Source organism: Pleurodeles waltl, chromosome 6, assembly GCF_031143425.1.
Source record: "Pleurodeles waltl isolate 20211129_DDA chromosome 6, aPleWal1.hap1.20221129, whole genome shotgun sequence".
NCBI classification, from domain to species: Eukaryota; Metazoa; Chordata; class Amphibia; order Caudata; family Salamandridae; genus Pleurodeles; species Pleurodeles waltl.
The window spans coordinates 220,314,766-220,386,854 of record NC_090445.1 but is presented as its reverse complement, the minus strand read 5'-3'; the positions used below and the strand labels follow the sequence as shown (position 1 = coordinate 220,386,854).

The 72,089-nt window shown below is 45.4% G+C and overlaps 1 protein-coding gene across 13 annotated transcripts; it reads left to right on the top strand.

Annotated features, from left to right (window-relative positions):
* The first annotated feature begins 12,369 nt into the window (after nucleotides 1–12,369).
* Nucleotides 12,370–58,981, top strand: LOC138299562 (neurofilament medium polypeptide-like). Of its 13 annotated transcripts, XR_011204779.1 has the most exons (6): nucleotides 12,458–12,815; nucleotides 13,332–13,437; nucleotides 13,524–13,585; nucleotides 13,672–13,801; nucleotides 22,651–22,736; nucleotides 58,807–58,981. XR_011204779.1 is itself a non-coding variant. In XM_069237924.1 (5 exons), the coding sequence occupies exon 5, from the start codon at nucleotides 49,690–49,692 to the stop codon at nucleotides 50,536–50,538; it is 849 nt and encodes a 282-aa protein (XP_069094025.1). In that variant the 5' UTR covers nucleotides 12,412–12,815; nucleotides 13,332–13,437; nucleotides 13,524–13,585; nucleotides 13,672–13,801; nucleotides 49,621–49,689; the 3' UTR covers nucleotides 50,539–53,834. The 13 variants fall into 13 exon arrangements, 2 of the variants coding, with proteins under 2 accessions (XP_069094025.1, XP_069094026.1); XM_069237924.1 differs by lacking the exons at nucleotides 22,651–22,736; nucleotides 58,807–58,981 and adding an exon at nucleotides 49,621–53,834 and having other exon boundaries at nucleotides 12,412–12,815; XR_011204780.1 differs by lacking the exon at nucleotides 22,651–22,736 and having other exon boundaries at nucleotides 12,461–12,783; nucleotides 13,358–13,437.
* Nucleotides 58,982–72,089: the final 13,108 nt, after the last annotated feature.

Here is a 72,089-nt window from a genome sequence, read left to right as displayed (position 1 = left end):
CAGGTGCCTCCATATGACAGGTGGATCCCTATTCTACTCACCGAAGAAGGTGTGCGACATCATCATCGCCTGCTCCATGCTCCATAATTTGGCATTGCGACGCCAGGTGCCTTTTCTGCAGGAGGATGATCCAGATGATGGTGTTGTAGCAGCGGTGGAGCCTGTGGAGCCTGTGGACAGTGATGAGGATGAAGCTGATGAAGAAGAAAACGACAACAGGGAGTCAGTCATACAGCAATATTTCCAGTGAGACACAGGTGAGTACATTTTCAGGTTTAACAAAACATTAACTTTCACACGTCTACCTCTATCCTGTACCTACATTTCACTCACTATTTGTTAACTGAGTTGTCCCCTTCCATTTCAGTTTTACAAATGTGGTAACCTACGTGTCAACAGCTTGCACCCTTGAACGGCTTGTGATCTGTGACATTGGTATGTTGGCCTTCCAATGGGTAACCATTTTTGACACTGTAATTGACAATACAAAGTTCAAAGTCATTGACTGACTCCAGTTTTATTAGTGTTTCAAGGGTGTTTATTTAAGTGCATAACAATGAAGGGGGGTTGTGAAATGGGGATGGGTTATGGTGGAAGAATGTCCATGGCAGAGTCCAGTCTATTAGTCTCACAGGTACATTGCACATCTGGCCATTGGAAGTGGAGCTGGGGCAGTTCCGATTTGGACAGGGTAACAAAGTGGTACAGTGGGGGGACAATCAGGGTGGTCTTATTTCCTGGCGGGGGTCTTGCCATCTTGCTCTGTCCTGTTCCTGGATCTCAGGGACCGCTTTCGTGGTGGTTGTCCGTCTGCAGGGGGTGGGGTGCTGGTGTGTTGGTCCTGTGGCGGTGCGTCCTGTCCACTAGCGCCGGCGGAGGTGGTGGGCATTTCATCGTCCATGCTAGTGTCAGGGCCCCCTTGGAGTGTCACGGTGTCCCTCAAGGTCTTTTGAATGTCCGTCAGCACCCCTACAATGGTGCCCAGGGCGGAGGCGATGGTCCTGAGCTCCTCCCTGAACCCCAAATACTGCTCCTCCTGCAGACGCAGGGTCTCCTGCAACTTGTCCAGGACCGTTGCCATCGTCTCCTGGGAGTGGTGGTATGCTCCCATGATGGAGGAGAGGGCCTCTTTGAGAGTAGGTTCCCTTGGCCTGTCCTCCCTCTGTCGCACAGCAGCCCTCCCAGTTCCCCTGTGTTCCTGTGCCTCCGTCCCCTGGACCGTGTGCCCACTACCACTGCCCCCAGGTCCCTGTTGACCTGTCCTGGGTAGGGAGGTATGGGCCCGCTGGGTGGGTGCTGTGCTGGTGTTACCAGAGGCTGGAAGTTCGGTGTTGGGCTGTGGCTGTGCAAGGGGAACCGACTGTCCTGAGGCCCACGATGGTCCGGGCTGGTCATCAAGATGCAGTAGGGCAGAGCTGCTGTCGTCACTGTGGGCCTCTTCTGGGGGTGGAGTGGTGTTGTCTGGACCCTCTGGTGTGGTGACGTTCCTTCGGGTTCCTGCGGGGGTTTAAGTACATGATTATTGCATGTGTGTGTTTCATGGTGTGCAATGGTTGGGTGTGCATGTACCCCAGTGCAGGCATTTCTGGGTGGGGGCTTGTGTGCTGATGGTTGGGGGTGTTCTGGGTATGTGCAGTGGGCATGCTTTAGTGATGGGTATCCATGCTTAGTTGTGTCATGCAGGTCTTGGTGTTGGGATGCGTGGTTGGTTTTATGGGTACATTAGTGAGGAGTTAGGGTGATAGCGGAGGGTGTGAGGGTGGGGGTGTGTGATAGCATGCAGGTAAGGTGGGGGATATGATAGTGAAGATTTGACTTACCAGTGTCCGTTCCTCCAACGACTCCTGCGAGGCCCTCAGAATGCAAGATGGACAAGACTTGCTCCTCCCATGTTGTTAGTTGTGGGGGAGGAGGTGGGGGTCGGCCGCCAGTCCGCTGAACCGCGATGTGGTGCCTGGATACCGTGGAACGCACCTTCCCCCGTAGGTCGTTCCACCTCTTCCTGATGTCCTCCCTATTTCTTGGATGCGGTCCCACAGCGTTGACCCTGTCGACTATTCTTTGCCATTGCTCCATCTTCCTGGCTATGGATGTGTGCTGTACCTGTGAGCCAAATAGCTGTGGCTCTACCCGTACGATTTCCTCCACCATGACCCTGAGCTCCTCTTCGGAAAAGCGGGGGTGTCTTTGGCGTGCCATGGGTTGGTGTGTGTGATGTGTGAGGTGGTGTATGTGGTGATGAGTGTGGTGAGTGTAGTGGTATGTGGTGTTTTGTGCATGGATGTTGTGTGGGTGATGGTGTAGTGTGCCTCTGTGTGATGGGGTTCTCTATTCTGTGCTGTCTCTCTCTGGCCTTCGTGACTAATTTTTGGTCGTAGGGGTTTGTGGGTGATGTGGGTGTGTGTTTTATATTGTGTTGGGTGTGTGGGAGTGTTGTTTGTATGTGAATCAGGTGTGTGTATTTGGAATTGTCCAATGTGGCGGTGTTTTGGAGCTGTGTGTGTATTTTGAGCGCGGCGGTGTGTACCGCCAATGGAATACCGCGGTTGAAAGACCGCCGCGTGGATTCGTGGGTCGTAATAGCATGGGCGTGTTTCTGTTGGCGTGGAGGATTTGTTTCCGCATGTTTATCGCTGACCTTTGGTGTGGCGGGATTGTGTGGGTGTCTGAATTTCGGCAGATTCCCTGATGTGTGTCATAATAGCTGTGGCGGAATTCCGCGGCCGCGGCGGTGTGTTGGCGGTCTTCTGCACGGCGGTAAGAGCCTTATACCGCCAATGTTGTAATGACCCCCAATGTTCCTCCAACATGAATCACAATACCCAAGCAAGGGTCCTGGCTGCAGCAGCATAGTAATTCAGTTGCTTTGCGAGAAGCTGTGAAACATGAGGGAAGTTAAAGCTAATAATACATGATGGCTGCTCCCATCTCTGCTCCCATCTCTGATATTTCTTAGAGTTCTGAGGATTCCTCAGAACTGTAGTTCAATTTGAAGACATTTCACTGAGGGTCAAACATTGACACACTCTTGTTGCCCCTTCCACTGCCATGCCCCCATCGCCCTCCCCACCGGCATTTCGCCACCCCCAACTGCAGCGCTGTTTAATTAGTTGCTGCAGTGCAGGCTGCGAAATGTCCATTGGTAAAATAAACAGGGCACAAAGTCTGCACACCCTGTAGTTCCTGTCTGGGTAGAAGTGTAGTCTCCATAAGCCCAACGCCTTTCACCAGGCGACATTTGATGCACTGCTCTGAGAAAGCATTGAGGGCAGATGGGCCTGGAGCACAGCATGCTTTCCTTCTGTAAGTACACAACAGTAAGCACCTCCTCCCAAGGCTGCCAACCCAGTGTTGAAGCTCCTGCTGTGTCAAGACGCCTTGCATAGATTTCACATAACAAACATGAAGCATGAGGATTTGAAGCTGGGTGCCAAGAATTATTTCAGGGCCACAGCCTTTCCACCCTACTAAGGCCTTGATTCCGATTTTGTCGGAGTAGTAGGTGTTATTTATTGCACCTGATAAATAACAATACCCTGGGGTGTGTTATCAGATACTATAAAAGGCACATGGTCTGAGTTTTTGGTCTGAGCTTTTGGGGAACGAAATCCATATGATACAATAAAGACCATACACTTTACCCCTGTTAAATTGAGCAGGTTTGACCTTTCGAAATGTGATAAAGGGTAAGGTATTTAACTCTGCCAGTAATTACCAGGTGTGTTAAATACCACTCAACTCAGAATTCAGACCCTTGCACTAACAGGGGTTTGCTGAGGTGTCAGAAAACACCAACCCACTTATAATCAAGGCCTAACATTGTGGCTTGAGCGAGGAGGAGGGGTACTCCACACCCACTCAGCCTAAATGTATTTAACCAAAGGAAAGGCTGACTGTCATCCATGGTGGTCTGCATCTATGCACCTAGGATCTAGAACAACATCCCCATATCCATCAGGGCTGTCCATACAGTGCTCCAATTAGGAAGGAGTTGAAGACACACCTCTTTAAAGAACACTACACCACAGTGCATTAACAGTCCATAAATCAGTCCTCTCTTATCACCTGTAGTCTTTATGCTTGCCTTCAACCCTGTATAGTGTGCCTTGCTGCCTTTTGGCTAGATTTGTGCTATAGAAATACCCCCTACATACATCAAGGAATATCAGCACTGTCTGAGCTGAGGCTGACTGCAAGTGCAGAAGGCACTAAAGAGCAGCATGCTGACAGTAAATTATGATTCCCAGCAAGCCAAAGACATATTTCCCATATATTTTGGAGAGACAGTGGCCATCTTGGATTATTAAATATAATTTCCCACACTGTTCACAGTGTTCTTTGCTTTGCTAGGCAGTCATAATAAAATGTTGCTGTAGCTAGGACCTTTCTACATGGATCTCAGATTTCCTTTGCAGCACCTGTTTCTTCCTAAGGATTTGTACTGATAGACATATTAATAAAGAGAAGTATTCTGAAAATCTGTGCTGTTGGTGAAAGTGAACTTTGAACTGTTTTCTTGAACAATTTATCTGAACTCTTTAAAAGCCAGGGTTTATAGTAAGGGTTCCTTAGATTGAGTTATATTGCACATGTATGTATGAATGTCCTGCACAAGGTAATCAAGTTCTGATATGCACACTCGCACTGCTAAGAATGTGAAAGGTTAGGATTAACATTGTTGGTTATTTTACAGTTCTACAGGAGTCAAGTAGAAACTATAACTCATCTTCCAAAAGAGAATGTTTAGTGACGAACAATAGACCGAGTGTTAGTATGCATATACTGTAGAGCCTCCATAGAATTAGATCTAAGAGGAGTTCACCATCTAATCCGGGTCCAGGATGATTGAAAAAACGCATTGCGTTCTAAGTTTGGATTGCTCAGATGTCGGGTGATAGCTTTTGGACTCTGCAGTGCTCCTGCAGCATTTCAGTATTTTACTGATGAGATATTGAGATGTGTTTGGAAGTATTCTACTCTCACCTTGGAAGCTCACATTTCATATGTCAAGGCAGTATTTCAGTGGTTAAGAAAGCACCACCATTTTGCTGAAATGGATAAACACCACTACTGTGAATTTGTTTTAGGAGATTTCATTCATCATTTTTCTGAAAGACTCAATACCACGTTACTATCTAAAGGAGTAATGTTAATCTGTCAAAAACCTTTCAAACATTTAATTTTTTTAAAATAGTAGAATACGCTTTCGCTGTTGAGGTGTTTAATCTCAGAAGAAACCATACATTGGTCAGGTTCATCCAGTTGCTTACTTTCATAAAAATTTCCCACTAAGTTAAAGTTAAATCACTCTAACCCTGTCACGTAATTCTTGACCATTACAAGAGCTTTTAATGAAAAGAGACATTATTTGTTGGGGGCCAAACACTGTAAAGACATGTAGACATCATAGATGCTCAGGAGCAACTTTCTTTTTGTTTCATGGCATCCTTGCTAGGCAATTGAGCTACAATGTCCTTCAGGCAGGGCCCTTATTTTGTGAATTTGTGATTCTTGTTGGATGAATTATTTCTTCTTGAGAGCTTGAGGCAAGACATTCTTGTAATAGAAAAGTTTTCTAGAAATCTGGGTGAGCCGCAAAACAAACTTTGAGCTGTTTTCCGAAAATAAGAAAGTGTTTGTAATTATGTTGTTCTTTTGAACTTTGAATTATTTTGTGAAGGAACAGAAAGGAATTTAGCATTAAACACCATTCATTGTAATAGGTGCAAATAGTGATTATTTATGGTGCAAGTGGTATTCTGTAAGCAATACATGTGTGGCTAAGATAATGAACCCCAGAGTTTTAATTAATGTTTATTACTTTTCAGTTGCATCAATGACACAAGCAAAACCTAAATTATTCAGTATCTAAAGGTGCATACATAGAAGCTGAAGTTAAATCTTTTTCAATAAGGAGTAAGGTTAATGAACATCTCAGCAGCCACTTGCATCTCGCTACATTTTTACTTTCAGGAAAGCTAGCTTCATATCAGGAGTTGGTTTCACAAAGATATCTTTAAAGCCTTTTACTGTTAATATTAAATGGAGTAATATTTGCCCTTAGGTATCTATTCCAATCTGAAGACTTCCATACCCACGAGAGTGGAGAGGCAGAGTAGTGTTATATATTGTCTCTGGATTTTCTCGTATCCCATTCCTTTTTCCCCAATTCTTTTCTTTGTCCCACATATTATATTGTATGTAATCAGTAGTGGTTGTGGCGAGAGATGGAAGAATACATCACTCCTGTCGGACCCACAGTACAAAGCTTGTGTTTTTTGACAGCTCCTTGCTGAGACACAGGACCATGTGCCTGTGCCCCAGAAAAGAGCTAGACACTGTGTGGATGTTTACTTAGGATAAGACAAATCCAAACATCCTCTTGCTTCTTGCTTGAGCATAAAACCCTGGTGTCGGGATTGCCTGAACCCGGGCTCACAGGCATGCGGAGGTGGAGCTCCTAGCCTTTAAAGCTGCACGCTGCGTGCTGGAAGACGCTCGTCGTGGAGGATTTCCTGATTGGCAGCTAAACACTTACCTGTTTCCTGCATTCTCCTTCATTGTTCCTACGTCCTAGGTCTTCCTGGCATTCCATGGAGATTCATCGCATCGGTCACGTTTTCGGCATCAGGTCGCATTGGGCTTCATTGCTGCATCCTCTTTGAAGGATCTTCCATGACCTAAAGAAGGAAACACAAAAAGAGGCAACAATGAAAAAATTGCTGCCATTGGCAGCAAGATTTTTTAATTCTCTTAAGGACACAGAGGCGAGGATTATGCTTCTCTTTCTTTCACTACTCAAATACAGCAGCCAATCACAAAACAGAAAACTTCAACTACATTTCCCAACATACTTTACTTAACATGTCCACTAATCACCTAACATTAGACCCTATTAGAGTCCATAACATCATCTAGAACACCTCTTTCTTTGCTCCATAGGACTCCATCACGATTAAAAACTGAAAACCACGAACCTGATGAACATCTTCACGTAAAGTCTGTCTGCATGATAAAAGGCAACCAATGAACCACGGCTCGTCTATCCAGGGATGAAACGACTCTCCTTTCATTCTGATTTCTGCTCTGTTCTTAATAAATCAGGTAAAAATATATCATGGTAATCTTATGCATAAAACCTTTAATCTTCAGAGTGGGTTAAACTTTGATACAACATATTTATTACTCAAATACGTAGTCATAAATCATACTGCAATAGATTATATGGGTGGGATAATCCACGCCTCCGTGGCCTAAATAGAATTGAGTGCTAGCAAATTTTTCATTCTATGTCAGGACCGAAGGCTCAGATTATGCTAGTTCAAAGCTGAGTGAAAAACTCTTGTTGCAATGTCACCCACTGGTTTATAGTAGAACTGCTTAAACGTAGAATCTGAAGACCAGTTAGATGATTTCATAATATCTTGCACCGTCACTCCCAATTGTACAGACTTGGATGCCATTGCACCTCTAATTGAATGAGCACCAAATTGCTGAATGTCAATCCCCGCATCTACCATTATTTTTCTTAGCCATATAGCAGTGGCCACGGCAGACACAGGTTTGAAAGGTTTTTGTAATGAAATCAGTAATTGACCCATCATATCTGACCTCAATGCTCTAGTACATTCTTTGTACCTTTTCAAACAATTGACAACACACAACTCAATACAAAAAGGGAATGCAAAGTAATCTATACACGTAGATAATGTTTTCGTCCTTCTAGTAATGGTGAAAGAAACATTCTCCGGTGTAAACACTCTACCTGCAAGATCCAGAGCTTTCACATCCGATGATCGTTGACATGCTCCTAAGCATAAAAGCATTGCTAATTTGGCACACTATTGCTTCCTCGTCAAAACCAGAATTATCTGGCCATCTCTCAAACAATCTGGGAATCAGATTCACATCAGATTCACATCCCACAGAAACATATACTTTGGCCTCAGAGGTTTAGATACTCTCACACCCTTAATGAGCTTAGAAATGATGGGATGCATTCCTACTGGAGCATTATTAACTTTAACATGCCCTGCTGAAATGGCCGATCGAAAATTATTTACTGACCTGTAAGATAGGCCTTTTTCTGGCTTTCTGACATGGGAAATTCACAGTTTGGGCTATCTCTGCTGCCACGGGTTCCACGTGCCTTTCCAAGCACCAACCCCGCCACACTCTCCAAGCTAATGAGTACCTTTACCTAGTACATGGTACCCATGCTCTACTGATAAAGTTTGCAGTCGTGTCCGAAATGCCTGGCAAGCACCACTGTTGCCTGAAAGCCTCCAAGCCATCAGCTGCAACTGTCTCTCCACTACCAGAGGATGCCTCTCTCCATGCGCACCCAACAGCATTTCTTGTGACCAAGGAAGTCATAAAGGAGAGTCACATGCTAGCTCTAGAAGGAGCGGTAACCTTCCATACCGGAGTGATCATCACTACCTCTGCTGCTTGCCTCTTGATCTGAGTCGCCACCCTTGGAATCATTGCGAAGCGGGGAAACGCCTAATTGAGAGCCCCTGACCAATCCTGAGCAAAGGCATCCATGGCCCTTGCAAGAGGGTCTGGCCTCCAGCTGAAGAACTCGAGCTGTTGGTTCAGGAGTGATGCAATGAGATCTATCCTGTACTGACCCTAAAGTTGCTGAGTCAACTGGAAAAGCTGGGGAAGAAGCTTTCAGTCGCTGTGGTCCCTGAGATACCTGGAGTTCCAGTACGCTATCACATTGATCCTCCCCGGAATGTACTCAGCTACCACTATCAACTTGTGGGCTGAGCAATAATGCCAAAAATCCTTGGGTATCTCAGCCAGGGCAGGCGACCTGGTGCCCCCCAACTTGTTGATGTAACGCGCTGCTGAGATATTGTCCACCGGAAGCAGAATGGAACACAACAACTTCTTGGGAGAAAAGGTTTTATCGCAAAAAGACCCTGCCAGCAACTCCAGACAGTTGATATGTAATTGGAGCTCTTGCTGGGACCATCTCCCCCTGTCGAGATGTAACCGCATTGAGCTCCCCATCCCCACCAGCTGGCATCTGATTCCATTATTATCTCTGGTTGGGAGCTGAAAATAGCCCTGCCATTCCAAGTATCTAACTGAGTCAGCCACCCCCTGAGTTCCGCTCTTAACTCCTCTGTTAGAGGAATCAGATCCGAATACGTCAGGCCTCTCTGGAGGTGCTGGATTTTGAGCCTCTGCAAGGCTCTGTAATGTAGAGGCCCCGGGAATATTGCTTGAATCGAAGAGGCTAATAAGCTTAGTGTTGGGAAGGATCAACTGCGACGTATCGGAATTGATCAAAAATCCTACGAATTCAGCTGTCCTCGTGGGGGCAAGGATCAATTTTTTCCCATTTATGACAAACCCCAGATCCTGCAGGAGAGATATCGTCATGAGGCCGTGCTGCCTCACCAGTCCTTGATATTGCGCCATAAGCAGAATATCGTCGTCATATATGATCATGCGAATCCCTTTCTCCCGCAGGTGTGCTACCACCTGGCTGAGCAGCTTGGTGAAGCACCACAGCGCCAACGAAAGCCCGAAAGGAAGAACCAAATACTCCATCCAACTGTCCCTCCATCTGAATTGGGGGAATCTCCTGTGAGGATGCCAAATGGGGATAGTGAGATAGGCACCCTTGAAATCTAAATGCATTAACCAGTCCCCCATTTGAAGCAGATCTGGCAGCAGATGGAGACCCTCCATCTTGAAATGTCTCTATACAATGAAGGAATTTAATTCTCTGAGGTTTAAGGCTAACCGATTACCTCCTCCCCTTTTTTGCACCAGAAAAATGTTGCTGCAGAACCCGGAAGGATGGCGTTCTCTAAAGGCTACTGCTCGCTTCCTCAGTAAAGCTTGGATCTTTACATCTATCACGCTGGCGTCTTGTAGGGAGAAATTGAGAGGAGGGGGAGGAGTCCCCTGCTGCGGGGTCTTATAAAACTCTAGATGAAAACCCTGCACAGTCTGCAATACCAATGCATCTTGGGTTTCTTGACACCAATTGTGGAGAAAGAACTGCACACGACCCCCAATTGAATGAGGTCTGAGTCTAGACGTCTCGCCTGTGAAAAAACTTGATTGGGCGTTGGTCCTCGCACCTCCTCGTTGACCCCTGCGCCGGATGAAACGGGAGTGGGAGGGGAAGAATGTGCCACCTCTGGTGTAATCCTGCCCATGATTAAAGGAGCCTCTCTGGGAGCCTTGACTTCTGGCTCACCTGGGAGGAATGGTGAGAGAATTAAAGATCTGTTGAATGCTACTCACATGCCTGAAAAGATCTCGGGCTTTGTGTCAATGGGAAATGGATATGCGGATCAAGTCGCAAGGTTTTGCGCATTGAACTGTATCTTGTTCAAAGATAAGTGGGAACTGTTACCTGAAGAAGATGAAACATGTCCAAGTTTTACATTGCAAATATTTGACACATTGGAAGAATTGAAAATGTTGCAGAATAATGTTGACAGGAAGGAAAAACGTTCATGGAGCAAAATGAAATGTGTACAGCGACAAGATGAATTGTGGGTTTCAGAAGAGGGTCAAGTAATTTTGCCTAATAGTCTGTTGTCTCAAATTCCTAGGTATTATCATGGTCAAGCACATGTTGGGAATGATGCCATGATTCGTTTGTTCAAGCATGATTAGTTCAAACCAAGGTTTAGACAGGTTGCTGAAACAGTTTGCCATTGTTGCGTCATTTGCCAGCAAATGAACGCGGGGAAAGGGACAGTGGTTAATTTGAGCCACGTTAGAAGAGCAGGAGGCCCATTCAGCAGAATGCAGATGGATTTTATTGAGATGCCTGTGTGTGGAGATTTGTGGTATGTGTTGGTGATTGTTTGCATCTGTAGTCACTGGATTGAAGCTTACCCTACACGGAGAAATGAAGATATGGGCCGCCTGATGAGTGTCCCCTCCCTTGTCCGGCCCGCCCAAAAAGGCCTGTATAGAATACCTTCTTCAGATTCACCTGCGCCTTGTCCAGCATCGTAAAGCGTGGTTCCATACTTGGCGATATCTTTTACATATTTAGCGCCGAAGACGCGACCCTCAGCCAGGGGACCTGGGTCCGTAGGTGCAAGCTCTGTCAAGTTAGCCTCAATTCTCATGAGGAGGGACTTTTGTCTTTCTGCTGATATGGCGCAGTTGGCATTGCCGAGGAAGCAAATCACCCTCTGCGTCCATTCCGCTAGGATGTTTGGGTCGATCGGAGCACCAGCCTCCCTGGCCTTCAACGCCATTTCCAGGATCTTTGCCAGAGGACCCAAGAGATCTAAAAGTTTGTCCTGGCAAGATTGCCAGGCCTGATCAATCCCTTCCTTTGCACCCCTGGCGAATTTCTTAAGGAATGTCAGCATGCTTGTGTCAATCTCTGGCGTTTCCGCTACCTTGTTTGGTATTTTGGGCCTAGAGCATTCTGTCCGCAACCTATTGTGGACCTCCTTATCAAAACTTTTCCTCAGTTTGTCGTGCATATAGTCAGCCACAGCCTGCACCGAAGCCCAGTCAGCTTAACTGGGGTGTACTATATCCTCCGGGTTAAATTGGAATTCTCCTGCTCTCCTGGAACTCTCCTGCTTGTGGGAGGAAGTAAACTTCTTTGCTATCTTGCGCTTACGCAGAGATTTGAGTCGGTGGAATCTGAAGCAGAAGAAGGGTTGGCCCCAATGGGAAACTCCTTAGAGGTAGAAGGGAGCAAACAATATTGATGGTCAGATGTGGAAGACTGAGTTAAAGCTACCATGGCCCCGTCGTGAGGCAAAGAGAGGGACTGATCTTTAGGCTTATTGGGAACAGAGAGACCCCCTTCCGTCGAATAATCCTCAGGTAGCAGGACAAGACCCTGCTTCTTCGCAAAGCACTCTAACTGCTGGGTTATCTGTTTTAAGGCTGCCATCAAAGCCTGATTTATTTTCTGTGGGACAGAAACTGCGAGTGCCCTGCTGAGAGATTGCTGAACTGAGGCATTGATTACCTCAGACAGACCGTCCCCCAATTGCTGACCATGGGTCTCCTCATAATATTGCCCATATTCCTCCTCCTCAAGGGGCACCCACTCGGTCATGCTGAGTATCTAATGCTTCCTGAAGCAGACACCAAGGGTCCAGCTGAATTACTAGATGTGAAAGACGGGGGTGCCACCCCTAGTACAATTTTACGATCTACAATCCACTGGCTCCTCAGCGAACGCTGTATATAAATTATTGCAGCCCCCCAACGAGGTAGAGGACGTCATGGAGAGCCGCAGAAAAACTGCTATATATACACTGAGCGTGCACTCTGCTCTATTTGCAGGGCTTGCTCTGTTCTTGCAGCTGGAGCGTGGTGTCTCTTGCGCTGACAGGCACGCCAATAATGCAAAAAATGTCTGCGAGTCCAGGCATCCTGTCAGCATGTGTGAGGAGGGGAAATCGATGAAGGAATGTGCATAGCCCAGTCCTACTAGGCTCTACCAACTGGGCTACGTGCACCTTCTCTATTGTCCATCCCGGGCCTTATGAGGGTTGGCTTTGGGGAAGCGCCGTCGAAGCAGCGCCCACCAAGGGCAGAATCCCCTGTTTCCGCGTGGGCAACACCCAGAAGGAAGTAGAAAACCTACCTGCAATGGCCAGCGGGCTTAAACAGAACCAAAGCTGATGCCCCGAAAAGCCGGTTGGTGGCGAACGAATCGCGTGACAAGGTCTCGCACTGCAGATGCCCGCAGCCATGGCAGTGCGCGTGACGACAATGAAAACACACCAGACGAGCTAGGAAATTTAGCGGGAACCCTGAAAACCAGTAAGAAATCACAACACAATCATTTGGGAAATGTAAGTGAAAGGCACTTATCTTGCGCTCGAGCATCAAAGAAAGAGGAGTTCTAGATGATGTTAAGGACTCTAATAGGGTCTAATGTCAGGTGATTGGTGGACATGTAGAGTAAAGCATGTTGGGAAATGTAATTGAAGTTTTCTGTTTTGTGTTTGGCTGCTGTATTTGAGTAGTAAAAGAAAGAGAAGCAAAATCTGAGCCTCCGGTCCTGACAGAATTTAAAAGCCTACATTCTTTCTGGGGTAATGCCATGCAAGTGCAAATGTATATTCTATTGACACTTATCTGATTGTGGCATTCTTGATGTTGTGCTATTGAACGTACTGATGACCTGGGAACCTAAAAAAACACAAAAGGAAGTGTATTTAGTAATATCATGAACTTTTGGTACTCAACCTTGAAATCGAATTTATTTTGTTATTTTATTGTTTGAAAGCGCTGATTCTGGGTTAATGCACGTTAATTGAGCCTGAATATGTAAAGAGTGCTAAGGCTATTGTTTATGTTTATGTAAGGCAGAAGAGTATGTATCTATCTACAGGATTGTGGATGCATTTACGTTATTTGGATATCTGCAAGTTCCTATGAACATTTAATGACCCAGCACACTCAACAGTATAGGTATGTTACAGGTAAAACATTACAGAATATGCACTTAAGATACCCAGGCATACCCAGAATCACAAGAGTCTGTTTTTATGTTGTAGATAGAGTAAATACATTTGTCACTGACTTCCTAACATGAGACAGACGGAGGAGGAGATACAAGGTACTTATATTATATTCATATATCGCACAGGGCACAGTCTTATTTCTAGTAATATTACTGTACTTATTACAGTTGTTTGATTCTAGGAGGACGGAGTGTGAGGAATTCAGAGAACCCAGAAGTAGCAACCTTGTGACAATACCTGTCTCCTTCCATCACCTCTTCCCGGCCGTTCAAGTTAAGCTTTGAGTTTTGTTGGGATTTCATGTCTTGCAGGTAAGTTGTGAATTTTCCTTGTGATTCATTTTACTGCTGTGAAAAAGATTACAAGTGTCAGCCTGACACCTGACTGTGCTTGCCTCAGACACTGGATTTTTTCTTGGGATGTAAAATATCCAAAGAATGTCTGGCTCATTCCTGTGGCACATACACACAACTCCTTCCTTCCCCAGTTCTTCACTTAGTCGCAGATCATAGGGATTAAAAGGGGTGGGGCGGTGCACAGCAGTGGGGGGGAGGTATAAAAACTGTTTTTTTTAAAACGTACCTGTGTGCCGCGTTGCTGCTCCTTTATCCTCTCAGCAGGCCGCCTGCCCTGCGGCCAATCCTGACACTGTTCAGAGCAGTGTTAGGATTGTCTGGAGTGCCCAGCCAGGGTGATCCCAGGCAGACTGGGAGCTTGTGCCTGCTCTCTCCAGCCCGGCAACACAGTGCCGGGCTTGAGAGAGCACAGTGCGCATGTGTATTTGGCCAGCTCAAGAAGGCTGGCCAAACACACATACGCACTGAGGGGAGTGCACAGTGCACCCCTCTCATCCCCTTTGGCCCTGCCCCTTTAACAACGAAAGGACATAAACATAGTTTATTATCCTTTTGTTGTGAAAGTTTTGCAGGGGCTGCAGCTGGTGATGCTCCTCTGCCATAGCAGAGAAGCTGCTGATGTCTTCACTTAGACAGAGAAGGTAATATAACAAAAGAGCTGTATGAAATTGAATCAGAGTGCAGGAATCGGAAGGGGATGGACTAGGAACAATCCTAGTCCAAATCCTCTCAGTCGCTACCTCTTAGATTAATTCTTCTGCTAGTAGGGTGGACAATGCTTCTGAGGAACATTCATTCATCATTCACCATTCCTGCCACCCCCATTTCTGCACAGTGTAACATCTTGTGGTAAATGTAAGGCTTTCCTCCCCCTGTACCTCAACGTACTGATCAGTATACTATCCTCCAGACTGGTCTGGAAGCTATAGGCATGCCCTTATTGGCCTCACTGCCCCCTTTGCCTCCAAGATTCCTCCCTGCTTTAGATTGCAGCATGTGGGCAGAGAGAACAGCAGTCATCCATAGGATTATACACTTGTTGTGATCAGGGATAAAACGCCACAGCACATTGATGACCTGTTCGATCTTATTTTTATTCTCATGTTTCTCTTCTATCTAAACAGTTTTTCCCCCTCAAGCTGATAATTCGGCTATAAACTTCCCTATGGCCTACCTTAAAAGACCCTCCCATCTTCTGGGCCTTCTTGCTCTCAAAAAAATACCGCTCAAAAAGTATTAGCTCTAACCTGACCAACGCTTGTGAGCAAAATTTACCCACCTTTTCTGGGTACTCCCAAGCTTTTTCTGAAGCATTATGATCCTGGCTCACAACAGCTTCTGCTTAGGTTCTACCCTTAAAACATGCTAAACTTAACCACACTAATACAAACGTATCTTTTCACTCTAGGAGCCTTGAACAGGGCTGAGCACACGTGGCAATAATATTGCAGTGATCAAATTAAAAGCCTTTATGATTCCTTCCTCAATTACTTGTTCATGAAAGCTGAGGAGAAAAATAGTTTTTCCATTGACAAGTTTGTAAGAGGCTTCTTTGATCCGCTCGTCTCTTGACCAGGGTTCCTCTTCTTCGATCCCATTTATCAATTCTATTTCTGTGCTTTCAAATGGTTTTACTCTTTCTAAATTGTTGTCTGTGAGATTCTGTCCCCTTACCAACCCTTGCTTGGTGAACACCATCAGAGTTGCTGCATGACTATTTCCTCTATCATCAATGATGCTTGCAATATCTCCAGTGGAAGCAGACTATAGTAAAAAGCCCATTACCAGTCCAGAACTCATATTAGCCTTGTACCTAACCAAAATATAAGGGATAAAGTACCCCCTGCTGTACATTATAAAGATACTGCAAGTCAGGGAGGAGTTGCAAAACCATATAAAGGAAGGAGGTCGAAGGCTGAATTCCTTAATAAGGTTAAGGAGGTCTGAGATGACTTGCAATATCCTTCTCATATATGCCAGGGGGGTACTTTATTCCATATAATGCATGGTCATACCATCACCTTTCTCACAAACCACTTAATACCTCGGTGTGTAGACTTTCATATGAAAGAGTAAGCATGTTTGCAAACATGAAGACTAAAAATAAAACCTCTAGTATAACCTGGTAGTTATTTGTTGCAAGCAGATATTAGAAACAGTTTATTACAAGTCAGTTTCTAAATAAATAAATAAAAAGTTGAACTAAATGTTTAGAAAAATGCAGAAAGACTCTAGCTCTTCTCTATCTAAGGTGTTAAAAAATAAACATGTTCTCTCTGCTTGTCATTGTAAGCTAAAATAATAGAGCACAAGAAAAAAAAGCAATGTTTGTTTTTGTTGCTTTAAACGGCTGCTTCAATTATACTCTGTGACCTCACCCTCCTTTCATCTCAATTGCTTGCTTTGGCCTGCAGGCACTGCAGTGTCAGAACTTTACTGTAATAACTTATAATAGTCGAGTCTTTTCTTTATAATCAGTGTAGGGACGTAGCCTCTTTCTAGCCTTGTTACCCCACGTTTGGCCAGGGTGTTTTTACTGTCTGACTGGGATCCTGCTAGCCAGGACCCCAGTGCTTATAGTGAAGACCCTATCTGTCAGTGTGTTTTATATGTCTCACTAGGACCCTGCTAGCCAGGACCCCAGTGCTCATAGTTTGTGACCTGAATGTGTTCCCTGTGTGTTGCCTATCTGTGTCACTGAGACTCTGCTAACCAGAACCTCGGTGCTTATGCTCTCTGTGTCTTTAAAATTGTCACTGCAGGCTAGTGACCATTTTTACCAATTCTGATTGGCACACTGGAACACCCTCATAATTCCCTAGTATATGGTACCTAGGTACCCAGGGTATTGGGGTCCCAGGAGATCCCTATGGGCTGCAGCCTTTCTTTTGCCACCCATAGGGAGCTCAGACAATTCTTACACAGGACTGACACTGCAGCCTGAGTGAAATAACATCCATGTTATTTCACAGCCATTTTACACTGCACTTAAGTAACTTATAAATCACCTATAATTCTAAACCTCACTTAGTGAAGCTTAGGTGCAAAGTTACTAAGTGGGAGGGAACCCTGGCACTAGCCAAGGTGCCCCCACATTGTTCAGGGCAATTTCCCTGGACTTTGTGAGTGCTGGGACACCATTACACGCGTGCACTACAGATAGGTCAATACCTATATGTAGCTTCACAATGGTAACTCCGAATATGGCCATGTAACATGTCTAAGATCATGGAATTGTCCCCCCATGCCAAATCTAGTATTGGGGTGCCAATCCCATGCATCCCCGGGGCTCCAGCATGGACCCCGGTTACTGCCAAACTAGCTCTCTGGAGTTTTCACTGCAGCTACCGCTGCTGCCAACCCACAGACAGGCTTCTGCCCTCCTGGGGTCTGGGCAGCCCAGTCCCAGGAAGGCAGAACAAAGGATTTCCTCTGAGAGAAGTGTTACACCCTCTCCCTTTGGAAATAGGTGTTAAGGGCTGGGGAGGAGTAGCCTCCCCCAGCCTCTGGAAATGCTTTGAGGGGCACAGATGGTGCCCTCTTTGCATAAGCCAGTCTACACTGGTTCAGGGATCCCCCACCCCCTGCTCTGGTGCAAAACTGGACAAAGGAAAAGGGAGTGACCACTCCCCTGTCCATCACCACCCCAGGGTGGTGCCCAGAGCTCCTCGAGTGTGTCCCAGACCTCTGCCATCTTGAATGCAGAGGTGTGAGGGCACAGTGGAGGCCTCTGAGTGGCCATTGCCAGCAGGTGATGTCAGAGACCCCTCCTGATAGGTACTTACCTAGTTAGGTGGCCAATCCTCCTCTGAGGGCTATTTAGGGTCTCTCCTGTGGGTCTCTCGTCAGATAACAATTGCAAGAGCTCACCAGAGTTCCTCTGCATCTCCCTCTTCGACTTCTGCCAAGGATCGACCGCTGGCTGCTCCAGGACGCCAGCAAAACCGCAACAAAGTAGCAAGACGACTACCAGCAACATTGTAGCACCTAATCCTTCCGGTTTTCTCGACTGTTTCCTGGTGGTGCATGCTCTGAGGGCTGTCTGCCTTCACCCTGCTGTGGAAGCCAAGAAGAAATCTCCCGTGGGTCGTCGGAATCTTCCCCCTGCTAACGCAGGCACCAAACTTCTGCATCACTGGTCCTCTGGGTCCCCTCTCATCTTGACGAGTGTGGTCCCTGGAACACAGGAGCTGGATTTAAGTGACCCCGACAGTCCAGTGGTCCTTCTGTCCGTATTTGGTGGAGGTAAGTCCTTGCGTCCCCACAACAGACAGTAATCCTGTGTACTGCATGATCTGCAGCTGCTAGGGCTTCTGTGCACTTTTGCAAGGAATTCTTCATGCAAAGCATAGCCAAGGTCCCCAGCACTCCATCCTGCATTGCTGAACTCACTGAGTTGACCACCGGCTTTGTGGGACCCTCCTTTGTAGTGTTGAGGCGACTGCCATGCTCAGATTTCTTGGACCCCTGTTCAAGTGCTTCTGTGGGTGCTGCCTGCTTCTGCATGGGATCTCTGTGCTGCTGATCTCTGTCTCCTCCTCCAATGGGCAACCTCCTGGTCCTTCCTGGCCTGGGCAGCACCCATTTTCTTTAACTGTGACCTTTGCAGCTAGCAAGGCTTGTTTGTGGTCTTTCTGCGTGGAAACAACTCTGCATCCTCCAGCACACCGTGGGACATCTTCTGTGCAAAGGAGAAGTTCCTGGCATCTTCCGTTGTTGCAGAATCTTCAGCTTCTTCCACCCAGAGGCAGCAATTTTGCACCTTCATCCGGGGTATAGTGGGCTCCTGTCCCCCTGGACACTTTCGTGACTCTTGGACTTGGTCCCCTTCATTTACAGGTCCTCAGGTCGAGGAATCCGTCTTGAGTGCTTTGCAGTCAGTTGTTGTCTTTGCAGAATCTCCTATCATGACTTTAGTGTGTTTCTGTGGAAGTAGGGTCCCTTTACTCCTACTTTTCAGGGTCTTGGGGTGGGGTATCGTGGACACCGTTAGTGGTTTCTAACACTCCCAGAGAACCTCTACACACTATACCAGGCCTGGGGTCCCTAAGTGGTTCGCATTCCACTTTCTTAGTATATGGTTTGTGTTGCCCCTAGGCCTATTACATCCTATTGTATTCTACTGTGTTTGCACTATTTTTCTAACTGTTTACTTACCTGATTTTGGATTGTGTGTATATTTTGTGTATTTTACTTACCTCCTAAGGGAGTGTATCCTCTGAGATATTTTTGGCACATTGTCACTAAAATAAAGTACTTTTTTTTAGTAACTCTGAGTATTGTGATTCTTATGATATAGTGCTATATGATATAAGTGGTATACTGGGAGCTTTGCATGTCTCCTAGTTCAGCCTAAGCTGCTCTGCTATAGCTACCTCTATCAGCCTAAGCTGCTAGAGCACTACTAGTCTAATAATAAGGGATAACTGGACCTGGCGCAAGGTGTAAGTACCATCAGGTACCCACTATAAGCCAGGCCAGCCTCCTACAATCAGCAACTAGGTGTGTCACAAGTCGCCAATTATAAAGAAACTAGACACTGGCATTTTTTACAGGGTTTACAGAAGTCTACGTATTATAAGTAGGGATTCCACTATTCAATTTTTACAGATGCGTTCAGACAGAAAATATCTATTTTCCTGTCCGTATTTACATTTAAACATGGACAAATACAGAAAATAGGACTTCTTTGGATGATCCTCACTACTGTCAATCATGAGCGTCAGGTCAGTCAGTGTGCCGATTGACAGATAGGGGAGAAAAAAAAAAAGGACAAAATATTTCCTAATTAAGCTGAAATAAGCACAGATATGGAGATAACGATGCAAATGTTTTTAGATTACTATATCGTAACTACTTATAGCTCAAACCTATCAGCCATTCAAATGAGTATACATTTATCAGATAAATAAATGTGGAATAAACCCATTGCAGTGTAATTTATGCAGTAAGCACAAATTAAAAATGGCTAAATACATAAACAAAATTGCAAAAGTAAATATGGGTAAATACAGACAGAAATGTCAAAAAATAAATACCATGAAACTAGGAGCCCTAATTATGAGGTTGTTGAATATGGCATTGATGTTGATCTTTCTGGTGTAGCTCTCTAACACAAGTAGATATGTTTAGAGGCTTGGTAATGCAGTTTATGTTTTTTGTTTTTTTAAACAAATCATGGAATATTATAATACTTATTTATTTCACAAAACCGTCTACACTGAAATATGTGGATCTACAAACTGTTTCTTTGGCCTGTTGATTTGAGTTGCTTTACTATGGCATTAGCCGTAGTTTAGGAGTTGAAATGGCTCGACCTGACCTCTGGGACGCATTTCTATTTTTGAGAGTTCTAAGTGATGTCTTGATATTGGCTGAAAAAACTATCATGAAAACCCAGCACCGCAGTCTGAGTAAAGACACTAGGTGCTGTTTTTTGTCATAACAGTTCTATTTCTAGAGAGGAAGTGATGGAGAAAGAGAGACTATTGTTGAGCCACCAAGATAGAGATGCATGCAGAAGCCTGACTATCATGCATGAACTAGAGCTGTAGCAATAACACAGACAGTGGGTGGTTGAAGTGATTTACAAGTGATCAACGCGAACTGAGCAAACACACTGTAATTGCTCAATTTCCCATAAATTTGAATAAGAAATATGCCCTCATGTATAAACAGGGAAGTAGACAGGTTTTTTTCCCAATGGACTGGTGTTAAGGTAGATTTATTGCCCCAATGAGACACTTTCCAATTGCAGCATTAGCTAAAAGCACCAAACGTGTTTGAACTCTTTGCACGTATTGTTGAGATGGAGCTAAAAAGCACAAATATAATTCCATCCAACAGCTGGTTATTTTTGGAAAAAATGTATATTTACGAGCATGGACTTGAGACTCTGGGTCTATTTTATAAATAGCTCTTATTAATATTATTTAATATTGGGGGCGTGGCTGGAGGTCACGCGAGATGGCCGCTGCTCTTTAGAGCTCTGTGAGGCTTCAGCACTTCCTGGAAGGAATTAGATGTTTTCACATCAAAAAGGTTAATTACTTCAGCATTTTTTAGCACTGGAGCTCTGCCGCTGCATAAATATGCCTTTATCTTACAGAGGCATCTATTTTTGAAGTCATTTTAGAGACTTCATGGTAATTATTTATCTGCGTCATTTGCGTTTCACTCCATAAGTCTCTGCACAAACCTAAACTTTCACAGAGATGTTTCTATTTGACTTTTAACTGTTTGCCTGGATGTCATTCTAAAAATCTAATTTCCTCTGCAATGGAATATTTATTACCTTCTGACAGCCAGCTGAACTTTTGACCTCTCTCTTCAAACACATTTAGCTGAGGTTTTCACTGGCAGCTCTTGTTGTCAAGGAGCTCTTTCAAATTGCTCTTCATAACATGGAAAATGCTTTCCTTTGATGGAGGGGATTTTTCCTTTTCAGAAGGTTCCCTTAAAACTAGTCACTAATTGTTTGACTATGTGCAGTGAAGTGCTTTGCTCTTGTGGTATTCTGTCATGCCTGTTCTGAGAGAATAATTTAGGATTTTCTATTTATATATTTTTTATTATATTTTGCTCTGTTGTTGGAAACTTCTTGCAGCAGCTTCTCATCGTAATATAATTTCATAATCACCTCACATTGCTGGCTTCCTATTACCAAATTTCTGCTGGCTTTTATGGGGAGACCATATAGTTCTCAGAGCAGCCAATCATCCTCTTCCTCCAAGTCTAATAATCCTCTTCGAGTGGTGCGCACACATATAACTAAATCTTCTCTACCATCAGCTTTAACAATGGATAGTGCTACAGACTTTTTAAAGGATAGCGCCTCTTCATCTCATGCTGCTGGCGCAATTGCGAAAAAAACATCTAACACCTCCTCCGTCAAGTGGCAAAAAAAAGACCTTGATTCTCCTTCAAAGTCACCTACACATCTTACTCTAGATGATGTCATGGAGGAATTGCGTGCATTAAAGCCCTTTATGATGGACACTAATTCCTCTTTGCAACGTATTGAGGAGCAATGGTCCCAACATGAACAACGAATTTGTACTCTGGAACAGAGTCAGTAACCTTGTAGATTGTAACACTGTCAATCCTCAGATCTCCAAGGACATAGCTCAACTTAAAAGGCTTACTGAAAACTTAGAAAATAGAAATAGGAGAAAAAATCTTCGCCTTTTTGGGATTCCAGAAGGTTCGGAAGGCTCTAACATGACTGCATTCCTTCAAACAACAATACCTTCAATTCTTCGCTTGCCTTCTACCTCTCCCCTCTCTATCCAACGGGCACATCGTTTAGGTCCACAGACTTCAACTGGCCCTCGTGCACATCCTAGAGGCATTATTATTCTCTTTCACCAATTTACTGACTTGATGCAAATACTCTCGGAAGCCAAAAAGGTGGGCTCTTTGCTATGGTCAGGTCATAAAGTGTTTTTCGCACAAGACTTCTCTCCTGCTACAGCTGCATGTCGCAAACAGTTTTTGGACTTACGTCCACAACTCAAATCCTTGTATATTCAATATGGTCTTCTTCACCCATGCCTTTTCAAAATTACATTCAAGGACAAATCTTACTCGTTCGAGGAACCTTCGGCATTACAAACTTTTATTAACCAACACATAACAGAAGCAATGGAACTAGGAGCATCTGCAATTACTTGAAGATATAATTTAATTTGTCTTTAATGTCCTTTCTTTTTTTTTCTGGACAATTTAATAGTAATGGTTATGTTTAGTATTTCTATTCATGGTTTTCCTTCTCTGCATCTTGTTATTTTCGTTTTTTTTTTTAGATAGTGTTCTTTGTGCAATCCTCATGTTCCTTTCCCAACCGTATCCCTTTCTCACCATCCAAATTGTTCTCCTACACGTTCCACTGGTAAGGTTTGATTTTTATTGTTCTTCATGTCACACTCCTTTACTGTAGTTATTACGTTATTTGGTCTTCTGAATGGTAAATTTTTCGTTTGTATGTTTTTTTTCCTTCCATGAAACTCGCCTTCATATGTTTTAATATCTAATATCACATTTCTTGTGCTGAAGCCACTCTTGCCTGTCTTTTCAGACTCTCCGCTGTCCCTCTACCTTTTGGGTTATTCACTTTCTATCTTGTCTTCTTTAGCTTTCGTGGACTTTAGTCCCTGTATTACCACATCCATGTATATACAACTTCTGAAAGTCATCTTCCTCCTTTTCTTTTTCTTTACTATCTTGTTTCTTTCCCATTTCTTTGCTTTTGCAAAATTGATATGCCTAGTTTTTTTCCTTGTTACAGCAGTTGTTTATTAAGACTTCTTGTTATGCAACTTGGAACTGTTACTTGGAATGTTAAGGGGCTTAAACACCGCATTAAACGTCAGCATGTCTTATCTCACCTAGCTCGTTTGAAATGCCACATTGCTCTGTTGCAAGAGACTCACCTCAACGACTCTGAGGCAATTAAGCTTAAAAAACAATGGGTGGGGGACATTTTCTACTCCCGTTCCACCACAAACATAAATGGGGTAATTATACTCTGTCATAAATCTCTCAAACCTAACATAATTTCACAGCATCAAGATACAGAAGGTCGCTGGGTACTTGTTACATTTACAATTGACAATATTTCTCTTACTATCCTAAATATATACGGCCCCACACATCCAGATCCAAATTTTTGGAAGAATCTTTCACATATTGTCTTTGAACATTCCTCAAACAATTTACTAAAAGGTGGTGACTGCAACCAAATTCTCGATCCATTTTTGGACAGACGTTCCAAGTCACGTTTCGTTCCACATGCTTCCCACAAAGCTTTTAAAAACTTTATTTTACAGCATTCTCTCTCTGATTCCTGGAGAATATGCAATCCCGACCTCTTGGAATACTCTTTTTATTCTCCTACCCACCATTCCCATTCTAGGCTTGATTATATCTTTCTGAGTGAAGGTTTATTGCAACATATGGTCAACTCTGAAATCAGTGCTATTTTGATCTCAGATCACGCACCTGTGATTACTGACCTTGATCTTTTTCTTAATGGTTCTAAAACATCTTCATGGAGGTTTAATAACTCTCTACTTTCAGATGCTACTTTTATAGCTTCCTACAGTAAGTTTATAGAAGAATACTTCCACATCAACGATAGTGATCAATTATCACTTCATTTTGTGTGGGATGCATTCAAAGCAGCCTCTAGGGGTTTCATCATAAGTTACGCTCACTCAAAAAGAAAGTCTGCTCAACAAAAATCGACTTCCATCCTTGAAAATATAAAGTCCCTAGAACATGAATACTATACTCACAAAACTAGTAAATCACATCTTGAAGCACTAGTCTCAGCTAAAATGGAGTTTAACCAATATACCACTGAACAAGCATGCAACACCCTCCCGAAAATAAATGCCAGATATTATGGTGGTAACAATAAAGCTGGTTCTCTTCTAGCTCAATATTTGAAACAAAGAAAAGAAAAAACAACTATTAAATCTATCACAGATAACAATGGTGTTAAACACTTTAGAGATAAAGATATAGCATTGTGTTTCGCTTCTTACTATAAGGACCTGTACACTCCAGAACACACACCAACAGTTGAATCTCTCAACAAATATTTCTCTAATCTCAAACCAAGAGACCCATTGCAGATTGACCTCTCATCTTTAGACCAACCCCTACAACTTACCGAACTATATACAACTTTACAATCTCTCCCCAAGGGTAAGGCTCCAGGCCCAGATAGTTTCACAGTAGAATTCTTTATTCAGTTTGCTAAGTCTCTCTTCCCCAAACTCTTGCGATTGACTGTCAAAATTATAGACCCATAGTGCTTGGACACTATTAAGATGATGCTTCTCCCTATCATTAACTTCTTCCTTATGATGCTTCCTATTAAGATACCTAAACTTTAATTTTTGTAAACACATTTTTTATTGTTGTCAAGGCAGTACATACATTGTAGTTCTTTAACCATCTTTCTATATCTTTTCTTATGCGATACAGAATCGTATTTTAACGTTTTCTTTCATTGCGTGTTCCAATTTTTTTTTTTTTTTAACCGTTTAACATCTCTACTTAACTTTTGTCTACCACTTAGTCATCTATTCCAATTATACATGGGGTTTTTGGTTACCAGGTCACAGATTTTTACTATTGCTCTAGTATTTTCAACTTTGTAGTTTCTAGTCCGTTGGGAGGTTATGACGTATCTATTCCTTTGTGTACTTTTTCTACCCACCTTCTTCTTTACTCTTTGTTTCAAAAGTTTCCATTAGTGCATCCCAGTCTGTGGCTACCGGACATTCTCTCATTCCAGAGTTGTCTTCTTGTCTAAGTGCCGCGCCCTCTGCTTTTCCCCATTCCATCACCTCTGCTTTCCATTGAGTTATTGTGGGAGCAATGGTTGCTTTTGAGCGTCTTGTTATAAGGCGTTTCGCTAATAATAGTGCCAGATTTATTAGTCTGAGTAGTGTTTTCTTTTTCTTTAAGTGTGGGAGCATACCAAGCATGCATGCCTCTGCAGTATACTGTATGGTGTTACCAGTTATGTTGCCTAATATGGCACTTTCTCCTTTCCAATATGCCACTATACCAGGGCAGCCCCAGAGCATGTGCAGTAGACCAGCATCCTCCGCTCTGCATCTGGGGCACGCCGAGGATGTCCCCGGGTATAGGATATGTAGTCTATGTGGTGTGAGGTATGCCCTATGCAGTATGGCAAATTGAATAAATTTGAATCTCGTATTTCGGGATATTTGGCTTGGGTATTTAAGTATGTTGGACCAGTCTTCTTCGGATAGTTCCTTATCTATATCTGTTTCCCATTTGAGTTTAAGCACTAACAGGGGTGTGCCAAGTGTGTTCTGATTCACTTATATAGCCATTTTATTAAGTGACTACCCTGCCCTACAGTGTATATGGCACGGACAAGATCATGCGTAGGAGGCTCCTTGTTGTCTGTGATCCAGTGTTTCTTGACATAGTGTGTAATACTAGCATGTAGAAGAAAGCATGAGGGGGACAGACCGTGTTCATAGATATAGTCTGTATGGGTAAGTAATCGCTGGTCTTTGAATAGGGCACCAACTGTGGTTATTCCCTCCTGTGTCCAGCTGAGTAGTGTGCTGTAGGTTAAGGTACCTGCTGTAATTGGTAGACCCAGAGAGTAAGGGAGTACGTCGGAGGTGTATTTTAGCAATAATTTCCAATATTGCAAGGCCACTCAGAAGAAGCGGAATGTTTCCAGGGATCTGGCCCCTGGAGCATAGCAGGGTATGTATGCTGCCCTTGTCAAACATTAGTTGAGTATATTTTATTTCTATTTCTTGGAGGTTGCGACCAGCCAGCTAATATGCTAGCCATTGAAGTTGGCTTGCTACGCAGTATGCTTTAAAATCTGGCGCACCCATACCTCCTTGGTCCACGGACATCTGCAGGTTAAGCAAACTTATCCGACGTCTATCCCTTCCCCATACAAGATCTAGTAGCTCCGAGTTCAGTGTTTTAAAGTAGGATTCTGGTACCCTTACTGGTAAATTTGCAAAATAGTATAAGAGGTGGGGCAGCATTACCATTTTGGCCAGGGCTTGTCTGCCCGCTATCAATATTGGCAGTGTGATCCAAAATTGGATCTGTGGTCTAAGTGCGGACTTGGCTCTCTTTAGGTTCCCATCTAGTAGATCTGTCGTGGTGCGATATATCTGAATACCTAGATATCGGAATGTGTTTGTGGCCTTTTGTAGTTGTTGTTCACCAAATGATATTGTATTATCATCATCTGTTTCATAGAAGGTGAATGCAATAGATTTGTTAAAATTAATAGCCAGCCTTGACAGTGGTGTGAACCTCTGGAAAATAGATGCTATTGCATCGGGGGGTTGCCGAAGGTCCTTCATATATAAAATAATATCATCTGCATATAATGAGACTGCATGTTTTGTATTTTCTATGTCTATTCCCCATGATCCGCTGTCTTGTCTCAGTAGTTGTGCCAGGGGCTCTATTGCCAGGACAAACAATAGGGGGGATAAAGGACATCCCTGTCTAGTGCCTCTATTTACTTGGTAAGAGTCAGATATATTCTGTCCTGTGCGTGCTCTTGCTGTTGGTTCAGCATACAAGAGATGGACCCATTTTGTATATTCCGGGGGAATCCCGAATTTTTCCAGCACTGCCAGCATATAGTCCCAATGTAGAGAGTCGAAAGGCTGTCGCAGAGCTAGTGAGAGAAACCCCACGTGTGGGAGTCCCTTCCTGGCCACGTCCATTACATGGTATAAGCGGCGTATATTGAGGGAGGTGCTTCTGGATGGGAGGAAACCACATTGATCCGTATGGATCAGGCCACTAATATAGCCAAGAAGTCTCTGTGCTAATATTTTTGCTAAAATCTTATACTCCGTGTTCAGTAAGGATTGTGGTCTGTAGGATGAAATATCAGTTGCATTCTTACCCAGTTTTAGGAGGGAGGTCACTATTGCCTGTTTGGTAGTATCTGGGAGATGTCCCAATGTCAGTGAGGCTTGAAATAGTCACTCCAGGTGTGGGGCAAGCTGTGCGCTGTATGTGGAGTAAAACTCGGATGGGAGCCCATCCGAGCCCGGTGCCTTGCTTTGTGCCATGTTTTTAAAAGTTTCTAGTATCTCTCCTTGTGTTAATTGGGCGCTTAGTTTCTTTCTGGCCTCTTCGTGGAGTGTTGGAAGTTCATTATTAGCTAGAAAGGCCTTAATTTCTGCTCTCTCCATTAATGGTGGGGCGGAGTATAGGGCTGTGTAGTAGTCTCGGAATGCGTTGTTGATTTCTAGTTGTGTTGTTATATTTCCTTGGTGTGGGATGTTGACATGTATTATAGGAGTGGGGGGTGGATCATCCCTAATCAGTCTTGCCAGAAGTGCACCCGCTTTGTCTCCCTCACTGTATGCTCGCTCCTTATATTTAGCATAGTCGATTTTTCTTAGTCTCTCAAGGAGTTGTGTGTACTCGGTTCTTGCTTCTTGTAGGTGTTGGGCTTTGTGGGGCTGTGATATTGATTATTTTTCCAGTATTCCCAGCCTGTTCTCTACCTGCTGCAGTTCTTGCACCAGTGTTTTCTGCACTCCCGATACATTACTCATTAATGTACCGCTTATCGCTACTTTGAATGCTTCCCATTCTATCAGAGGGGAAGATGCCGACCCTGTATTGTTTTTTAAAAAGTTGGTGATCGTTAGGCTCACTTCTTCCCTCAGAGGGGTGTCCTCTAGTACTAATGGCTGTAATCGCCACGTGGGGCTAGGCGTGGACGATCGACCCCATAATATGGCCAATTCTAAGGGGTTATGGTCAGAGAGCGTCTTTCCCAGGTATGTGGTCTTAGTCACTTGTGTCTGTAACGGTGTTGTGCGTACCATACGATCTAGTCGTATGTGAACTTTATGTGGATGGGAGTAAAAAGAGTATTCCCTCATACCAGCATTTTTGGTCCGCCATATATCTATAAGTGACCAGCCCTGTAGCCAAGTTTTTAGCGCCTCCGCTTGTTTTTGGACGTTCGTCCCTGACAGTGGTGGGGTACTACGATCTAAGCCGGTATCAAGTATTGCGTTAAAGTCTCCCCCCCAATACCCACGGGATATGTGCCCATTGTAGCAGTGTCTCCGATAGTCTCTCCAGAAATGCATCTTGTCCGACATTAGGGGCGTAAATGCTACCTATTATTATGGGTTGCCTTTCATTAGAGTGTATCTGCCTTCCACGTCTATTTTAGTATCTAGTACTTCAAAGGGTACACCGGCCCTAATCCACACAGCCGCCCCTCATGCGAACGATGAGTATGATGTGTGTAAAAATTGTCCCCTCCATTTCTTGCGAAGTTTTGATACTTCATGGGTGGTAAGATGAGTCTCTTGTAAATACGCAATGTGTATTTTTCGGCGATTTGACTGGGCCAATATTCTATGTCTCTTTTGTATGGCTCCCATTCCCCTTACATTCCAAGTGACAATGTTGTACTTATGCTGTGTAGTCATTTTGGGGTGCTAACCTCTTTATCCCTCCCAGGACTCTCCATGTCTGGTGTCCCCTTTGTATTAGCATATGTCAATTGTTTGTAGATGACAACTGTGTGTAACAGTGAACAATACTAAATCTTAATTGAAATACCAGGTAGAACACAAACCAGCTCTGCCAAACTTTTCTGTAATACATACCTATTACATTACAACAAAAGCATACGAATAATAAGGAGCCTATGCAATGGAGCAGTACAAGATGTGGAGTCTATGGTTCTTGCCCGTAAACAGCGGGTTCTTTTGTGGATTAGGAAGACCGTGGAGCTCTACCATCCGAGCCCGCCACTTGGAAGAAGGCCTCAGGGCCCCATGAAATATGGGTGTAACACAGTTTCTAGCATTGAGGGGAGTGTTCAACACAGGTCTTGTGCTGTTTGTGGGGTGATTACAGGAAATAGTGTCAGGCTCTCTTCTGAGTCCGACCCCACGGTGCTGTCCATTGACGAGGCCACACCACACGGGGGAATTTGCCTCTTGCAGGGAGTATGCTGATTGTATCGCGTCGTTTTGGCCTTCCAGCGCTTGTTGGAGTGTCGGGCCAGCTTTTTTCCTCTGCGTTGTGATCTGTTTCGCTTGTCTCTGCGGGGTTGGTGATATTGTCTTGTGGGGATGGCATCACTTGGTTCTCTAGTTTTTGACTGTGGAAAGGTCTCATCCAGCCAGACACACACCAGATCTGGGGTCTCAAAGAAGAGAGTCTTGGTTTTATGAGATCCGCATTTTGGCCGGGAATAGAAGGGCATATGTTATCCCTTCTGCTCAGAGTCTTTGCTTTACTCCCTGAAAAGATGTTCTGCGTTTCTGAACTATCATAGTGTAGTCTGGGTAGAAGGAAATTCGGGCATTGTCCACTATAATGGGATCAAGTTCTCTTGCTATTTGTAGTATGGTATCTCTGTCTCTGAAGTTTAATATCCGCACTATTAAGGGACCGTGGCGGAATTGCCACGGCCATACCGCCGGCCCCTCCACTTTCCCGCCAGGATTCCGCCTGCAAGCACCGCTGCCCTGGGGATTATGAGTCCCCGACCGCCGGCCTCTCCATGACGGTACACACCGGCATGGAAAGGTTGGCGGTAAGGGGACTTGGGGTGCCCCTGGGGGCCCCTGCACTGCCCATGCACTTGGCATGGGCAGTGCAGTGCAGTGCTGAATTTCGGGCAGTGAAATGCGCGACGGGTGCTACTGCACCCGCTGCACATCAGCATTGCCACCGGCTCTATTACGAGCCGGCAGCAATGTTGATATGACATTTACGCTGGGCCAGCGGACGGTAACACTGTTACCGTCCGCTGGCCCAGCGGAAATGTCATAATAGGGAGACAGAAATACCGCCAGCAATGGCGGTATTCTGTCTCCCGCGGCCTTGGCGGTCTTTTGAAAAGGCCGCCGAGGTCGTAATGACCCCCATTATATTTATGTCTAACTCCCCAAAGTTCTGGTTGCCCAGCACTATCTCCCATTCAGTCAACTTACTGAAACCTTTTTTTATTTCGCATCTTACCCCCATTAATCAATTCTTTAACAGTCCTATTTGGCACAATAGTTCTCTTAGGAAACAAGGTAAAACCTTGTGTTGGAAGGCTTGGATGACTAAAGGTATTCTTCTAATTTCCCAATTATATCATAAAGACTCTCTCATCCCTTCTACTACTCTCTCAGCAATTTATAATCTCCCTATTCGCATGAAATCCCAATATATCATTCTTTCTACTCTGCTCCAAGAGGCCCTCAATAAACGTATACATCATAATCATTCTTCTCTTGCATCATCTCCACACCCGATCGTAACTTCTAATTATCCTAGGGCAGCTGGAATTTATAAACTTTTAAGAATGTCTGTTTCACCTAGACTCAAATCACCTATTGAGACATTGTGGGAATCAGATCTTGGTGTTGTTTGGCCAACTTTTTTAGGGGATAGAATATGGTATAAGATACATTCCACTGCACGCACTGCAAGCCTCACGCAGACCCTATATTTATTTATAATAGACTTTTCTACACTCCTGTACGCCTTTACAAACTCAAACTTGCACAAAATGACAATTGTTGGCGCTGCCACACTCAGCAGGGTATTGACTTTCACATGTTTTTTTCTTGTCCATCCCTAACTACTTTTTGGTCCTCAATATGGTCTCGCATTTCAGCAATAGCTCAGATCTCCTTACCAATGTCATATGAATTACTGTTTTTGGGTGGCATACACGATATCTGGAGTTCATTCAGGCCTCTTGGAAAATTGGTGGACCTTTTGCTTTTCATTGCAATCTCTATTATTACGTGTAACTGGAACTCTTCAGAGAACATTACTCTCAGACAGTGGTGGAATTCTGTATGTTATCATCATAGACTTGACAGCTACAAGCTTGATTCAACAGGAACTTTGTTCAAACGTCATCAGCTATGGTTGCCATTAAGTAACTATCTCTCACGCACTTCAAAGGAAATTGATTTTTCTCCTCCTTTTTCAAAATGCCAATATATTTCCTGCCTTTCTTCTGATATATACTTATTTAATCTTACATCTGCTGTAACTAATGTCTATTACCTCTCTCTCCACATGGCTATCACTTGATTCCCTTTTCTATCCCTATAGCTCTTCTCTCTCTCCCTTTCTCTTTCTTCTTTCTTTATTCAGACTTGGAGTCTTTGATACTATATTGCTGTATATGCCTAATTCATTTACATGTTTAATATGCATTTATAAGTACAATATTCTTTATGCATATATATTCACATCTGCATATCTCTGTCCTGGCAATGTTAAGTTAATGTTCTTGTATTTGACTCAATAAAAAACATCTTTAAAAAAAAAGATTATTTAATATAGGATGTTGTCTAACAAAATAGGGCCAGAAATACAAAATATTTTTGCTGTCATAAACACAGCAATTCTAAGTTTGTGACGAGAGAAACATTTCTGGCCATGTACACAATCCCTGTTAAGATTGCAACTGGATGTCGATATGATATCTGGAAGGGGCGTGTTGTAGGCATCCCTTCCACATTCTGAATTGGTACCATATTAATCAATGGTTTGCGACCTGAATTCCGTGGCAAACCACTGAAAACTTACAGACTCCAAAATTGGGGTGGTAAACTTTTCACAAAAGTAAAGGGTCTACCTTAAACCCGTTATCTTTTGGAAACTGGGGTAAATGTTTTAGAGGGAGTGGGCAGTAATATGTGGGACCTCTGCCAACCATTCCTCAAACTTTTACAAAACAAATCTTTTTTTTTTAAAGTATACCTATTTTCTCTAAAGAAATTGGCTACTTTACAAAATACGTTTACTTCATTTAAAATCAGCCAAATACATCGTGCATGCTGACCACCATCCCTGTGATTTTGACCAATGGTAAGGAGTCACAATTTAACCATCATAAATAATATTAATTAGGTAGGTCATACTGGGACCCATTCTGATTCCTTATTTTGCAAACCAACCTATTAGTACATAGGTCCGTTCACAAATAAATTTCTGGTCACAATTTGCACCATTTTCTTGCAACCAGAATTACAGTACATTTGACCCATAGTTTCCTTTAGTGTATGCTGTAGTTATGACCATAGGTTGTATTGGCACCTGATGACGCAGAAAAGAAGGTCCAACAAATATTCATACATCATATAATCAAAATCATATAAGGTAGTGTGATTTTAGCAAAGAAAAATAATGTACGTGGGAAATTGTGCCCACACGGTAGTTCGCCATTATTATAAAAAAGCTTAATTAATCATGAAGAATTTAAAATGTAGTAATCTGTCATAATTGCAAATGTATTCTATGATTTTCTTGTCACAACTGTTATATGCTTAGCTTAAATTTAGCAGAGGCTTTGGCCTAGTTGCCTGGTCTCAAATTTAACTGCGTGGTTTTCACTTGCATTAACAAGGACATTATTTTACTTTAAGGTTGTATTTTTCCAGTAGAGATGACTAATACATTTATCTCAAGGTTTCGTGCTAGGCTGGTTTCATCCCTTTTTAAGCAAGGTCAGTTTCTGCAGGTGCGGACAATAAAAGCACTGATACCGAAATAATTGGCAAACTTTGTTGCAACTTGTGTTCCAAGGCCCCAAGGACACCTTATGTAAAAATGAGTACTAGGAGAAAGACACTATTCATTGCTCAAATTGAAGCCACCCTATGAACCCTCCAATGGAAGACCCTGAAGGATTTGGAATGTTTCTTACTTAAACCCACCGGACAAAGAGAAGTCAGCCATTTTCCTCAATGCCATTTTGAAGCAAGATTCAAGAAGCCATCTTGAACGACCCTCCAATATTTTCTCTGTCGCAGAGAAAGAGACTTTAAGAATTCTCACCCTAGAGACTTTAACTTTAATTTTGCCCCGTCTTGCCCATGCAATAACTTTTGCCCCATTCTCCTTGCTGCCGCAAGGAAACTTGCCTTAACTTTGCCCCCTTGAAATCTGCCCCATGCTGATCGAACTGATACTGAAGGACGAAGACTTTTCTTGAATGCTGATTGTTATGGGTAAATATGAAAGGATAATTGTATTATGCATTGTGTTTTCCTTCCTAGGTACCAACTGCTTATTTTGATAGGGCCCAAGCTAGAAGTTTTGCAAATTTGTGTTGACTAAATTAGTTTTGCATGAAGCCCCACATGCCAATGCTAATTAGAGGCTAGTCAAGGTATTCATCTGATGCACCATGCTAAATTGAAATCTTGTTATGCTGACCGATGTATGAAATTAGTCAAATTCAATTGCTTATATTAGTGATTTGCATTGCTATAACCGAGTGCATTATAATCCAGATATTGCGTAGATTGCGTTTCTTCCGTCGCTATGGACAGCTAGGAATGTTTGTATACATATATCATTTGGTTTTGAGACTTATATACATTGTGTTAGCTTTGTTAATATAGGGAAATAAACTCATTAACTTTTAATAAACTGGTGTGGTTATTCATGACTGAAAGGTCATGTTGCGTCAAAATACTGATTGTTATTGATTCTTAATGTATTAATTGATTATTAATTGATTATTGGTTGTTGATTATAATTAGTTATCGATGATTGATTTGAGTGATCAGACTATTCTTGGATGAGGAGAGCCCAACTAGGTTAAAAGGTCCACCGACCTCCAGCGTGTCCAAGTACAAGTAATTTATAAGGACTGGGCGCGCTATCAGTAGATGGTAGCAGAGGATGGTTTGGCCCTTTGGGACCCCATCCAAACAATAGGCGGAGTCAAGTTAGAATTTTCTTTGATAAAACAAGTTGGAGAGATGATGATGCCCTAAGTCCCCAATGACTTTCCCGGAATCTCAGAGCTTGCGAATGGAGGAAATGGAGGTGTAAGAATGTTTTCGGCGTTTCTAGTGACGGTATAAATGAAGCTAGGGTTTCGCGCTTGCACAGCTTATGCCACAGATGAATTGTGAAGTTTGTGAGGATTTTAGGGGGTTACGAACTCCAATTGAAATTTTAGAGGAGTGGTACTCCAAGGTGTGAGAGTAGGGAAGTCGTCGAACTTCATATGTGTGTAGCGCTTTGTGCAGAAAAATTGTCCACGTGGTTGTTGATGTTGAGACGGGACCTGCGAGGTCAAGAGACTCCGAAGTATGTTGAAAAGTGTATGAGACACTTGATTGATGTTGTAATCTGTTCGGTTTAATAGGTTGATCGGGCATGGTCAACGAGTCAGTACGAATGTTGAGGAATGAAAGAACATTTCGACTTTGAGATTTGACGAATTCTAAGGCGCGCTAGAATAGTTCATTGATCAGTTAAGAGTAAAGTTTGCGGGTCAAATTTTGCTTGCGAAAGTGGGAAACCGAGAAAGATGGAATAACTGCCGAGGCTAGTGAAAAATTCCTAAGGTTTCTGAAGCGATTATATTACCCTTCCTGTAGTAAACCAACAGATTTGTTTTCTTCTTTTTGGTTAGTGCTCGCGATATATTGCAGAAATTAGTTTTGAGTGAAGCTGAATGAAGGAAGACAAGCCGCTGGACTTTGTCAGCCGCAGTGTGTGAGTGTGACGTCACTAGGAGCTGCGCTGGGATAGGTTGGTTGGTGAGAAGGGTTGCGCACGGATTGGACACAGTCTGTGAAGCGCAATTGGAGGGGAAAGGCATGCGAAGAGTATTCTGAGAATTAAAGTCACTTATTGATTACATTTTTAAGGAAAATAAAAGACGGAAAGATTTAATTTTTCAAAGCATTTAAGAGTGCCATGAGGGGAGATGTATATATTAAAGCAAATGTAGGAGAGGAAACACCGCCTGAGGGTACACCAGCTTACATCGTGATTGAAGAAAAGGGTGTCGCACCATGTCTTTGGCTAAAGCAATGGTGTAAATTAACAGAAAAGCATGGAAGTGTAGCGTTCCCTATCCACGTGTCGTTTAATCTAAGAGTTTTGGAGAATTTAAGATTTGCGCTATACGACATGAAAGTACCTCCAAGACCAGCACAGTTTAGTGTGAGAAAAGTAGAAAAAGACACTAGCGGATGCTAGATGGGATAGTACTCAAAAGGTTTGGAGATCAGACGTATTGCAGGGAATTAAATTGTTCCCAGCAATTACGGACGAAGCAGAGACGGAAGGAAGGAAGGCTACCTATAAAACAAACAGGAGTCAGTCCAGAGATAGAGAAAACAACAGAAATTCGAAAAGGTCAGACGAGTCAGACGATGAGGAGTTCATTATACAATTGCTAAATGACCGCCCGCCACCATATGTGGAAAGCGAAAATGGCCCAAGCACCAGTACTGCCCCTCCAGAACCAATACAGGGTAATGTAACACCGAATTTGAGAATATCACAGAGGCAAAGCAGTTCCGATATGCCTTTTACACCACAAATACCACAAGTTCAGAGGATATATCCTGAAGTGCCTAAATTGAAACCTGTCAATGATTATCAGCCGCAGATTCAAAGGCGCTGTTGTGATGAGCATAATCTGGAAATGACTTCTAATCTAATGGCGCAGGGAGGACAGAATTATCAAAGACCGACATTGATTCAAGCCGAATCAACACAAATTTTGATGCCTCAGAAGCAGATGCAAGAAATGCCGAGGTACACTCAAATAGCAGAAAACCAGTTAGATATGCCAGCAATGATGAATCATAATGTGGGAATTAACATGCCACAGAATTCGGGGAACAGACAGAATCCAGACGCAATATCCCTGCCTATCACTGTAGGTCCGCCAGTACCATTGTATATACAGGCAAAGCCGAATGTATGCGACCAAGGGGTAATGACACAAAATGAGACAGGGAGAAGATGCATAGAAAATACTCCAGAAACGACTCCGGTTGGCACACTGCTAAATAGATCTTGGTCTTTGTTGGAATTTAGTCCAATTCCAGCTTGTGCTCCGTCAACTGTGGTAAGGTCAGGTCCACCACTAATAGTACCGCTAACTTAAAAAACAGAAATGTTACAGAAACCATCAGTAGCAGTGGACGTACGTGCCACATTAATGGGACTGAATGCGCAACAGTTAACACAATGGTTAAATAGCCTGAACTCCCCACAGAGTACACCCAGCGGGAAGGGAGAAGAATATTTGAATAAAATAAGATTGGGCATGGAAGCAGACGAACTAGTAGAGGGAACGATGGGCCTGAACAGGTTAGAATCGTACACCGAAGAAGAGCTGAGATACATGTGCCCTAGAATTACAAGAGAAGTAAGCAGCATACATAAGAAGTTACAAGAGATTGCAGACAGAAACGGAGTCGACATAGGTAAAACTAAGCACTTGAGCAGGAGTTACAGGTTAGACTTTGAAACAAAAGATTTTGAACACATGAGGTCTGCAGGAATGAAAACACACCTTAAAGAAATACTGCAAAGCGCGCAGGTTTGGAGATGTTTAGACAAGTGGGAGAGTAGGTGGGTCAAGAAAAAGGACAAGAAGAAAGAGAGCACCCCAGACCAGAATGAGAAAGTACAACAGAATGATGATCTAATAACCATGCTACCAATGAGAGAAACGGCAGGGGGAAAGCTTGTTCATGTACCGTGGCACAGGTGTGATATTCAATCCTTTACGGATGATTTCCCCAAATTGAGAGAGAAACCGATCGAATGGTGTCAACAAACAGATAGATTTGTGAAACTCGCAAAATGTCTTTGGGAAGACCTGAATACTTTATTTGAAATCGTGGTTCCGGCAGATTTGTGAGAAGATTGTAAAAGAGCCGTAGGGGGGCCAACAAGTGAACCAGAAAGAGATAGGTACACAGGTGCGCCATCGCCTACGGTAATGAGTTTGTACCATAAGGTGATTGAACATTTGAAAACAAAGGTTGCGTCGAAAAATGTAGATTGGCAGAGAATTGACAGAACAGCACAAGAAGTTAAAGAGTCGATACATGCATACTATGAGAGATTGTTGAAAGCGTTAAAAAATTACAGTGGTACGGAAACGATTGAGGCAAAGGACATGCTCCACTTTGTGTTCAGATTTGTGGAAGGATTGAGACCCGAAATCAGCCAGATGTTTAAAATGTATTTGATTTGTTGGCAGTCAAAGTCGATCGATGAGGTGTTGAATTATGCTAAATACTGCAGTGATGAGATTGAGACAAAGCAGAAAAGATTGAAGGAAAAAGTGATGGTGATGCAGCTTAGAGCAGCTCAGACAGGTTTGCAAGGTTTGCAAGGTTTCCAACAACAGTTGCCGCAGCAGCAACAGCAGGGAAATGCTATGTTTCAGCCACAGATGAGAGGCAGAGGCCGAGGAGGTTTTGTGAATAATGGTCCTGATTTAAATACTGTCATGATTCCAAATGGTATACAGGCAATGAAGAAGATGATGCCATGTCATACGTGCGGAATCTTCGGGCATTGGAAACGGGAGTGCCCAATGTTGGTGCAGGAAGGTGTAGGTCAGCAAAACAATGATGTCAATTCATTTCAGAATATGAGAGGACCGAAAATGAGGGGTCCAAATCCAAATTTCCAAACAAAATGTAAATCAGATGCAGGGTCTACAACCCATACAACCACAGCAGGTGCAAATGCCCCGTGTACAAATGGCACAGTAGCAGCCAATGCAACAGCAGTTTCCCATGATACCTAATCAGCAAATGCAAATACCCTTAGCACCAATGAATCAGCAACAAGTAATGCTTCCTCAACAGGTCACGGGTCAAGGAGTGAATCAAAATGACACAGTACACCAATTCCCGTTACACATTGAGAATGGAATAAACGATGTGTGGGAGAGTGAAAGTTCAGATGAGGAGGGAAATTGTGTGCTTGCAGCATCCTTGGAAGTTGATCAAAAGGGACCATATGTGGAAGGACGAGTTATGGGTCATAGTGTTTCGTTCTTGGTTGACACAGGAGCTACACGCTCTACAGTCAGAAGTATTGAAGTACCAAATTTGCCACTTTCAGGGAGAACGGTTCAAGTAGTGGGAGTAGCAAATAGGTATCTGACAAACCCAATCACAGATCCAGTGCAAGTCAGAATCGGTAATTATCAAGGGTCGCATAAGTTTGTGGTGTGTGACTCTAGTCCAATATCCCTGTTAGGGAGAGATTTGTTGTGCAAATTGGGATGCTCGATTATGTGTTCAAATGATGGAATTAAAATTCAGACGAACAGTGATAAGGAAGAAGAGGACAGTTTAGGAGGGGACGAAGTGGAAACTGTTGATGAAGAGTATCCCCTGATTACTCTTTATCCAATGCTCACTGAAGCAGATATTCCTGCAGAATTACAGGAAACAGTTGGAAAGGAAGTGTGGGACATGACAGGGGAAGAAGTAGGCTTGGTTAAAGGAGCAGAACCACTGAAAGTGACTGTAAAACCCAATGCAAATTTTCCTCAGACTGCACAATACCATATGTCACAAGACACTCTCATAAAAGTCGCCCAACTCATTGATGAGTTTGTGAAACAGGGAGTACTGAAAGAAGTACTAAGTAGTCCATGTAATTCACCAATCATGGGATTAATAAAACCGAGTGGAAAGGTCCGAATTGTTCAAGATTTGAGAAAAATAAATGACATATTAGTTAAGTGTTGTCCCGTAGTACCAAATCCAGCTGTGATAATGTTTCAAATTCCCTGTGATGCAGAGTGGTTTTCAGTCATCGACTTGTCACAAGCATTCTTTTCTGTGCCTCTTCATGAGGACAGCCAATTTCTCTTTTGCTTCAAATTCCTAGACAGAGTCTACAGTTGGTGTCGAATTCCTCAAGGGTTTTCGGAGTCACCATCAATTTTCAATCAGATCCTAAAGAAAGATTTGGAATTAGCTTTTGAATCAACCTTAGTACAGTATATTGACGATTTACTGATCGCATCCAAGACAGAGAATGACAGTACGGTTGACACTATTGCCCTATTGAACCACTTGGGAAGGAATGGACACAAAGGGGGTCATTCCAACCCTGGCGGTCGGTGTTAAAGCGGCGGCCAACCCGCCAACAGGCAGGCGGTCAAAAAAATTGAATTCTGACCCTGGCGGGAACCGCCAACACAGCCCGCCACTTTAACACTCCGACCGCCACGGCGGGACAAACAAACAGCGCGGCGGTCACCTCCAACAGACAGGCGGCAGACAATGTACCGCCCACCCTATCACAACTCACCAATCCGCCACCTTTTCCGGGGCGGGAGCCCCGCCGATAAAAACACGGCGGAAACAGACTTCGAACGGGAAAACGCTCACCTATACACACTCCACGAGGAATCTGGACAGCATGGAACCCGAATTAAACATCCTACCAGCCATTGTCTTCCTGCTCCTCTACCAGGAGCACGAACGCCGGCGCAGAAGACACCGGTAAGTACTGCACCTACGACACAGGGGAGGGGGGAGGAGAAAAAGTTACGGGCACACACATACACGACACCCCCCCCCCCCAATCCCTACACACCAATGCAGAGCAACAAGTCAGAGTGACACCCCCCAAACCCCCCGGAAGAATGCAAAGACAAAATAAAATGTTCATTAAAATTGAAGTATATTAAAGCATAATTGAACTGAAGTGAAAAATGAGATTTATCAAATAAATATATTACCACATTAACAATATATCCATAGTCCAAAAGTCCGGCACCTATTGCCTACATTCCATTGTTCGTGGGCCAATGTGCATAAACACATGGGCAAAGCCCACACACAAGACCCGTTTCCATTGGAGAGAACACTGCTGGGGCATCAGATGATAAAACCACAGGCACCTCAGGGGGAAGGGAAGGGGGGGCACCTCAGCCACAGGAGTCCACGATGCCAGATCCACGAGGGGCCTCCATGCCCACTGTACCATCCTGGGGAGTGCAAAGCCACAGTCTCTCAAGTCTCTACAGTGGGTGGATTGCCCACTGTACCATCCGGGGGAGTGCAAAGCCACAGTCTCTCAAGTCTCACAAGTGGGTGGGTTGCCCACTGTACCATCCGGGGGAGTGCAAAGCCAGAGTCCATCAGGTGGATTACAGACTCCACTGGTTATGGAGGAGGCATGTTGGCCAGAGTGCTTCGTGAAGCCCTGCCCGACACAGATCCGGCTCTGCCAATGGTCCAGCGGTGCAGAGACGGCGGTGCCCAGCGGAGCGGTGCTTGACAGGAAGGGCCCAGCGGAGCGGTGCTTGAGACGGCGGTGCCCAGCGGAGCGGTGCTTGACAGGACGGGCCCAGCGGAGCGGTGCTTGAGACGGCGGTGTCCAGCGGAGCGGTGCTTGACAGGAAGGGCCCAGCGGAGCGGTGCTTGAGATGAAGGGCCCAGCGGAGCGGTGCTTGAGACGGCGGGGCCCTGTTCAGCGGTGCTTCTCATGGTGGGGCCCAGTTCAGCGGTGCTTCTCACGGCGGGGCCCTGTTCAGCGGTGCTTCTCACGGCGGGGCCCTGTTCAGCAGTGCTTGTCTTGTGTTCCCAGGGAACCAGATCTGGCCAATAAATGCCGCTCAGTCGCCATCCGACCTTTCGCTTGCGGGGCCCTCCTGTGCTGGAGTCCTGGGCCCGTGGGTGTCCTCCGTCACACCCCAAATGGGGCTGGTGGGGCCCTCCTGGGCAGCTCGACCGCTGCCGGACTTGTCCGCCCTCCTGCCCTTGCCCTCCTTGGCAGAAACTCTGGGGCCCTTGCCTCCCTTTCTGGATGGGCCAGGTGACTTTGCAAGGGTGGTGTCCTTGGGGGCAGCCGTCTCAGGCCTGTCGCGCTGGCCCTTCCCTTTTTTTGTTCTTTTCCCAGGGGGTGGGCTGGCTGTCCCCTTGCTGCTGGCCGATGTTCCTGCCCTAGGAGCTGGTGGACTCCAATAGCCCTGAACGATGGTCCTAGTAGGTGCAGGGCTTGTGGTGGCTGAGGTGCTGATTGGAGTCTTATTAGATGGAGGGGGTGGGTCAGTTGTTGGAAAGAGGTCAAGGTTGGAAAGGAAAATCAATTTAGACAGACAGGGACGGGTAGTTGAAGTGGGTATGGGAGTGGAGGAAGAGGATGTGGTTTTAGGAGAGTCAAGTGTGCTGTCTGTGGGTGCAGGTGCTTGAGCTGGAGGCTGTCGTGAGATGGATGGCTGTTGGGTGGGTGACTGCCTGCGTTTGTGACGTTTGGAAGAGGGGGTGACAGACACAGTGGGAGAGGACACAGGGGACGTGTAAATGGCAGTGGGGGTGGTGACTGCACGTGTGCGGACTGTTCTTGTGGGTGTGGTGGTGATGGACGTACTGGCTGATGGTGGTGTGCATGCAGGTGTGAGTGGAGACGTCACAGGGAGGGAGGAGGGAGACGAGGAGGAGGGGGACACAGAGGAGGCAGTGGCTGTTGGCATGCCTGCATGTGGATGTTGCTTGGGTGAATGCTTGTGTGATCTGTGGTGCTTATGTCTGGATGAGCTGCCCTTGGGTGTTGAGGTGTATGCAGGCTGATCTGTAGGTGTGTCTGGGATAGGTAGAGGAACAGGGGAGTGGGACTGGGTTGAGGAAGTTGGAGGGGGGAGGCTAGACACAGGGACAATTGCTGCCGTCAGTGCTGAGGCCAGAACGTTGAACGATCGCTGATGGGCAGCCTGACCTGAATGAATGCCCTCCAGGTATGCATTGCTCCGATGCACCTCCCTTTCTACCCCCTGGATGGCATTCAAAAGGGTAGACTGCCCAACAATGAGCATCCTCAGGAGATCAATGATCTCTGCACTGAGGGCAGCAGGGGTAACTGGGGCAGGACCTGAAGTGCCAGGGGCGAAGGAGATGCCCGGCTTCCTGGCCGAGCGGGCACGGGGCGAACGCTGAGGGGCTGCTGGGAGGGCGGGGCTGGTGCGCTGGGTGGCGGCTGTACCTGTTGTTGCGGTGGGCACGGATGTTGCCGCCACCACAAGGGAGCTCCCTTCCGAGGACGTGTCGCTGACGTCTCCACGGGTCCCTGTTGTGGAGCTCCCCTCGCCCTCCGTCTCACTGGTGTACTCTGAGTCGGTTGCATGGCCCTCTGGGGCCATGTGAGATGCAGCTCCCTCGTGCGCCAATGCCACTTCTCCTCCGCCTGATGATGCTAATGCACACATGAACAGGAAAACCAAAAAAAAGGGGGGGGAGAAGAAAGAAAGACATGTTGAGTGCATGCATTGGTGGCACTGTTGGCGGAGAGGACAGACACAGAAGCCCCCTGCACTACGCCGCGCACTTGGGGTACACTACTCAATTTTTGTGACTTGGCCTACAAGTCTATGGACGACAAATGCACACATAGGTGGGGCCGGACCATGGATATCTGTACTTAGCACCCTACAGAGGTGGGGGGCGGGGGCACAGGGCCATGCCTAACGGAGGGGCCTAGCCTACAGAAACCGCCCTGGCCTAGAGATAGCCACAGCCCTCCTCCCCCACCCAGACACCACCACTGTGCCCTAATATAGCAGAATGTGCTGATACTCACCCCCTTGTGTCTGCTGTGATGTCCTCACGCGCCCATCCAAATCGGGGTAGGCCACCGCCAGGATCCGGGACATCAGGGGGGTCAATTGCTGTGCGGCACCCCTCCTAGGTTGGGAGGCCATCCCCAGCAGAGCCTCGGCGGTCTTTCTGCTCCTGCGGCGGATGTCCTCCCACCTCTTGCGGCAGTGGGTGCCCCGTCTGTTGTGGACCCCCAGGGCCCGGACGTCCTTGGCGATGGCACGCCAAATGTCGATCTTCTGATGGGCGCTGACCTATGTGACATGGACAGGGTGGAACAAGAAATATCATCACTTTCCTGCATGGTCGATGTGAGTGGCCCCCCTCCCCAACCTTGCCATGTGGCACATGCTCTCATCTGTTGTGCGTTGCACTCCTCATTCGCTCCCCTCCCCACCATCTTACATCCACCCCACTCAACACAGGCATAGCCCATACTACGTGCTCCCTGTGTACTTACCTGTTGGTCTGGAGGACCGTAGAGTAGCGCATACTGGGGGAGGACCCCATCCACAAGTTTCTCCAATTCCTCTGATGTGAAGGCAGGGGCCCTTTCCCCAGTCGCAGCAGCCATTGTATCTCCCAGACCGAGGTCACAGCAGCACTTGCAGTATAGGTCCTCTCCTGTGGATGATCAGGTCTCGAGTGATTAAGCAGTTAGAAAATGGCGGTCACGCCCGCGGCAGTGCGTACCGCGGCGGTGCGTACCGCGACCGCCGGCGCACATCGTCATTGGCTCCTGAGACCCATAGGGTTCAATGTTAACCAATGCTGCTTTGCGCTGCGGTCTTCGACCGCCTACCGCCACGGTATGCCACGCCAGCGCATTGACCTCACATCCCATTGTCACACTTCACAGGTCAGGCAGCCGCCATTTCAAGGGCCCACATGGCTTAATTTCTAATGCATCACACAGGCCTAGGCCTTGCATTGCCACTCATACAAGCCATTCAATGCATAGCGAATCGTGTTTTGTGCAAGCTGTGGTTACGTACCTGTGGGTTGCTTGACTAAGTGCCCCATGTTGTCCTTCCTAGGCACCGTCCGCTGGGACTTGCGAGGTGATTGAGGAATCCTCCCGTGTACAGACCGATGGTGGACCTGTCGACAATGGAAGAACGACATGTCATACTGACATACAGACTTGACCGAGCCACTATACATGAACTGTGTGCCCAGCTGGAGCCAGACCTGCTGTCCCCCATTCTCCAACCCACAGGGATTCCCCCTCTGGTGCAGGTTCTGTCAGTACTCCATTTTTTGGCAAGTGGATCATTCCAAACAACAGTGGCCATATCATCAGGGATGTCTCAGCCTATGTTTTCTAAGGTTTTGTCCAGAGTGTTGTTTGCCCTGATGAAATACATGCAGAGCTACATTGTTTTCCCTGAGGTGGGCGATTTGCCTACAGTGAAGGGTGATTTCTATGCCCTTGGACATATCCCCAACATCATTGGTGCCATTGATGGGACCCATGTGGCTTTGGTTCCCCCCAGTGGAAGTGAGCAGGTGTACAGGAACAGAAAAAGTTATCATTCGATGAATGTCCAGGTGGTCTGTTTGGCTGACCAGTACATCTCCCATGTAAATGCCAAGTTCCCTGGGTCTGTGCATGACGCGTACATCATGCGAAATAGCAGCATCCCTTATGTGATGGAACAGCTACAGAGACACTGTGTGGCTAATAGGTGACTCTGGTTACCCCAACCTGTCGTGGCTACTTACCCCAGTGAGGAATCCCAGGACAAGGGCAGAGGAACGCTACAATGAGGCCCATGGGCGAACTAGGAGGGTTATAGAAAGAACCTTCGGCCTCCTGAAGGCCAGGTTTAGGTGCCTGCATATGACAGGTGGATCCCTAATGTACTCACCAAAGAAGGTGTGCCATATCATCGTGGCCTGCTGTATGCTTCACAACCTGGCTTTGCGACGCCAGGTGCCTTTCCTGCAGGAGGATGGTCCAGATGGTGGTGTTGTAGCAGCTGTGGAGCCTGTGGAGAGTGAAGAGGAGGAAGACGACGGGGACGACACAGACAACAGGGACACAGTGATACAACAGTATTTTCAGTAGCACACAGGTACGAATCAACCACGCCATTTTACATTTACTTAAAGTCTCCTGCCTCTCTACTGTCTGAGTTCCCCCCAGTTCCTGTTAACTGAGTTGTGACTTTCCCTTCCGTTTTCAGAGCTGTGGGCCCCACTGCGTGACCTCTGCTTTGTTTGCCCATGGACTACAGCTGTGTGACAGTGGTATGTTGTCATCACAATGTAACTGAACATTTTTGCACCGTTATGTCTAATACATTTGTTGAAAATACAAGCAGACTCCAGATTTATTAAGTGCAATGAGTGAATTTATTAAAGTGCTAAAATTAGGTACATGATTGTAAAACGGTGATGGGTGATGGTGGAGTAATGTCCATGGCAGAGTTCAGTTCTCAGTCTCACAGGTGCATTGTCCATATGCCTGTGGAAGGATGGAGCAGGGGCAGTTCAAAGTTGGACAGGGTGACAATGTGGGACAGTGGGATGACATCAGGTGGTATCGTTTGCTGGCGGGGGTCTTGGCATCCTACTCTGTCTTCTTGTGAGATCTCAGATTCCGCTTGCGGGGTGGTTCTTCTTCTGCAGGAGGTGGGGTTCTGGTGGCCTGTCGTTGTGTGGGGGCCTCCTGTCCACTAGCGCCGGTGGAGGTGGTAGGCTGTTCCTGGTCCAGGCTAGTGACAGGGGCCCTTTGTGGTGCCACATGGTCCCGCAATGTGGTGACTATCTGGTTTAGGGCCAGGACGATGGTCCCCATTGCGGAACTAATGCTCCTCAGTTCCTCTCTGAACCCCATGTACTGTTGCTCCTGCGTGACCTGGATCTCCTGGAACCTGGCCAGTACCGTAGCCATCGTCTCCTGGGAGTGGTGGTATGCTCCCATGATGGAGGAGAGGGCCTCTTGGAGAGTGGGTTCCCTGGGCCTGTCCCCCCCCTGTCGCACAGCAGCCCTCCCAGTTCCCCTGTTTCCCTGAGCCTCTGTCCCCTGGACCGTGTGCCCACTACCACTGCCCCCAGGTCCCTGTTGTTGTTGGGGTGGTGGGTCAACCTGGGTGCCCTGTAGTGGTGGACACACTGCTGATTGACGTGTCCTGGAGACAGAGGCATGGGCCCGCTGGGTGGGAGCTGTGCTGGTGTGCCCAGAGGGGGTTAGGTCTGGTGTAGCCTGTGGCTGTCTGTGGGGAACCGACTGTCCTGAGGTCCCCGATGGGCCGGGCTGGTCATCTGGGTCCCGGGAGACAGAGCTGCTGTCATCACTGGGGGCCTCTTCTGGGGGTGGGATGGACATCTCTGGACCCTCCTGGGCGGTGTGGTGGCGTTCGGGTCCTGCAGGGGTATAAGAGTATGGTTATTGCTTCTGTGTGTGGCATTTCGTGTAATGGGTGGGTGGCCGTGGACCTCAGTGCTGGCATTCCCTTTTGAGGGCTTTTGTGAGGGTGGCTTGTGGGGGAGATGGGTATGTGCAGTGGGCATGCTTTGGTGATGGGTGTCCATGCTTTGGGGAGGCATGCAGGGCTAGGTTTTGGGATGGGTGGGTTGTGATGGTGAGCCATTTGCAAGGAGTTGGTGTGATGGGGGTGGGGGTGAGGGTGTGGGTATGATTTGGCATGCAGGTGGGGTGGGGGGAATGAAGTAGTGGAGATTTGCCTTACCAGAGTCCATTCCTCCGCCTACTCCTGCGAGGCCCTCAGGATGCAGGATGTGCAAGACTTCCTCCTCCCATGCTGTGAATTCGGGGGGAGTAGGTGAGGGTCCGCCGCCAGTCTTCTGCACCGCGATGTTGTGCCTTGATACCATGGAACGCACCTTCCCCCGTAGGTCGTTCCACCACTTCCTGATGTCGTCCCGATTGCGTGGATGCTGTCCCACAGCGTTGACCCTGTCCACTATTCTTTGCCATAGCTCCATCTTCCTGGCAATGCTGGTGTGCTGCACCTGTGTCCCGAAGAGCTGGGGCTCTACCCGAACTATTTCCTCCACCATGACCCTGAGTTCTGCGTCAGAGAACCTGGGGTGTCTTTGGGGTGCCATGGGGTGGTGTGGATGAGGTGAGGGGTGGTGTATGTGTTGTAGAGGGTGGTGAGTGTGGTGGTGTATGGTGTTTTGTGCGTGGAAATTGTGTTGGTGATGTTGTGATTTGCCTCTGTGTGATGGTCTACTCTATGCTGTGCTGTCTCTCTCTGTCGCAATGGTGGTCGTAAGGGTTTGTGGGTGATGTGTGTGTGTGTTTTATACTTAATTGGGTGTGTGGGAGTGGTGTGTGTATGTGTCTCAGGTGTGTATATTTTGATTTGTCCAATGTGGCTGTGTTTTGTAAAGGTGTGCATATTTTGACCGCGGCGGTGTGTACCGCCAATGAAATACCGCGGTTGAAAGACCGCTGCAGGGATTTGTGGGTCGGAATGGTATGGGCGTATTTCTGTTGGCGTGACGGTGGAGGTTTGGTCATCGCCAGTTTCCCGCTGACCTTTGGTGTGGCGGACTTTTGTTGTTGTCGGGTTTTTGGCGGTTTGCCAGTTGCGGGTCAGAATAACCGTGGCGGTTTACCGCAGCGGTGTTATGGCGGTCTTCTGATCGGCGGTAAGCGAGTTTTACCGCCGAGGTCAGAATGACCCCCAAAGTGTCTCCTTCAAAATTACAGTTCTGTCAGAAGAAAGTGAAATATCTGGGTCACCAAATAGAGAAAGGGTCGAGAAGAATTATGAAAGAGAGAATAACAAGCGTACTTCAAATGAGTCCACCAAGGACGAGAAGAGAGGTGAGAAAATGTTTGGGAATGGTGAGCTACTGTCGCCAATGGATTCCCAATCTCTCGGCTCTAGCCAAACCTTTTCTGAAACTGACCCAGAAAGAAGCGCTGGATGAAATAGTGTTGAAAAGAGATGAAATTGATGCTTTTATTGAATTAAAGGAATGCATGTGCAGAGCTCCAGCTTTAGGTATGCCTGATTACACAAAGCCTTTTACATTGTTTTGTCATGAACGTGATGCATGTTCCTTGTCTGTCTTGACTCAAGCCCATGGTGGCGTAAACAGACCAGTAGCATATTTTTCAGCTACTTTGGATCCAGTCGCAGCAGCCTTACCGGGATGCTTGCGTGCTGTAGCAGCAGTTGGTATAAATTTAAATCAGAGTGAAGGAATAGTGATGGGACATCCTTTAACAGTCATGGTCCCCCACTCAGTCGAAATACTTTTGACACGTTCCCGAACACAGCACATGACCGGTGCTAGACTTACAAGGTACGAGACAATCATTTTGGGATCACCTAATGTGCAGCTGAAAAGGTGCACTACGTTGAATCCAGCAACTTTGTTTCCCAATGAAAATGTCGAAATTGAGAACGCTGAAGACATCGAGCAAGACTGTCTTCAGGTGACTGAATTTTGTACAAAGCCAAGACCTGATATCAAAGACACCCCATTGGAAGAAAATGATCAAATTATTTTTGTTGATGGTTCATGTTTAAGAGATGCACTAGGAATATTGAAAGCAGGATATGCCGTCTGTACAATAACAGGTGTCCTGGAAGCATCTTGGCTTCAAGGAGTTTACTCTGCACAGGTAGCGGAACTAGTAGCCCTTACTAGAGCTTGCCAACTTTCCGCATTAATGAAAGTCACCATTTATACTGACAGTCAGTACGGATTTGGAATAGTGCATGATTTTGGACAATTGTGGTCACAGAGAGGCTTCATGACCTGTTCAGGATCACCAGTGAAGAATGGTGAAAGAATAAGAGAATTGTTACACGCTATCCAGTTGCCAGGAGAAGTGGCAGTGGTAAAATGCAGTGCACACTCGAAATCACAAGACTTCGTTTCTTTGGGAAACGGATATGCAGATCAAGTCGCAAGGTTCTGCGCATTGAACTGTATATTGCTCAGAGACTAATGGAACCTGATAAACGAGCCAGAACTTGAACCAAATGAAGCCTTTGCTTTAAAGGTTGTAGATACAATTGAAGAATTGAAATTCCTACAAAATAATGTCAGTAAGGATGAGAAACTCTCATGGAGCAAACTGCAATGCGTAAAGAAACCAGATGATTTGTGGGTTTCAAGTGAAGGGAGATTGGTTCTGCCAGACAGTCTTTTAAATGCAGTTAGCCAGATTGTATCATGGACAAGCCCACCTTGGAAGGGATGCCATGATTAGATTATTCAAAATCGATTGGTTTAATCCTAAATTCCGTCAAGTTGCTGAAGCACTTTGCCATTGTTGCGTCATTTGCCAACAAATGAACGCAGGGAAGGGAACAGTAGTAAATTTGAGCCACATTGGAAGAGCAGGTGGGCCATTCAGCAGAATGCAAAGGATTTCATTGAGGTGCCTATGCATGCAGGCTTGAAGTATGTGTTGGTGATTGTGTGTATTTTTAGTCACTGGATTGAAGCATACCCCACACGCAGAAATGACAGCCTTACAGTTGCAAAACTACTCTTGAGAGAACTAATATCAAAATATTTTGTGCAGCACTGAACATTGAACAAAAGTTGCATTGTAGCTACCGTCCTGAAGCATCAGGACTAGTGGAGCAAATGAATGGCACATTGAAATCGAGGATGGCAAAAATATGCGCATCCACAAACCTGAAATGGCCTGACGCGTTGCCTTTGGTATTAATGTCAATGAGAAACACACCTGATAGAAAAACTGGACTATCACCGCATGAAATACTCATGGGCAGGGCCATGAGGCTTCCAGCAGCTCCTGCAAATGCTCTTGTAAATATTACAGATGATATGGTGTTGGACTACTGCAAAGGTCTGGCTGATATGGTCCGCTCTTTTTCTCACCAGGTGGAGGCAACCACCTTGCCACCGATCCAAGGTCCAGGACACGCCCTGAAAGCAGATGACTGGGTCGTGATGAAGAAACACGTGAGGAAGTCGCGTCTGGAACCCCGTTGGAAAGGACCTTTCCAAGTGATTCCGACAACTACAACCGCTGTGAAGTGTGCAGGAGTTCCCAACTGGATTCACGGCAGTCACACGAAAAGGGTGACGTGCCCCACAGAAGAGGAAGTCGAAGGGCTGAAATTACAGGCAATTGGCAGGGAAGTACCAGGTACCGAGACAAGACAAAGAGAACCTGGAGGCGAACAAGCAGAAATAGAGGAAGGAGAAATATTTTCTGAGGAAGAAACAGCTGATCCATTTGAGGAGAACGGAGGAGAAACATCGGGAAGTGACGAAGGTCCTGAAGGTGACAAAGAGCCTACGACAGGTGAAGAAGCAGGAGAGCCTGATCAGAGGAGGGCTTTCCCAGAAGCAGACGATACAGGAAAAGAAAAGGAAAACCTGATTGACCTCCTAGGGGGAGAAAAGGAGGCAGGACAGAGTGAAATCGTTCAACCTCTTCCAGAACTGGTTGCAGGTCCGTCAGGTGAAAACAGTGCGAAAAGGAGACAAAGCATATCTCCAGTGGGATCAAAGACTAAAGAAATATTAAAAGAAGGTGAAGAGCCAAAGCTGAAGGAGAAAAGAAAAGAAGTATCTGTCGCAATAACATCACCAAGTGAAGAAAAAGACACAGCCAAAGAACAAGACGTCAGCAAGAGAGAATCAAAAGGTGATGCAAAATTGAAGAGGAAAAGAATACCGAGCAGAAGATATTCTGGTCCTGAGTGGGCATACACAGCCACTAACGATTGGTCAGACGAATTTCTATCTCTCAGTCTCGAAAACGAAGAAGCAGAACAACACTTTGGTACTTGAGAAATGAAAATTCCATGAACATTACCGAATAAGACATTGACAACCTGATTGACTTTGAACCGGATAAGATATTGATAACCTGATTGACTTTGAAACCGATTTTGAGACAAAGCTGCTAACCGATAAGAGCCTAAGCTGCTAAAGAAAACCGTGTGAACATTGAACTCGTTCAGCTTTATATATATCTGCAAATTTGATTTGATAAAGTGTCTTCAACTTTCTGATTCTATATAGATCATGCCAGGCAATAATACAAAGGGACATAAAATGAAGTGTTGTAAATACGTGTGTATCGGTCTAATAACTGCATGTGTACTAATAATTATAGCAATAGTTCTTGGAATGCATGGAAAGAATGAAAGAGACGCGAAGGATGTTTCTACTTCTAAACTTACTACTGAACTAACTCCTCAGCAGAAACTCGAACAAGACGAGAAATATTTACACAACAAGAAAGAATTGTCCTCAAACGTTTTCTATCGCTTGCTGAATGAGTATGTTGAGACAATGGATGCGAAAGATTGTTATGTGTGCACACAAATACCTACCTCAGTAAAAGAAGGAGTGACATATCATAGCATGCCTCTTACATATGGAATTTCATGTAGTTTATTAATGACCAGAGTTTATGGCCAGGAGTATATTCACTACTTTTATTCCAGTTATGATGTTGTATTTGCATATATCCCCTTAATAGAGCTACTGAGTAAAACAGCAAGAGATTATTATATAAAGTTAGTTAGGGGTTTCTTTGAGCCATTGTCACCTTTTCACACAGCTTACGCTCACAGAGAAAACCTTACCTGCTTGCTTTCACTGATAGAGAAAAGTTTTTTAGATCACACTGACGATAGGAGGAAGGAGGGGAAGGAGAAATTAGAAAGTGAATTACACAAGAGGACATCTGTAGATAATTATGCTTTTGCCGCGATAAAGACACAAGGGAAAATAGCTTTAGATGCAGTACACGTAGGGAGGCTTTGCGTATATAGACATAAATCATATTATGACACAATCTTTGTGGGAACGAGTGAATGTAAACATACGTTTTTGTTTCAAGCTAAATGGACGTTCATGTTAAATGGCCAAGATCCAGTTATTCCAGGGGTATATTATATCTGTGGACTCAATGCCTATTATCGTCTTCCAAAAGGATGGTATGGGAGATGTTATTTGGGAATAGTGTTTCCAAAGATTTATCAATGAGACGACTTAAAGAAACTTCCAAAGCTGTCTGAATCACATCATGTTCAGAAGAGGGAGACAGCTTCTGGTGTGGTAGAATTTGGAGCAATGATTCCTTCGGTAGGAGTCATATTGAATTCAATTAAAATACAAAAGTTGGCTACTATTGTGGATAACATGTTGACAAAATTCTCAGGAGCGATAATCCTGATGGATACTGAACTTGCTGCAGAAAGAGCTATGACTCTTGAAAATCGGCTTGCTTTAGACATTCTTTTAGCAAAGGATGGCGGCGTTTGCAAAATGCTTAGTGCACGTCACTGTTGTTCTTATATTCCAGACAACAGTGGGCAAATTAGAAAAATGCTTACAAATTTAACTAACGAGAGTACATATTTGAAAGAATTGAAAGAACCAGGAGTATGGGAGAAGGTTGGAAAAGGATTTGCTTCTGTGGGAAATTGGCTCAGCAACATTTGGAACGGAATATTACTCAAAATAGTAAAAGGAATATTAATATTATTAATTTGCTTATTAGGTATTTGGGGAATATGGAAAGCTATTAAAATATTGAAAACAAGAAACAAAAAGAGAAGAGAAGAGAAAGAACAAAACTAAATGGTAGAAATATACAGAAAAAAATCTAAAGGAACCAAAAGAAAGAGGGAATTGACTGAAGTGCCAAATTACTAAAACAGAATTTTAATGGAATAAAATTTGTGGTGGAAGATTTGATGTGATGACATAATTAGTCATCAGAGGAGGGATTGATGATGCAGAAAAGAAGGTCCAACAAATATTCATACATCATATAATCAAAATCGTATAAGGTAGTGTGATTTTAGCAAAGAAAAATAATGTATGTGGGAAATTGTGCCCACGGGGTAGTTCGCCATTATTATAAAAAAGCTTAATTAATCATGAAGAATTGAAAATGTAGTAATCTGTCATAATTGCAAATGTATTCTATGATTTTCTTGTCAAAACTGTTATATGCTTAGCTTAAATTTAGCAGAGGCTTTGGCCTAGTTGCCTGGTCTCAAATTTAACTGCGTGGTTTTCACTTGCATTAACAAGGACATTATTTTACTTTAAGGTTGTATTTTTCCAGTAGAGATGACTAATACATTTATCTCAAGGTTTCGTGCTAGGCTGGTTTCATCCCTTTTTAAGCAAGGTCAGTTTCTGCAGGTGCGGACAATAAAAGCACTGATACCGAAATAATTGGCAAACTTTGTTGCAACTTGTGTTCCAAGGCCCCAAGGACACCTTATGTAAAAATGAGTACTAGGAGAAATACACTATTCATTGGTCAAATTGAAGCCACCCTATGAACCCTATGAACCCTCCAATGGAAGACCCTGAAGGATTTGGAATGTTTCTTACTTAAACCCACCGGACAAAGAGAAGTCAGCCATTTTCCTCGATGCCATTTTGAAGCAAGATTCAAGAAGCCATCTTGAACGGCCCTCCGATATCTTCTCTGTCGCAGAGAAAGAGACTTTAAGAATTCTCACCCTAGAGACTTTAACTTTAGTTTTGCCCCGTCTTGCCCATGCAATAACTTTTGCCCCATTCTCCTTGCTGCCGCAAGGAAACTTGCCTTAACTTTGCCCCCTTGAAATCTGCCCCATGCTGATCGAACCGATACCTGAAGGACGAAGACTTTTCTTGAATGCTGATTGTTATGGGTAAATATGAAAGGATAATTGTATTATGCATTGTGTTTTCCTTCCTAGGTACCAACTGCCTATTTTGATAGTGCCCAAGCTAGAGGTTTTCCAAATTTGTGTTGACTAAATTCGTTTTGCATGAAGCCCCACATGCCAATGCTAATTAGAGGCTAGTCGAGGTATTCATCTGATGCACCATGCTAAATTGAAATCTTGTTATGCTGACCGATGTATGAAATTAGTCAAATTGAATTGCTTATCTTAGTGATTTGCATTGCTATAACCGAGTGCATTATAATCCGGATATTGTGTAGATTGCGTTTCTTCCGTCGCTATGGACCGCTAGTAATGTTCGTATACTTATATCATTTGGTTTTGAGACTTATATACATTGTGTTAGCTTTGTTAATATAGGGAAATAAACTTTCAATAAACTGGTGTGGTTATTCATGACTGAAAGGTCATGTTGCGTCAAAATACTGATTATTATTGATTCTTAATGTATTGATTGATTATTAATCGATTATTGGTTGTTGATTATAATTAGTTATCGATGAGTGATTTGAGTGATCCGACTATTCTTGGATGAGGAGAGCCCAACTAGGTTAAAAGGTCCACCGACCTCCAGCGTGTCCAAGTACAAGTAATTTATAAGGACTGGGCGCGCTATCACACCACAGTAGCTACATTTCTTATTTAATTAAACATGTTTCTTTTTTTTAATTTATTGCCTTTCTAAACTTGAATTAATCATTATCTCTGGTTGTTCTATTTATAGTCTAATGTCTTCCAAAGTTATTTTAACATGAAATGTGCCTGTCCCACATAGGGCCTGGGGGTATTTAGGTGGATTTAAGGCACAATCGCACATTATAATTTTCATGTTAATATTTATTGATGTCAATAATATACTGTTCTGTAAACCTTTCTTTCAACTCACTATCTGGGGCTATATGAATCAGGTTGATTTAGCCATGGGAAACCAAAAGAGAGTACCACTCACTGCTGCAGCACAATATCCTTACTTTGGCAAAAAGGACAAAGGGAAAGTGAATTGCTTGCACTGGAACAGTACAAGCTGCTGGATACTGTCCAGGCTGGGTCCACACTGATGGGATGGAGTCTGTGCTTTTAGCTGCCCTTCATGACGTGTGCATGACACTTGGTGCTGAGGAACTGGCTTCTGTAATCCACCTTCATTTCTCAGCAACTGTTAACCGTGTCCCAATTCCATCATGCTGTCCCTTTTGACGCTGCATCAATAATAAACGTAAGTAGGGAAAAGGTCAAGGAACAGGAAAAGGGACAGTGGAGAAAAGGGAAGAACAATGAAAAAGCAGAAAGGAAAAAGGGGCAAACAAAACTATTTGTCTGGAAGTAATTAAAAAAATAATGACCTAATTCCGCAATGCATCAAAGGACCGCACGCCAAAACGGCATCATGCTGAGGCTAGACGTGCAAGTTAAAACAGTATGCATGAGGCAGGCAGGCACATATTCCCTCCATGTGCAAAACAGACCCAAATCCAAAAGAAACAAAAAGCAAATGTGACATCCCTAAGTGCCATATGTGCACAAAAACAAAAAGATGTGCTTAGTAAACCTGCCTGATGTGGACCTACTAGATTCCAACACGCACGCTAAAAATGTACTTGCTCATTGCGAGCGTGTTTGCCAATCAGTGAAGAAAACAGCAATTCAAGACTTCAACGTGCGAAGTAAGCGAATAGCTGAACATCAAAATGAACATCAAATGTCACAAAAAGCAAATGATTATTTTCTTACCAAAGTTATCATGGCCACTGGAGTATTCCAGATACCTTATGCATCAGATAGATGCTCATTCATGCCAAGAGCCAGACCAGATTAAACCACCACAGGATGGCCAGGAACCGCTGTTTTAATCGACACAAAGTAACTAGGCTGCGGAGAAAGTAAAGAATACCGTTGTTCAGTGGTCAAAGCTAAACTGCCTCAAAAACAACTGGTATTAATACGTTTCTGGACTTACCAACATACGAAATACACTCCAGTTTGAATGCCCCCACCCCGACATACCCCACAAAGTGGCGGAGACCCCAGAGCTGGACACTAATCTTGCTACCTTTCTCAAAAGATCCTTCAAGGATCCTAAAAAGGGGATTGACAAGTCCTGGAAGGCCTCTCAAAACAAACCCCTTGCCCTTTCAGGACCTTTGTGCAAGATACTTGACATAGCTGTCGCGGCGAAGCAAAATGACACCCCCATTGACCATCATGCGCATTGACCCATAGAAATATGTCAAGGACCTTGGGAAATTAATGCCAGAGTTCGGTCCAAAAGGTCCCTGACCAACACATTTTTTCCAAGGCTGGCCGTTATAGAGGGCGAATGTTCGTCCGCGTTCCCTCTCACAGCCCCTAGCCTTCCACCTCAGCCGGAGGCCATGGCTATACCGTCCAACCCAGAGAAACCTTTTTCCCTGCCAGAGCGCGAGGTGGACAATTTCGCTTCAGCAGAAACTCCTTCCGCACCCAACCCAGGTACAACCCTGGATCTAACATTCAAGGTTAGGTTGATTTCCCACACCTCTGTGGTGCTGGGAGGCAGGACACACATTTTCTTGACCAATTGCACTTCTATGACGTCAGATCCCTGGGCTCTGGAGACCATAATTGGGTACAAACTGGAGTTTATTCCCATCACCTCTCCATTTTTTCCAACCAGATCAGAACTTTGTTAAACAAGAAATAGAACAACTGTTGCTGAAAGAAGCAATGTGTCCTTGCCTCCCAGATCCCTCTTGTTTCTGCAGCAATATCTTTGTAGTAAGCAAGAAGGGTGAAGGTTCCCACATGGTCATCAATTTAAAAGGCTTCAACAGGTGGATTCTCTACTGTCACTCCAAGATAGAAGGAATCCATCTCCTCAGAGTGCCGGGAGTGCCCACCTCGATCTGAGGATGCCTATCTTTCAATCCCGACTTGGCTCCCACATCGGAAATTCCTCCAATTCAGGTGGAAGGACCAGTGGTTTCATTTCAAGGTCCTCCCCTTTTGGCTCTCTTCCACCCCATGGTGTTTTACCAAGGTCATGCGCTCGATAGTGGAGAATCTACATTACAAAAGTGTTTGTCTGATCATTTACCTAGACGACATCCTGATTATGGCCCAAGAACCACAAACTCTAATTTGTCACTTAGATTCGACCATCCAACTCTTGCAGAATCTAGGTTTCACCATCAATGCAAAGAAGACAGCTCTTTACCAATCTCGTTGTATGGAATGTCTGGATTCCAAATCAACTCATCCACCTCCCAGCTGTTACTTTCCACTCAAAAGTTAAAGACGGTCCAGAAAGAGATCAGATCCATCCTTCACTCTCTCAGAACTCTGCCTAGGATAGTGGGAATCCTGGCCTCCTCGATCTAGGCGATTTTCCCGGCCCCTCTGTGCTATTGTGCGCTTCAATGCTTGAAGATACAACATTTTCAAAGAGACGTCAGTTACTCGGATCTCATTACTCTTACTCCTGAGACCAAGTCCGAGCTACAGTGATGGCTAGATCAAATGTCCGCATTGAACAGCAGAGCCATTTTTGGCACTCATCCGGACATTGTGCTGGAATCAGATGCCAGTTGATGGGGCTAGGGCGCCAAATGTGGCAATGTCTCCACCGGGGTGCGATGGCCACAAGAGGAGTCTCAGTTGCACACAAATTGCTTGGAGCTCTTAGCCGGTTCCTTTGACATTCAGGCTCTGGCTCCACACTCCAAATGCTGCGTCTTGCTAAGAATGGACAACATCTCAGCAGTCCGCTATGTAAACAAACTAGCAGGAACAAAATCCCAAGTTCTTGCAGAGATTGCAAAAAACTTCTGCCACTAATGCCTTTATCTCCACATTTCAGTAACAGCAGAGTACCTTTCCGGCCAATGCAATGTGGTGGTGTATTGGAACTCGAGGCTCCTCAGGGATGCCAGCGAGAGGAAACTTCACCATTCAGTATTCCAAAGCCCTTCAGAATCAGCAGGGTCAATGCCACATAGATCTATTAGCCTCACACCTGTCCTACCGGTTACCCAGTTTTTTCTCTTGGAGACTGGGTACGTTGGCCTTTGCCATGGATGCATTTCTGCAACATTGGATGGGCCCTCTCCATTACGCTTTCCCACCTTTCCTGATGATCCCAAGGGTCGCGGCTCAAGCCCTTCACCAACAAGCAAAACTGATTCTGGTCATGCTCCAGTGGAAGGCTCAGCCTTGGTTCTCCACCCTGTTGGAGATGTCCCGGGACTCTCTAGTCCACAATCCGTCATTTCCGGAGCTGTTGGCAGAGCCAATGGGGAAGTCCCAACCCCTTCTTCTTCAGGGCACCCTTCAGCTCATGATTTGGCGCATTTCCTGACATGTTAGTTCGTGCCAGACCTTTCATACCAGGGTGTTAATTTCATCTCTGCATTCTGGTCAGCAGCGACCCATAAACAGTACGTCTCAGCCTGGCGAAAATGGTTGGGTTGGTGCAACTCACAGGGTTTGGATCCCCTGGGGCCTCCTGTTACCTCTGTCCTCAACTTCCTAGCTGAAATGGCTTCCAAAAGTATCGGCTATAGCTCCATCAATAATTATTGATCAGCTATTTCCGCAGGTCACGCTCTTCATGAAGGTAAACCCATTGGGGAACACTCTCCGGTCAGTAGGGTTATGAGAGGGATTCCCTTATCCAACCTCCCTCTTCCAAAGTATTCTGCTCCGTGAGATGTTAACATCATCCTCAAGTTCCTCCAACGATGGCCAGCTAATTCGGATTTATCTCCAAAACAGTTATCAGCTAAACTGGCTGTCTTATTATGCCTGGTCTCCTGCAGAAGGGTGTTTGATGTCAAAGCCTTGGACCGTTTAGGCAGAGTTTATTCTCCATATGGAGTCACTTTTTCCTTAACTAGACACACCAATACCCTTTTAAAACAAATTACCTACCCTATCTTTCTAGCGAATCCCAAACTTTGTATTGGTCAATGCTTGAAAGAATACGAAGATCGCACTAGAGAATTTCGCCAATCCACTGGGGGCCAGCCTCTAATTGCTCTCCAAGAGCCATTTCACCCAGTGTCTTCTGCCACTTTGAATCGCTGTATGAAATGGATTATTTTAGAAGCAGGCAGAGACACTTCCAGTTTTGGCACATACTCCTGACATAGAATAAAACATTTTCTAGTTAGTGCGTCACAAATTTTCAGTTCTATTAAGGAGGCAAGGATTATCTGGCCCTTGATCTCTCAATGCAAGAAAAGTCAATTATTGTACAATGTTACTGTATGTAATTGTATTGATTATGTTTCCCCCCCCCCATCAGTATTGAATATTGTTGGATTGAAATTTTAATCCTGGGTTCTGGGTATTATGATGTCTTTATCTTTTCCTTTTTCAGAATCTGAACAAAAGAAAGAGTAGCGGAATTCGGATTGTCCGCCTCTGCTTCAGTTACCGACCGGTTGGCCCTTCATACATAGCCAGCAGAAGGACGTTGTGGGCACAGAAGATATGCTGTCAGTATGGAACGTTTGGGAAATGTAGTTTTTTACTTAAAGTTGTTTTTCACATTGGCTGCAGTGTGTTTTGTGTTTATAAACAGTGAAGAAAAAGAAGCATAATTCTCGCCTCAAAAGAAATGAAAGTTCTTCACTCGCTAGCTAGAATTTTTTTGTATCCGACCGCTAGGGCGTGACCTGAGTAATACAAGGAAGCCATTGGTTAAAAAAAGTGCACAGTGACAGCGTGCGCCCAATGCTAAATCAGACCACTAGAATGTGAACTAAATAATACAAAGCCCATTTACTAACTTCTGGGTGATGGCAGTAAGTAATAGTGAGGAACAACATAGAAAATGAAAGAAAGATGAACATGTGACAGGATCACAAATATAGTGGAAGAAACACACTTGAAAAAAATGCAACTAAAAAATGTGATAAAGGAAAAAATTAATTTACAGTGATATTGAACAATAACTTCGAAACCATGATAAACCACCCAATACTACTAGCCAGTCATGTGACATACAATGACGTTTACCACTAAACCAGTAAAAAAAAGCACGTAAAGGAAATAGTGTGTGAGCGGTAATGATGAATATTGTTAAACATGTAGTCACAAAAAAAAGGGAGGGTAACGCTGTCAAAATAGCTGATTCAGAGAAAACATGCCAGTCCTAATTTGTCATTGAGCCCGGGGGGGGGGAGGGGGGGGGGGGGTCAATGTCTCAAACCGTTTTATCCAATAAGATTTCCTCTTTAGTAACCTTATTGTAGAACCCACTTCAGGGCTGGTTTCCGCAACTCTAAGATCTGGAAACGCAACTGGGCTATCTTGTGTTTGGACTCAACCCAATGTGCTGCCAAATTCGAAGAAATATTTTTGTTGCAAATCATACTTTTATGCTACGTGATGTGACTTTTAATCTTTCACTCCGTTTTACCAATATATGCCAGTCCGCACGGACTGTTGATACAATATATAAGGAAACATGTATGGTAATCCGCAGAATGTTCTAACTTCACAGCTTTCCCTGTGATAGGGTGATTAATGGTATTCCTGGTTATAACGTTATTACAATGAGCGCAATTATGACACTTTCTCATCTTGAGCCGTTTCTCATTCCGAGCAATTTGGTAGTGGAAGTAGTTGTAGGGGATGATAGATTTTCTTGCAAATTTTTGGATCTGGTATTTGCGAACAACGGTTTTCTTATGCCTTTGAAGTCAAGTTCCATTTGTAGTATCCCCCATCTTTTGCATATTATCCTTTTGATCATTGATGATTTAGGGGGTCATTCCGACCCTAGCGGTCCATGACCGCCAGGGCCGGGGACTGCGGAAGCACCGCCAACAGACTGGCGGTGCTTCCTGGGCCATTCTGACCGCGGCGGTAAAGCCACGGTCAGAAAAGGGGAACCGGCGGTTTCCCGACGGTTTACCCCTGGCCCAGGGAATCCTCTGCCGCCATGGGGATTCCGACCCCCTTCCCGCCAGCCTGTTTCTGGCGGTTTTCACCGCAAGAACCAGGCTGGCGGGAACGGGTGTCGTGGGGCCCCTGGGGGCCCCTGCACTGCCCATGCCACTGGCATGGGCAGTGCAGGGGCCCCCTAACAGGGCCCCACAAAGATTTTCAGTGTCTGCTTTGCAGACACTGAAAATCGCGACGGGTGCCACTGCACCCGTCGCACCCCTGCAAATCCGCCAGCTCCATTCGGAGCCGGCTTCCTCTTTGCAGGGGCTTTCCAGCTGGGCCGGCGGGCGATCAATCTTTTGGAGACCGCCCGCCGTCCCAGCGGGAAAGTTAGAATGACCGCCGCGGTCATTTGACCGCAGTGCGGTCTTTTGGCGGTTTCTGCCCGGCGGGCGGCTCCCGCCACCCACCGGGGTCGGAATGACCCCCTTAGTGTTCCCAACCAACCTTAGCCTGAGTCCATCCAAACAGAAAAGGCACAAATTATATTGTATTTAAGTGCATTTATATAGCGCTTACCACAAATGACAAGGGGTAGAATGCGGTAAATGAATGCAAAAAAAGGGGAGAAAGTCTTTTTTCTTTTTTAAATGATGTTGCATTGAAATGATTCAGGTGGTCATTCTCGCCAAACTCGTCCCGCCACCTGACCGCTAGTGCCGCCAGAACACCGCCGGCGCTATTCCAAGTTCACCGCAGGGCTGGCAGAAACAGAGTTTCTGCCCGCCGGCCCTGCGGTGAAGAGGGCCTTAACATTGTCACCGGCTTGGAATCGAGCCGGTGCCAATGTGAGGGTGCAGCGGGTGCAGCAGCAAAAATAAAGGTATTTCTCCTTGTTAAGCTGGGAGGTGCACCATTGTGGCGCAATCCTGGTTTCACACCTTTGTAAATCTGGGATTGTGTCAAAATCCATGGGTGGATGCATGGGAATGCCCATATCCCACCCCTGGAACATGTTACTTTGGTTTCACTAAACTACATGCAGCCTTGCAAGGTGGTTTTGAATGGCTTAGTTAATACCACTAAAGGACTTGCGATGCCTTGCAACGACTTGCGTCACACAAGGGCAAGTCATTTCCTTAATAAATCTGGTCCTAAGACTCTGCAAAGTGATATTGGCAAATACAGGTCTGGGCAACGGTTACTTTGTTTAGGTGACTGATGGTAGGTGGCACCAGCACATAGGAGTGGGGACAGGGACTTTTAAAAGATAGTTCCTCAGGCAATCTAAGATTAAAATGCTCCTGGCTTCCTATTCTATCCCAGAAGGAAGGCCAACCATGGTCTATCAGGCAGTATTTGCGTCAAAGTGATGGCTTGACAATAACGTTATATCACAGTTACTCTAACAGTCATGCATTTCACTCTACAGTCCGTACATAAGCAGCGAAGACAAGCCATCCTTCATTGTGCACCTCTACTTCACTATTACTATGTAGCTCAGTTTGGGTACAGAGGCACATGTGCTGGGTGTTGACCTCTCACAGCCACCTCACAAAATACTGTGTGTGCTTCTTGCCCTGGGTATTTGGTAGCTAAACATGTAACAGACTGACAGAGAGGATCAGAATACCACTGTGCATAGATGGCATCTGGCACTGCACCCACCAAAGCTTTCTGTTGCTGCAGCATGGTGTGTCCCAGACCACACTGCTCTTGTGTGGCTTACCTAATGGGCCTCCTTCCCATCTCTGCAAGTGGTAGTTGGTGGTTGGGAAACGTGGTGAAAAGGGTGCCCAGCTCCAAATCCAAACACAGACACTTTTCAAAGGCACAATTGAAACACGCCCTGGGTGGGCAAGATCTGGCCCTTGCTGGCTCTCAAGCTGACCCACTTTTGCAGTCAACTGGTGCTGCCCCTGCCTTCTACTATCCTATGTCAACTAGAAACCAGCAACTCTATTCCTATACATTAATGCACCTTATTCTGAGACACAGTCCAAATATCTCCCTTTTTCTGAATGTCTGCCTGAAGAGGGGATTTTAAAGCTCAAACTTTCCAGAGACAAGAGTTTACATTTTACATTGGCAAGGGAATCACAGAGGTTGAGCAAGGCTTGACATCTGGGTGAATATACTAAAACAACCACATTCCCCATCAAAGCAATGAAGTAGCCTGAGACCATCAAACTTAGGGCTCCATTTACGGGGCCTGTGGCACAGGGTGCTGCAGCAAGTGCCTTGCTGCACCACCCTGCGACACCTGGAAAGGCCAGAAATGCATTGTATCTACAAGATACAGTGCATTTCTGTCCTCTCCCCTTGCACTGGCGCACAAATTGCTGCCTAGCGCCAATGCAGGCACTCTTACACCATTCCATCACTTTTGCACCATATAACGTGTTGCAAGAATGACACAGCTGAAATATAAGATTTACGAAGCCACACAAGGCCACCTTGCGCAGCTTCAAAAATCTTGAGTAATGCAAATCGCACAAGAGCAACATTTCCATGGGTGTTGCATGGGGGTTCCCATGACACATCCATGGATTTTGACACATTCCCAGATTTACCAGAAGTGGTAGACCTGGGAATGTGCCACAAATGCATGCCGCTTTCTTCCTCCACAAAAACAATCCTCCATGTAACACAGGCACCCTTGCAGCATGGTGCAAGGGTGCCTGTATTGGCACTAGGCTGCCAAAAGGGTGCCAGCACAGAGGAAAAGGCAGGAATGCACCATATTGACTTAAATACAGCACATTCCTGCTCTTTTCCTGTCAGACAGTGCAGCACAGCAATGCTAGTTGCTGCACTACATGACAATCTCGTAAATATGCCCTCAAGTATCTGAGTGGAAATTATTAGCAAAGCCAGTAGGTCTGGCTTTAATGTATCCATGTGTGAAAATACAGCCATTCATGAATGTTGTTTGCATGTATTAGTGCATTAAAGGCAGACATTTTGGAAAAGTGGGCTCTTATTCTGTGTAGGAAAGTGCCCTTGTTGGCATGGTTACCCCCCCCCTTTCTGCCTGACATTGATGCCAACTGACTCAGATACCAGGCCCCAGCAGCAGTGTTCATTTCCAAAAACTGTACCATTGTTCCCACTATTGGCACACCCCTGGCACCCAGTTTAGTCCCTTATAAAAGGCACCCATGGTATCAAGGGCCCTGTTGCCAGGGAAAGTCCCCCAAGGGCTGCAGCATGTATTATGCCACCCTGGGGGACGCCTCACCAGGCCCGTGCACTCTACCATTGCAGCTTGTGTGTGCTGGTGGGAAGAAAAAGGCAAAGTCGACATGGCACCCCTCTCAGGGTGACATGCCCACAAACCACTGCCTGTGGCATAGGTAAGTCACCCCTCTAGCAGGCCTTACAGCCCTATGGCAGGGTGCACTATACCACAGGTTAGAGCATAGCTGCATGAGCAATATGCCCTACAGTGTCTCAGTCCAGTCTTATAAATTGTAAGTGCAGTGTAGTCATATATAGTATATGGGCTAGGAGTTTGTCATCACAAACTCCACAGTCCCCTGATCGCTTCACTGAAATCTGGGAAGCTTAGTATCAAACTTCTTAGCACAATAAACCCACACTGATGCCAATGCTGGATTTATTGAGAAATGCATCCAGGGGGCACCTTAGAGATGCCCCTGTATGTTAGCCATACTGGACTGACCAATCTGTGGCAGCTGGACACTCTCAGATGAGTTTCTGACCACATGAGGTGAGAGCCTTTGTGCTCTCTGTGGCCAGAAACAAAGTCTGTCCTGGATGGAGGTGCTTCACACCTCCCCCCTACAGGAACTCAAAAGGCTCAGGCCTTCTGGTACAGAGGCCCAGGGCACTCCGGCTAGGGTAGATGCCCGCCCCCCGGACTAAGCCTCACTTTTGTTGCCAAGTTTAGCGGGAAAATTAGGGAAAACAAGGTGGAGAGACCCCCTCAGCTGAGACCACCCCTATGGTGACCAGAGCTGAGGTGGCCCCCTCCTTGCCTTGCAAAATTCTTCATCTTGGTTTGGAGGACAGGGACCAATAGGGTTAGGTCTGTGTCCATCTCCCCAAAGGGAGTGGACACAGGAAGGGTGCAGTCACCTTTAGGGACAATAGCCATTGGCTATTGCCCTCTGACCCCTGTAACGCCCCTAAATCCAGGATTTAATGGCTCCCCTGAACCTAGCTGCCAGATTCCTGGTGACCTCACAAGAAGAAAGAAGAAAGCAGAAGGACTGCTAAACTGACTCCCAGCAGAGAAGACTGAAGATGCAAACTGACTTGGCCCCAGCCCTACTGGCCTGTCTCCAGCTTCTAAAGCTTTGCTAAAAGAAGGCGAGGCATCCTGCAGGACCAGCGACCACTGAAACACCTCAAGAGGATGGCCTGCACCCCAGAGAACACTGCCTGCACCGCAGAAGATCAAGAACTCCCATGGACAGTGGCCATGTCCAAGAAGAAACTCCATCCAAGGATTATAAAACCTCCCCTGATCCGAGAGTCCTGTCCACTATGCACCCGACGCCCACGGCCGGTGTCAAGGTGGCCCAACCAACTGGAGCTGGTCCCCAGTCTATTCTGACCAAGTGTCCACCCTGGGTTGACCCCTCCTGTCCAACGCAATGATTCCTGCACCTTGAACCCAGAGGACACCTCTGACGGCGACCGAAACGGACGAAGATATGCCCGTCGCCAAAAGATCCTCTGCACCCGCAGTCCTTGGCCTTGGGAGTCTGATCTCTGGTGCAACAACGTCCAGCAGGCGGCCCTCCTCATTGTCCAGCCTGTGGTTTTCCAGAACCAACAACCTGGACCCAGCCTGCAGCATCTATAGAGAAGCATTGGGAGCCTGACGGTGTGTTTGGACCCTGCACCCGGCCACCCCTGTGCTGCTGAGGGTGTGTGTTTGGTGCTGACCTTTGGCTCCCTAGGCGCTCTCCTAAACCCCCCAGGTCTGCCCTCCAAAGACACAGGTACTTACCTGCAAGCAGGCATGAATCTGAGTGCCCCTAGTCTCAATAGGAGCCCACGTTAACTTTGTCTCATCTTTGACCTCTGCACTCGGCTGGCCTTGTGTTGCTGGTTGTGGGTGTTTGAGGTTAACTTGAACCCCCACCTGTGGACATCCTAACCCCTAGAGACTGGAACTGGAACCCCCGGAGACTGGAACTGTCTTGTACTTACCTCAAAACTGCACTAACTGCGCTAACTTTTCCTTCTCTCCTAGAGTTGTCTTTGAAAATTGCACTGTCGACTTTTAAAACAGATTATTACTATTTATTCGAAAAACGTATACCTTGCCAAATTGAAACAAAGTGGTATTGATAGATATGTTGGATATTTACTTGCAAATGTACTTACCTGCAACTTAAATCTTGTGGTTCGAGGAATAAAGTAACACAATATATTTTTGCTATACAAAAACAATTGGCCTGGAGTTAGTCATTGAGTGTGTGCTTCCTTTATTGACTGTGTGTGTACAGGAAATGCTTTGCACTACCCTCTGATAAGCTTAACTGCTCGACCACATTACCACAAAAGAGAACATTAGTATTATCTACTTTAGCCTGTGTTAAGCCTTTGAGGAACTCCTGGACTCTGTGCACACTATGGCCCTCATTATGACCCTGGCGGTCTTCTGACAGCCAGGGCCACAGTGGCTGTTTCACCGCTTACAGGCTGGCGGTGAAGGCCGCCACATTATGAGTGTGGCAGGTTGGCCTCTGCCAACCTTCCACATCTCCGCTCAGACAGCCAGGGCGGTCGAAGCTGCTGGCCCAGAGATGAGCATCTCTGACCCAGCGGTCCACAGAAGACTGCCAGCGGTATTAGGACCCGCCTCCTCTGCAGCGGTAGCACCAACACGAAAACCCCGGAAGAAAGGCTACAGGTGACAGGGAATTTCTTCCCTGTCACTGGCAGACGACTCACCCACCAAGCACAATACCCCCCCAACCCACCACCCTACGGGTACAGTGTCCACCCTCCCCTCTTTCCGCATACATGCACACACACACACAGACACCCACATGCACCCCGCATACACTCATTCACCAACACTGACATACACCCATTCACTCACATGCATCCATACACACATTCATGTCGACACTCATACTCGCATTCACCACAACACTCATACTTGCGTTCACCACAACAATTATACTCGCATCCACTCCAACATTCATCCACGTATACACACACGCAGACACAGTTCCTTTCATACACGCATACACACAGGGATACACACACACATACACGCTTCCATTCATCCACAAACGCACACACAACACAAACCACCCTCCCACCCCCCTCTCCTGTCGGACGATCGACTTACTTGGTCCGGGGAGAAGGTCACCTGGCAAGGAATGGGAATGGGCGCTTCCACCTCCGGCAACGCCCCGCCAACAGGACACCGCCAGGCTGTATTACAGGTTGTAATATGGTTGGCGGAGTCCTTTTGGCAGGGCGGGGCCGGTGGTGGAACCGCCCCTGCGCCTATGCCCGCCAAGCGAATACTGCTGGATTTCTGCTCAAAATGTGGCAGAAATCCAGGAGTACTCCTAATATGGTGGGCGGAAGACCGCCAGCACTGGCGGTCTTCTGACGCCCATGGCTTTGGCGGTCTTGCAAAAAGACCACCAAAGTCATAATGAGGGCCCATATCTCATTGATATAGTATATACAGAGCCAGCTTCCTACATACCTGCTCTGAAAATGTCTCTTCCCGCATTGTGTAAACTGGTAGCCCCACTATTGCCGCTTGATGTATTAGCCCCCCTGAAGTTCGGGTCTAGTTGCGCCCCTATGTGTAATGGAAGTTTAAAATAATTAATTGTATATTCACAGTGCTTTCTGTCACAGGCTGTCACCTTGTCGCACTAACAATGCACATCTCTTCTCCACAGTACCAACCAGGGCTTAATTTTGTCGCTCTGTAGTTACAAACAGACCACTGCAGTGCACGGACTAATAGAGGTTTCATAATGTACTATCGTGCATTTCTCAATGAGTAACAATTTAGTTTTTGTATTTTTCATTTACGCTGCATGCAATTTTATATGTATAGGACAAATTTACAGGGGCCTTAAAGAGCACCAGCCCCCTAAATCACAAAAACGCTCCTGACTACAGCGAAAAGCCTGGGGACCAGGGCTTAGTGAGGCCGTACGCTGGCATCTGGTCATGGAATGTCCATGGAATCGAGTTAACACTAAAAGACGCATGGTCCTTCCTCCAGGAGTATGACATCATCTTACTTCAGGAAACCTGGAGTCCAGGGCTGATTTTGGTGTGAGGGTACGCAGTCACACATATTCCAGCGAAGAGCTTCTGCAAAAATGGCCATTGAAAAAGGGGTCTGGGAACCTTGATTTCTACGGCACTTACAGGACACAATGTCACAGTTTACACAGGGTCAACTTGGATCCAGGCAACCAAGATTACACTTAGCAGGCCCCACAGTGGTCAAACAGAACTAATTCTTATAAATGTTTACACCCACCCAAAAAAAGAACATAAGGGGGCAAAGTGGAAGCGCTGGGTGAATTAATCAAGGTCTTACAAAGGCAGCATAATGAGACCATATTCATCATCACCGGCGATTTCAATCTCAACCTGCTGGCCACAAAAGGGGGAAATGAAAAGAACCGAGCTGCAAGCACACACAGAAAACACTTGGAAAATGTAGGCCTCACATAGTTAAATGGAAACAGCAAGAAGGACACTCCAGCATCCATAACTTTTGCAAGTGGCAAAACTTGCTCAATCATTGATTACGCTCTGATAAACAACTCTGTGATGCCCCTGGTGCGGAATTTCCAAATTAAATGCAGAGCTGAGAGTGATTGCTTCCCACAAACATTGGAACTGGTGTCTAAATTTGAGCTGCTGCAAACTTCTAGCGGCTTAATCGCACCCACTTCGGCACTCAACCTCAAAAGAATAAAATGGCGTCAGCAAGGGATAGCTGCTGTGATGGATGAGGTGTTTCATAGGGCAGGGTCCCTATAGGTGAGAACAAACCTAGCGACCTTGCAAGAAAAAGAGCCTGCTCTTAGAGGCGATCTGAACAAGGATTGGGCTGTTAATTAGCTTTCTGCTTGCAAAATTTCCAGCTACCTCCAATTCAACAATTCAGCAACAGGCTTTCGATGCAAAGAGTAGTTGAGACCGACACCCCTAGTTTAACAAGGCCATGCGTACTCAGAAATCACAAATTGTGCAACAGTCATGGAAACTGGCAAAGCAGCCCTCCGGGGCGAGGGCGGAGACAAACTCACCCTGTTGGCAATGAAAAAAAAGTACTGTATTGACTGTTGGACCACAAAGAAAAGTTTTAAAGAAACCCCATGGTCAAAATTACTCTGGGCAAGAAAAATGCCAAACATTAAGTGCTTCTGGCAATTGGTGAACGAGCTGGCGCTTGGTAAAAACAGACACCACAGCTTCGGGATTGATTCAACTTCCTAGGAGAGTCATATCTGCAGCTTGTACGGTTCAACAGATGGTGGAAAAACTTCCTCCCCGTTGCCGGTGACCCAGCCGCACCTAGGAAACAACCAGCCCCAAAGTTCCTAAGAAGAAGGGAAGCTTTTGGCCACCTCGGAGAGGGCAGATTACCATCAAGTCTGGGAGCCAGAACAATTAGCCGGTCTGATTAAGTAAATGAAGTCCAAAGGGGCTGCAGGACCCAACGGCCTCCCAAATGCAATTTTTAAAGGAGATCCAGCATATTGCGCACAGTATTTTTCACCACTTTTTAACACCACTACTCACGCTAAATGGGTCCCTGAGTCGTGGAGAGGAAGCATTATGCACACAATTTATAAAAATGGAAATTCGTCTCTGCCTTCAAACGACAGACTAATTGCTCTTATCGATGTGGAAGCCAAGCTGTATGCATCCTGTCTGTTACAGCACCTCCAAACCTGGGCAAAGGAAAATAAGCTACTCCCAAAATTCCAAACAGGCGTCAAGGCAGGCATGGGAACAACAACAAATTTAATAGCTCTTTCCCTTACTGTAGAAAAGGCCAGCCACAGGAAGTTGAGCCTCAATACCTGCTTTATAGATCTTAGTCCCCTTTCGACTAGGTTCCCAGGGAAAGGCCTTGGTCCAAACTGGCCAAATGGGGAATCTCGAATAATCTGTTAAGGACCATTATAGATCTCTATACCAACACTTGGGTTCAGGTTAAAATTGGACATGACATCAGACTAACAAAAACAAAACCTACAAATATTGACTTAAAGCAAGGCTGTGTCTTAGTTCTAATCCTGTTTTATTTATACCTGGCAGATCTCGCCGGTGTGTTAGCACAAGTAAACAGCCTTCCTCCGGCTTTAGGCCTGGAGAAAGTCGGGTGCCTACAATACGTTGACAACACCTTCTTACTGAGTCATTCTCCACGGGGTTTCCAACAAAGTACAACAGCGCTTGAAACCTTTATGGATCAGCAAGGCCTAGAAATAAACCTGACCAAAACAAAACTGATGCGGCTCCTCTGCTCAAATCACAAATCTTTCACTTGGTTCCTGGGGGAAAAAAGTGAAGGCGATGCAGTCATGCAAATATGTAGGAGTCCATATTGAACCCCAATCGAAATGGAAGTGACACCTGCTCTCGATTCAAGCAAAGGTCCACTCATTAATATATAGCTTCAAGCTGCTCAAGAAAAAGTTGGATTGTCCTAATTTGTCTCCCTTCCTAAAAGTCATATCAGTTCAGTTGCTCCCAGCCATTTCCTACAGGACTGAAGTTTTGCAGGGCCGGGAGATCCTTTTACTAAACACCAGCCAAGTTAAAGTGTATAAGGCTGTTCTTAACATTCTGAAGAGTGCCTCCCTGGCCCAGGTTAGGCTGGAGTTGGGCCTAAAAAAATCAGATCTCTCAGAGTAAAGGAGCCTTTCTTAAAGCTTCTTGGAGGCTATGGACCCCAGAGAATACCTCAATAAATTATTTCTGCTGGCAAGAAGTGCAGGTGCAACAAATCAGTAAAAGGAACTTGGGGAAGCTACCTAAACTAAGTTATCCAAGGTGTGGGCATGGAAGAAGCAAGGAAGTGTAGCTTGGGGAAGTCTGCATTTAACAGATTAGTTAACATCTCTATCTGCTCCCTATTCTTTGGCCAAAAGAGGGCCTGCCAGGGCAGTTGTGGGGTCTTATTCGACGTCCCCATGAGGATATCTTGCAGAACATTTTTCTATCCGTGTAAAACATCAATTCTTGTTATATCGTATGGGGTCCTTTGACACAAAAGATGCTCGCCCCTCTTGGAAAACACAGTATCCTGACCAATGCTGCAGTTTATGTGGCTATAATCGAGAAACTTTGTTGCACGCCCTCTGTACCTGCCCATCTCTGGGCCTGGCAAGAAGACATTTCTTAAAACAGTACTTTTTTTATTTTACAATGTCCGCTCCTGCAGATTGGCTGTAATAAGGTGGCTTAAGGGCGAGTCAATTCCATTCTGTTGCAGGGATGTGACGTTTTTACAGCTGTTTCATAAGAAGCTGGCTATGGCTGACTCTGGGCAATTGTTAAGCAGCAGTAACCAGTACGTAGACTGCCCCGGTTGGTGATTCGTAAATGATAGGACACGTTTAAGGCAGCATCACCTCTTCATGAAATCAGGTTTTTTTTTTAAACTGCTCATGTTTTTGCATATGATTGTTTTTTGTTTTTTCTTGTTTTTTTTCTACGGTGGAATATGAAGGTGTTTCAATTTCTACTCCCACTGTTTTCATGTTTTAAGGTCTTAACTTTTTGACTTTTGTAGTTGGGTTCATTCGCCCAAGACTACCGTTTTGGTATGTATTATATTGAAATGTTTTTTATCAATCAAGCAATTAAAGATTATCTATCTATATGTAGCTACCTGACGGTGAAAGACCAAAAAAACGTACAGAATATTTTATTTTTTTAGCCACATCTTTGACCACACCCACTGACCCCACCCCCACTGCATGCATCATCACAGTTCCCATTTTTACGGTCGAGCCTGCGTTGCATGCGCTCGCGCATGCGTATCGCAGCGAGACGCTTTAGGGTTTAGAAAAGGACTCGGAGCCCTGTCGACGTCAAGTCAGTGTTTTTCATTGGTTCGTGGGCTTGCCTAATAAAATCTGCTTGCTTTCATTAGTCGAAGGCATGCATACGTCATGCCTTTTCCGGTGGCTAGCCCTCCTCGAGCGCATCGACCAAGTACAGAAAACATGCGAGGCTCGCTGTTTTCTGTCTGGCTCGTGGACTACTTTTTCTCGAATTTACTAGTGCGATTTCGCTTGGCAGAGGTCGAACGCTTTACATAGTTAATTGCACTTTTGCCAATAGGTGAAAAGTCGGGTTAGGAGTTAACAGCGCTATCAGCTCTAACATGAGCAAACGCGAGACCTGTTGCATTGCAAATGCTTGTTTTTTAATGCACTTAGACCACTGACTTGCAGTGAGTTCAAAAAAAGGACCATGGCTACAACCAGGCTGCCGCTATGTTCACCAGTCCTAGTGTCTGTCGCTCCACAAATGCACGGAATGGCCAACACTCTCCTGTGCCAGTGGTAGTGCCGCTGCTATTCCTCCCTCCCCTCAGCAACAGCTGTAGTCTCTGGCAGTAACACTTCAGCTTCTCTCCAGGTCCACTGCACATCTGCTTATGCAACAAGGGTATCCTGCAGAACCCCTGAAAATTCTGCAAGGGAAATGGAAATAAATCCTGAAGGAGTAGATCTACTGTCACTAAACAAGGAGTACAAAGCCTCCTCCTGCTCC

Excerpts from the sequence above, each read along its gene's own strand:
- LOC138299562 (XM_069237924.1), top strand. The coding sequence starts at position 49,690 with ATGAAGAAACACGTGAGGAAGTCGCGTCTGGAACCCCGTTGGAAAGGA.